The 72,089-nt window shown below is 36.3% G+C and overlaps 1 protein-coding gene across 1 annotated transcript; it reads left to right on the plus strand.

Annotated features, from left to right (window-relative positions):
- Positions 1–43,779: 43,779 nt before the first annotated feature.
- LOC133186774 (PDZ and LIM domain protein 1-like) lies at positions 43,780–57,895 on the plus strand. The gene is made up of 3 exons (XM_061322079.1): positions 43,780–44,194; positions 53,966–54,114; positions 57,236–57,895. Exons 1-3 carry the CDS (start codon positions 44,090–44,092, stop codon positions 57,312–57,314), a joined length of 333 nt encoding a protein of 110 aa, XP_061178063.1. The 5' UTR covers positions 43,780–44,089; the 3' UTR covers positions 57,315–57,895.
- Positions 57,896–72,089: the final 14,194 nt, after the last annotated feature.

Raw genomic sequence — 72,089 nt, forward strand, 5'->3', positions numbered from 1 at the left:
TATAAAAAGGCTGCTCTAACCAAGCTTGACTAAACTAGCTACATTTTATATATGTCGGGTTAGAAAAAAACTGGCATCAATAACAAATACCTCTTAACCCCCTAACACAGTAGACAATACTTCATTTAAATTAGGGTTTAACATTAAAGCAACCATTTGAACTAAAATAGTAGAAGGCCAGTATGCTGACTAGTTTGAGCTTTTGAAGGCTCAGCAATCAGAGAGAGGTACAAACAATTTCCAGATGAAAAACACAGGGAAACTAGTTTCCAAAGCTTGAAAAACCAAACAGAATCACAAAAATAAACAAGTGAACTGACGCACTCTTAAAATTTCGCTGCATTTATCCTTCGGTTTACAAAGACAAGACCGAACATTTACTCTTATACATGCACAAAGTCAGAATTGGGGCTGATAGAGGAGGCAAATTTGTAAAATATGATGAACGGTTTAGACAAAAATTTAGTCTCAATACCTCATGATCAACTACTTAGGAATATATTGGCACCGTACTGAGGCTTATGTGCATGTTTGGGTGTCAAATATCTCACAAACACATGTTAGTAACCTCCTTCGTCGCCCCCGTAGCGCAGTGGTTAGAGCGTTTTCTCTACAAACGCGGAGTAAAGAGTTGATTTTTACGACCCGGGTTCGAATTCCACTGCGGAATGTGGAGACCGGTCCTTCCGATGAAACTGTTGTTTTGGGGTAGCTCAAAGGCCGTAAGTGCCGAGTTCAGGTCTATATTAATATATATATATATATATATATATATATATATATATATATATATATATATATATATATATATATATATATATATATATATATATATAAAGCACTAAAAATGACCAACTCCTTGAACATGTTCTCAAGTATAACAACTTCATGTTTAATGGTGAACATTACCTGCAGGTTAATGGCACTGCTATTGGTACGAAAATGGCACCATCTTATGCCAATATGTTCATGGGCAGACTGGAACGCAACTTGCTACTTCAAGCACCATTTAGGCCCCTTAGCTGGTTGCGTTTCATTGACGATATAGAGATGAAGTGGGTGGAATGTCGCGAGAGCCTCAAGGCATTCATTTCGTTTGCCAACACCTTTCATCAGTCTATCAAATTTACAGTAGACGTATCTAATTCGAAAAACATATTCCTAGATACTACATCTACCCTGACTGATGGTGAAATCGAGTTCAGTCTCCACACGAAACCCACAGATTCCCATCTGTAACTTATGCCTACTAGCTGTCATCCCCCACACACATTTAAGGGTGTGCCTAAGGGTCTAGCCACCAGAATTCGGCGCATCTGTTCATCCCCTGCCTTATATCAAGAACAAAGCGGTCTCCTTAAGTCCCACTTATGCAAGAGAGGCTACAATGCCCGCACCGTACAAACTGCTATTGATGAGATGGCGGGACATGACAGGCAAAACCTATTACGCTACAAGGAAAAAGACAATAGCGGCAGGGTCCCTCTGGTAACCACATACCATCCCGTCCTTAAGAACCTCAGCGGTATCCTTCAAAAGAATCTGCCAATTCTCCACTCAAATAAACGAATGGCAGAGGTCTTTAAGGAGCCCCCATTGGCTGCATACAGGCCCTCGAGGAACCTGAAGGACATGGTAGTAAGAACCAGATTGGACAATCCATTACCTAACGGGGGCTTTAAAACTTGCTCTGACAGAAGATGTCTTCTCTGTAAGTACAGCTCTGACACAGACAGTTTTAACAGCCCCGTTACAGGCCGCAGCTACAAAATACTAGGGAATTTGTCCTGTCAAACAGACAACTGCATTTATCTCATCAGCTGCAAAGATTGCTCCAAACAGTATGTTGGTGAAACAGGAGATCTCCGCAGGAAAGTCAATAATCACCGTTCTACCATTAGGACCAAAAAACTCAATGAACCCGTTGGGGAACATTTCAACCTTGAAGGTCACAAATGGGAGGACATGACAGTAGTGGTTATTGACCATAATCCAAGATGGACAGACGCGCAGAGAAAAGGCAAGGAAAAGTTCTGGATGCACAGCCTGAAGTCATTCCGCCCTAATGGTATTAACAAACTTAATGACTTCACCAGGATGAACGTGAACTAGACCCAATCCCGAATTGTAACAAACAAGTTCATTCTCTCTATATAGTGTAAACTTTACCGTTAATTCGTATTAATAATCCTGGAACAACCTACCCAAATATTTACAGCTCACATTTTTGTTTATTTCTTTTTTCCGATTTCCAAATTTATAATATATCCAAATTCATATTTCAAAATTGTCCTTCCATATTATCTTTCTTTAATTTCTTTTTATCATGTAGAGTTACGCTATTTTGAGAGAATGAGACAATGTACGATTTACTGTTGGCCGTAATTAATTAGCGATAATTAATTCGTTCAATTATGTAAATCACACTTCACCGGTACACCCGATAGACCGGACGTAATTCATAGCGCTCCGGATTTCTTTGTTCACAACTGTTTATAAACTCCAAATTAAACATGTAACCTTGTAAATATTTAGTGTTTGGTAGTTTAGTAGTAGTGCTAGTTGTTTTTGCTTCTCTATTTCCTTTGTTTTTATGACTTCTTAACTTTTTTCTTTGTCCTGAGGAAGGGACAGGTTGTCCCGAAAATTTGACAATTATTATTGTTCGTGTCGTTGTTCATTTTTAGTGCTTTATATAAATTTCCATCCGTGACCTTGTATCTACTTAGTAGATCCGACACTTAGGATATACAGTGTTGTTGGTTTTTAGTGCTTTATATATATATATATATATAGATATAGATATATATATATATATATATATATATATATATATATATATGTATATATATATATCTATATATATATATATATATATATATATAGCCCTCTAGCGGCAAGTGCTGGTGTTTCAATATGAGTGGAAAATTTTCGAAAGGATGTCAAATAAACAAACGCATTTCCCTAACACCTCAGTCAAATGTAGCAACTACAATTTTGAAGTCACTCGTACTTAGTAGGGTTGCAATATGCATATGTCGCAACAAACCTCACAGGATACACTACACTGTATGTTACTTAGTCAGTTCTTTCAATAATCAAAGTCCTCGTGCACAAAACTACACTATTTCATACTCAAGCCCATAGAGGACCATACCTAAGGGCAATGGAACCTATGTTTTACCCATTAAACAAAACAACACCCGTGCCTCAACAATACCAAAATAAAAACAAAGCAGCAGAAATAATTCAGGGACCTCTTAAGGGGTTTTCTTTATTATAAGAAGATCCATGTACTGGATATTTTGCAAACAATCAGTTAAACACACTCATTAGAGCTTAGCAATGAAATTCGGTAAGCGGTAAACAAAAGCAGAATTTGTTGTCCTTCACTTCAATTACCCATTGAAAACTTGCATAGTTCCTCAATAGGTTTTATTTCCAAAGCAGATGTAGGGTGGACGATGATCACATATCTCCCACATCAACCCGATGAGAGCATTAACTCATATATTCATAAACAAGAGGTCCAAGGACCTTAACGGTCACCTGAGTACAATACAACAATTTAGAGGATCCATAAACTGATAAATGAAGCTTTGTTGCCCAAAAGCAAGAAAAATAGTATGACTAGCATCAACAAATTGGTCTAGCATCTATCTGTCCCCCATTTAGCACTATTACCATGCAGACTATTTAACAAAATGTCTATTTTTTAACCCCATATTATTACCTCCCACATTGGCCTCTCTTGGCCATTGAAGAACATTTAAAAAGATAAGTTATTTTTGTCTCATTTTTATTCATCTATTTTTTCCAAGTCTACCTGATCATTAAAACTATGAAAGTACTTTTTGTATTATACAATAAATATTCTTGCATAATTCTCGTATCCTCTTAACCTTTCAAATACATTGTTTACAGTGATTAATTATCAAAGGTGAATGGCAAAGGGGAATAACTTTGCTCAGCAGAATACAGTTAAAAGAGCCCTGACCAGGACCAGAACTCTTGACTAAATGGTCCAGGTGTTCAAAATTCTGGTAAAAATATCTTTTCAGATTAAAACCTCTACTCTCTTTGTCTCGAATATGCCCAGAAGCATAGAAGATTTTCAAAGGAATGCATTGTCACTATATTATTAAATGAATAAAGCCCCACCCTTACATCAGAACATCTGACCCAGGTGCCATATGCATGAACTCACAATTCTGGAAGAGGCACCCTTACTCATCATAACTATACACTTGTTTCTTTGCTTTATAACCAGTAGTAGAAAAAATATTTTGAAAGAAATTATGCATTTTCACTATATAATCAATAGAGTCCCCCCTCTTCATCAGAACCCCTGACCCAGGGGCCGTGAATTTCATAATTTTGGAAGAGGCATTCTTCCTTATTACAACCATGCACTTCCTTTGTTTGAATGATACCCAGGAGCAGAGAAGAAGATTTTGAAAGAATTTATACATTTTCCCTATATAATCAATAGAGCCCCGCCCTAACACCAGAACCCTTGACCCAGGGGCCATGCAATTTTAGAAGAGACAACCATGCTCATCATAACTCATCGTCACTATGTACTTAGTTTATATAATATCCAAGAGCATAGATTGATTGATTGATTGAATGTATATTGTTTTACGTCCCATTCGAGAATTTTTCACTCATATAGAGACGTCACCATATACCGGTGAAGGGCTCCAAATTTTGACCTTTACTCGGCACTCAGGGCCATTGAATAGTGAGGGATCTTTATCGTGCCAACGCCTGCCGTGAACCGGGGCCTCGGTTTTTAAGGTCTCATCCGAAGGACCGGCAACTTTCACTTCAAAGTGCCCAGCACATGGCGAAGGAACAGTTGCTACCCATTTTTTTTATCGACTTAGGTCAGTCGCGGCCACGATTCGAACTCAAGCCTCCTGATCACGGAGCGAGCGCTCTACCAACTGAGCTACCGTGAACGGTAGGAACATAGAAGATTTTCAAAGAATTAATGCATTTTACTATATAATCAATAGAGCCCCACCCTAACACCTGAACCCCTGACCCAGGGGCCATAAAATTAACAATTTCTGAAAAGGCGGTCATCCTCATCATAACTATGATCTTAGTTAGTTTATTTTATATCCAGGAGCAGAGAAGAAGATTTTCAAAGAATTAATGCATTTTCATTATATTATCAATAGAGCCCCGCCCTAACAACAGAACCCCTGACCCTGGGGGCCATAAATTTTACAATTTTGGTAGAGGGCTCAATGCTTATTACATTCTTTCCAACAGTTTGACTGCTTGATGTCCAGGAGTAAAGAAGAAGATTTTTAAAGATTGCACTATTTTTGATGGTTTTAGCTCCACCCCTCAGGTCCCAGGAGGGCAGGGACCATGGCATTTTGTTCCCCTTTACCCATAAATGCTATATTCCAAATTTGGTTGAAATTGGTTAATCGATTTCAGAGAAAAAGCTAAAAATGTTCAAATGTTAACACAGAACGCACGACGCACGCCGACGGACGAAAACGGATAGCAATAGGTCACCTGAGTGACTCAGGTGACCTAAAAAAAACCATCTCGGTTCTTTAAACATTTTTTGAAGATACAGTTTAAACAATGGCATGGGAGGGATTGCAAAGTTATGGAATGTAGCCATTAAATGTGCATTTCTTTTGCTTGGTGCGAGAAACGAAAATTCCACTAAATGGGATTTTATTTTCAGGGTCTTTCTTTGTAAATTAGTGACTTTTATTGACTTGTATGATTTCAAGTAGCATATTTGAGAAATTTCATTTGTTTTAGAATGGACGGTTAGGTTTAGGACACGGTGTCGATCAATTACAATACGCCATTACTTCGATGATAGCAACTAAAGTCTTTGCATTTCATGCAGACCTTTAATAAATAAATTCAACGGTTGTAACATAAACGAATCAGAACTAGTTTCAGATCTACGATGATCAGAAATGGATGCTTAATAATTGAACATTGTAGTTAATATTATTTTTAGCCAGATTTATATTCTTCACCCTACAACTATAGTCCTGCTGGACACTTCATTACTTTGACGTAAATATAGTTAATAATGACGACCTTAAATCACTTATTTTAAAAGGTCCAAAATTTAGGAAACCCTGTTCCTTCAACTGGCGTCTTAATGTTATAAATATTATGAATTCTGTGAAAGATTACGCGAGGTAATGGGCCAAACATCTAAAAGAAGACATTGACGCTTAATCAGAATGGATTCAAAATATCAAATGGATTTTAAAATCTCGCATTAAGCAATTGAGGGGCAACATGGAAACCATCTATCTTTTGTCTTTAATAATTCAGAATTGAAAAAAAAGAATTACATAGATTCCACGATCAGTATGTACTGGTCCCAACTGTCAGACCAAAATAAAACAACATGCGTTTGATGTGCTCCGACATACCCATCAAAATCATCCCTATCTGATCATTTGTTTTACTTTCAATTTTTATTTATTTATTATTTTTTTTTACTGTTTTCAGGGAAAATACAGATTGTCTCTATCATTTAAAAAAAAAAGTCAAACACGTTTTATATATTAAACGTTTTTACAGCAAGACATATTAAATCTGTCTAGTTGCCCCGTATAAATTGTTATAAAAACATCAATAAATTTCTAAGTCTGTAAATTTTATGACAAATATTGTGCTAATTAGTTAAGGAGGAAAAAAAAACAAGTTGTGTTTGTAAAACACTAATGCCCCCGAATGGCAGCTTTTGGTGAAGGTTAAAGTTTATCAAATGCAAGTCAAACTCCAGGTCAAAAGATCAAAAATATTGATACCCAAAGAAAGGTCATGTCTCGAGGAATATACCTGTGAAATATGAAAGCCCTAACACCAACCATTGAAAAGTTATAGTGAAGGTTATTATTTTTTTTTTTAAATTAAACATCAAGGTCAAACGGTTCCCAACGGAAGGTCTTGTCACAAGTAATACACATGTACAAGAAATATGAAAGCCCTAGAACCAAATGTTCAAATGTTATGGCCAAGGTTAAAGTTTTTTTTAAAGTAGGTCAAACTCTAAGGTCAAGGGCAATGGGCCAAAATTGTTAGTATCCAAAGGAAGGCCTTTTCACAAGGAATACACATATGAAGTATGAAAGCCCTAGCCCAATTCTTCAAACGTTATGATCAAGGTTAAAGTTTTTCAAAAGTAGGTCAAATTCCAAGGTCAAGGTCAAACGGTCAAAGTTGTTGGTATCTGAAGAAAGGCCTTGTCACAAGGAATTCACATGTGAAGTTTGAAAGCCCTAGAACCAATTCTTAAACGTTATTGCAAAGGTTAAAGTTTTAAAAGAAGGTCATACTTCAAGGTCACGGGTCAAAGTTGTTGGCATCCGTAAGAAGGCCTTGTCACAAGGAGTACACATTTGAAGTATGAAAGCCTTAGCACCAACTGTTCAAAAGTTAGCGCCAAGTTTTTCAAACGTAGGTCAAACTCCAAGGTTAAGAATCAAAGTTATTAATATCCAAAGGAAAGTCTTGTCACAAGGAATACACATGTAAAGTATGATAGCCTAGCACCATCTGTTCAAAAGTTGTGGCCAAGGTTTAAGTTTTTTCCAAAGTAGGTCAAACTCCTAGCTCAAACAGTCAAAGTTGTTGGTTTCTAAAGGAAGGTCTAGTTAAAAGGAATCCACATGTGAAGTTTGAAAGCCTTAACACCAACTATTCAGAAGTTATGGCCAAGGTTTTTACGTTTGTTAAAATTTACCAAAAGTGGGTCAAACTCCAAGGTCACAGGTCAACAGAAAGAAAGACAGCTAGACAGACAGACGGACGAACAGAGCAAAAACTATATTCCCCGAATCTTCGATTACGGGGCATAAAAAATAGGAATAAGATAAGTTTCTTAATGAAAGAAAGTGAAGAGAACGAACAGTGATGATTTCAATACAATTCTGTTAACAGGACATAAAAAAAGGACACCCCCGAAAATTGCAGAGGTCGGATCAAGTGTCTAGAAAGAGTAAGCATCCCCTGTTGACCCGTCACACCCGCCGTGAGCCCTATGAATAAGTCAGGTAAACAGGACATTCCGTTGTCGAATTTAGTGTAAAAGCAAAGGGCAAACAATTGACCCAATTATAGGTTATATTTTTGACAGGGTCATTGATATGACTATTGAATTTACGGTATGCTGACTTTAAACGAGGTTGTTGAAACCCCTGTAACATCAACTTACATGTATCTGTCAATAGTCTGCCTCGATTTAAAAATTAATCATGCTCTTGGGTATCGACTTAGTTGGAAGACGTAAACATTATATGCAAATCAAGGTTCTCCATCATTTCAAATTTAAGTGTGGCGCAAGACATACGCGAAGTGCTAATATTCTCTGTCATTTCGCGACCGAATTCACGAAGGAACGACGAAATAAAGTGAAAAAACCCCCCAAAGAATCATTAGTTTAATACACAAATTATTTGGCAAACTGATTATTAGATTTAACAATAAAAGTAATTAATCGATATCGATTAAACATAGTGTAAAACAAAAATTAGGATGTTTCCAAAGTATATGTATACTGTGAAAAAGACTCCTCCCCCTTCTTTAACATCTATATAGATTTGCAATTATCGGTTTGCAGACTGAAATATCTTAAAACTTGTGACTTAAAAAAATACTAAAGCAGTTTAGAGTCATAAAATAATATTTTGGTGGATCTATCGTTAATTTTTTAACATTACAAAAAAGGTACAATGTTTGCAATGCAATTTTAGAGACATTGTTATCTGTATAACTAACAAAGCACGAATTAATCAATATTAAAAATTTCATTTACAATTATCGTGAAGTGTGGAAAATGGCTTGTCTCTTTTCATTCAAGTGCTCCGGCGAAGTCTAAAAGATAATTGCTTGTGCGACCCAAACAGTGGGCCCTAATTAGAATAAATTAACGATTTAGCATTAGAAACTGAAAACCGGTACATACTTTGGAGGTTCATTTGGTTTATAAATTTATATATTTATCTTACTGTCAACGACGATCTTACTGTGGCGCTGATATTTTAACTGTGGCGGAACTATGGCGCTGATTTTTTAACTGTGGCGCTAAGGAATTTAACTGTGGCGGCCCATGGAGAACCCTGGCAAATGATATATAACTTCATAAATAAGGAAAGTTGACGATAAAAAAAGCTGAAGTCATCCCGTTTGTCAGACAATTTAGCTACTACATGTAGTTGGTCTTTATCGTCTATAGTCAGTAGAACGTCAAAATATGAAGCAGACGTGGCAAACAAAAGAAGAACATAAAATTTCTGCATGTCTGAAATATATACAATCGTATAATGTGCATTCAATTTTATCTAAACAGTGGTCTACTCTGTGGAAATTTCTTTTCAAATAGATAGAAGTAATAAAGAAAAATCCCAGTATAATGTACATTCAAGTCTGTTAACATGGTGAGAATAGGATACATACATTTAAGGGGAATATATTTTTTTTAATCCACTTTAAAACAGTGATACATTTGTCAGATCAATATGGAAACATTTCAATACAGTGCATATTGAAGTAGAATAATATTTTCAATTTATGATCAAAGACAGACAATTTTATTGACCTTTCAGGTGAATATAAGGATTTATTTTAAATACATTGAACTAAAAATAGATTGAAACATGAAAGTTATTTCACCTGCATCTGAATTCCAATCAAGTGAGCATAATATTCAGGCACAAAGAATCAGAGAAGAGGGGAGATTGTCCCCTCTTCCTGAATGTATATTTTAGCAATTTCTAGTTTAAAAATGTTCTTTGAAAGTCTCGTAACCATTCCCCTCTTTCTTATGCAGTATAGTTAAAAAATCATTCCTACTTGAGTGGACAACTTGAACATATCATTCAGGCACATTGAATCAGGGATGAGTGGAGTGTCCTCCCCCTTCCATTTCCATGAACGTATTTTTTAGCTCACCTGAGCTGAAAGCTCAAGTGAGCTTTTCTGATCACCGTTTGTCCGTCGTCCGTCCGTCTGTCTGTCTGTCCGTCCGTCCGTCTGTAAACTTTTCACATTTTCAACTTTTTCTCAAGAACCAGTGGGCCAATTTTAACCAAACTTGGTACAAAGCATCCTTGGGTAAAGGAGAGTTTAAATTGTTAAAATGAAGGGCCGAGCCCCCTTACAAAGGGAGATAATCAAGAAAATACAAAAATAGGGTGGGGTCATTAAAAAATCTTCTTCTCAAGAACCACTGGGTCAGAATAGCTGAAACTTATATGGAAGCATTCTTGGGTAGTGTAGATTCTAAATTGTTAAAATCATGACCCCCGGGGTAGGGCGAGGCCACAATCGGGAATCCAAGTTTTACATTGAAATATATAGAAAAAAAATCTTTAAAAATCTTCTTCTTAAGAACCACTGTGCCAGAATAGCTGAAACTTATGTGGAAGCATCCTTGGGTAGTCTAGATTCTAAATTGTTAAAATCATGACCCCCGGGGGTAGGGCGGGGCCACAATCGGGAATTCAAGTTTTACATTGAAATATATAGAAAAAATCTTTAAAAATCTTCTTCTCAAGAACCACTGGGCCAGAATAGCTGAAACTTATGTGGAAGCATCCTGAGGTAGTGCAGATTCTAAATTTTTAAAATTATGACCCTCGGGGGTAGGGCGGGGCCACAATAGGGAATCCAATTTTTACATTGAAATATACAGGAAAAATGTTTAAAAATCTTCTCCTCAAGAACCACTGTGCCAGAAAAGCTGAAACTTATGTTGAAACATCTTGGGGCATTGTAGATTCGAAATTGTTAAAATCATGACCCCGGGGGTAGGGCGGGGCCACAATAGGGAATCCAATTTTTACAGTGAACTATATAGGGAAAATCTTTAAAAAGCTTCTTCTCAAGAACCACTGGGCCAGAATAGCTAAAACTTATGTGGAAGCATCCTGGATTTGTGTAGATTCTAAATTGTTCAAATCAGGACCCTCGAGGAGAGGGCGGGGCCACATTAGATATTATTACAAGGGGAAAATCTGGGGAAGAACAGGGCCAAAGTAACTCAGGTGAGCGTTGTGGCCCATGGGCCTCTTGTTTTTATTCTTTCGCATGAAAATTGTCATTGCAAGTCTGGTTTTCCTACCCCAAACTTTTTGATACAGTAAGGAAATCCCCCTTACATAAAAAAACTTTTTGAGGGGTTCATCAAAGATATTTTTCAGGTAATTTGTCATTTAGCCTCTTATAATGCACCATTTCCCTTTCAATACTATGCCTGACATTTATTTTTACCAAAACTAGATTTCTAATGCAAAATTAATGCTGGTTATGCTTATGTTAATTCCGATTCTTTCACTTGGCCTGAGCAAATGTAAGTAGTATAAGCAGCCTGGATGGGCGGGTCAACTGAGTGCACTTTTTGTCCCCCCAGATCCTGGATGGGCGGGTCAACTGAGTACACTTTTTTTTGTGCCCTGGGTGGTTCAACACACACACCCTGGAAAAACCCAAGCAAAAGGGGGGTTACGTTTGATCTACGTTTGTGCTGAGTCAGGCATAGGCAATACACACAAAAACTTGGCATCGATTCAAATCACAGCTCGGTATGCATTGTGACGTCATGTGTGTCATTCACACAGAGTTCTCTCTCTATTTTCTGAAAACGGAAAAAACAATAACACAGTAAAGTGTGTAAGATGATTTATTCAAATAATGTGTACATAATTTTACTTTTTCTTCTGGGGTTTCAGGGTCTTCTCCGTCTGGGTAGCAGGAAGTTTCCTCTTGTTGTTAGCTGGAATTTTATCCTGTTGACTGGTCTTATGTTCCTGATGAGTGGTCTTGTTTTCTTGAGCCTTTTTCTCCACTTTTTCGACTTCTTTGACAAAATCCATACTGTCATCTGTACACTGATGGGCCCAATGTCCAAAATTTCCACACTTGTAGCATAAGTTCTGTTTTTTTCTGGGACAGTCCGGAGCCCAATGTCCTAATTCTTTACATATGAAACATGGGTCTGTCTGTTTACTTTTCTTGGCAGCTCCTGTATCTTCATTTTTCTTGGCAGCTCGTGTGTTTTCATTTTTCTGGATTCCTCTCATTTTTTCTTCCATTCTAGCGACTTTAACTTCTAATCGGGACAATTTCCCACGTATCAAACAAAATTCACTGGTGTTATACTCTTTCAGTTGAGTCAGCATGTTAACAATGCCATCCAAAGTGGTGGTTAAGATGCCCATATCTTCCTTTGTCATGGGTTCAGGCATATTATAAAGTCCCAGATCAAATCCGATCGGATCCTGTGTGTCAGGCATTGTCGGTAGAGCATATCCTAACCCTTCATTGGTAGCTGGAATATAATTACGATTTTCCACGGAATTCATCATCGCCTGTGCCATATTTCTACGTCTGTCTAGTACCAAGTGCCCAGTAAGAATGATCCTAAATTTCCAGCTCTGGTTTATATACCCTTTTGGATTTCGTGTGCAAAAATATGTTTGACTTACGTTTTGTACCCTCGAGCTTAGTACCCTCTCTCGTTTTACCTACGTTTTGCTGAGTCAGTACATTGTACGTCCTGTGTACGTCTTGTATAGATACAGGGGTATAAATAAGAAAACATTTCTGGTCATTTCTTCACAATTGACTATCATGTCAACACATAAACACACTCACTCACAGAAAATACTCAGGACTTGTGGTTACAATGCCTGGCTTTATTACATCATCCGACACTGGGGAGACTAGCGATTATACATTTCCTTTGTCAACGGATCAAAAAGACTCTGCCAGAAAAAATGTACGGGATGAAAATGAGCGAATATTTAGGAAAACCTTACAGTTTCCTATGTCATCCCGAAGGGAGCAAAGTATGTCTACTCTGGAAGGAAATAGAAGCGGTAGAAAAAATATGCATCCAATACGGGATGAAATATGTAGAAATTTCAGACATGCTAAGAAATGTGTATCTTTTGATACCAGCCTGAATGAAATTTATCATTTACCACCCGAAGATCGAAAAAGTCCATGGATGGCTATAGTAGCAGATCGATTACGATTTCAGAAGAGGATTTCGACAGTTTGAACATTAGGACATTAAAGAAAAAATAAAGGATGCAAACCACAATAAGTCTTTTGTTATTATTTCTATACAAATATGACGCCATCTTGTGCCCTTGTTTAGACGCTGAGATTTTTTAGACGCTGAGATTTTTTTTTTGTTTAGTAAGAAAAAAAAATCTATTCCCATTTCAATTAAAGTAAATACAAATTGATTTTAAACTAATCCGATTCTGTTTTATCTCAAAATCTTTGATTCCTAAAAAAAAAATCATGCCTATGTGTATAGAATGCTGTGCCTTGTAATAAGACCCTGTGTTTTATCAATATTGTTATTTATAAAACATCTAGACATTCCCACTGGAAATAAAGTGGATTCAAATTGTTTTTCAACTAAACTGATTTTATTTATTTAAATATTCCAGTCAGAAAAGGTCACGATTTAAAAAAATCCTATATTTTCTATACAAGTCTATACAGTGATTTTCTACAAAAAATGGCCGACCTTCGCCTTCTTGTGTCTATGCCTAAACAGACTCTGGGTATATTTTTACACTTGAAACCATTCCTTTGATTTAAAAACAGCATCAACACTTTTCCCTAGGTTTAATCTCATTGTATAGATTAAGTTTTCCTTGTATCGCACTTTAAAAAAGGTTAACTTATTTTATGTATTCAGGTGACCCGATTTTAGTCCTTCGGTTCAACATCAGTGCTTCTTTTCTAGACGACAGATAAATGTCATGCATCAAAAATACTATGAAATCATGCCTGAAACTTACCTTTATCTGATGGGTAAGATGTTTGAAAGTATTTCTAATCCCATAATAAGTTATTCACTCCAATGTATAGTTTGTGAAGCACAAAATAACACAATTTGACGTCGCCATGATTTTTTTGGCTCTCGGTTTAGGGTGCTCTCTTTTACGCTCGTGCTGTGCGCATAAATACGGCAGCTTGCCAGAGCTCGGTGTCATTCTGTTAGTAGCTGGTTTCCAGTCACCGTATCAGTATGGCTGAGGAAGACATTCCTAACTACCTTTTGGTTGATGGCGTTGAGGTCGTAAATGTCTGGATTGTCCGGGACATAAACACCGGGACGGAGTTAGCTCGCTGGTCGATAGCTACCCTGGGCCTAGTCAGTGACCTGTTGAACGGGATGAGAAGAAGAAGACGGCGACGACAAAGACACCGTAGAAGAAGACGAAGATCGCCGTCTACCAGTGATGATGACCAGCCAAGGAGGAGGAGGAGGACAGATTCAACACCATCTGCTTCGTATTCGGCCCCTCTGAATAGTCCGGAACTACTCGAGGATTGGACCCCTCCCGTTAACAACGATTGGGCTGGACAGGGAGATTCTTCATCCGTTGATTCAGATTGGTCCCCCTCCCGTCAACGATGACTGGGCACCTTCCCCGGAGCTGGCTAGACCACCACCACCCTCCCCGGAGCTGGCTAGACCACCACCACCACGCAGTACAGTTAAGGTGCGCAATAGAAATATCGGCAATTTTTGTGATTAAAAATAAATTCTTAATCAGTATGGCGATTCTTTTCAGTACTTTATTCATATCCGACAAATGTAATGATGGTTAATAACTACATATTGAGGACGATAAGATTTTATATTTAGACTTACCACGTGATGCGGCAGTCACGTGATATAGCATATATACTTGCAGTATTGAGGTCACCTATAAATTTCACTAGTGCAAGGGCATAATCAAGTTAAAATTCTAAATTTAGAGTATAAATATTTTCAACAGGCATCGTAGTTTCTGAAAAGTGCTGCGATCCTCTATAGATTCTGCTATTTCATTGTTAAAATCAAACTTATATGACTACATTCTGTATTTTTTGCTGGTCAACGGCATTAAATATAGATATAATTAATTCATTTTCAAGATTTCACCAGGATCGCAGCACTTTTCAGATACCTCAATACTTCTAGATTTCATATGTAAAAGCTTACTGTGATCCATTGAGTGTATGCCCTTGCACTAGATCGATTTATTAAGACCCTTACATTATCCTCCGATGTACTTGCAAACAAATATACGGCAGTATCAATTAAATAGGAAATATACGGAATATATATGAATAAAATCATAAAGAAGACATTGCATCCAAGTTAATGGCCTCTTAAATATCTTTAAAAAATATTTTATTTAATTATAGAATACATTTTTTGATGTGAAAATATTTCTTGATCCGCCTCTCACTGCATACAAACTGCGTCAGGTTTTACGAAATGACGTCACATCGACAAGTGCAGTGTGATCAGTGACTTGTTTATACCTTGCTATGTGGACTTTAACTAAAGGTAAAACAGCATGTTATAGTAAGTTTAGATGTAGTTTGATGGTTTCCTATAGTTTAAAATAGCAAATCATTTCATTTTGTAGTATTTTTAAGAATTGTTGGTTTTGTATGATGTCATAGTTAAAATTTCCCATACAAATTAGGCTCCGCCCCCTTTTGGTAGCCTTAACTGTGCTGCGCACCCCCGACCCCGGAGATGTCACCAGGTGTGAGTACTACGGGGCCAATTCCTAGATGAGGGATTCAAGTCGCAGCAGCCAGGCTGGATTCCTGTTCAGTTTGCTTGGAGGAGGATCGCATGTCCAATTACATCTGCTGCCAGTGTCGCCGTCGACCGGCTTGTCTCGAGTGTTCAGCTGTGCTGGTACAGATGAACCAATGCTGCCCTCTGTGTAGACGCAGGCTTTCGAGATATGCAGCTCGCGGGCGAGGATTGAGACCGCCTTCTCCAAGACACTCATCTCCACCCCCACCCGGAAGGCCAGACTTTATGGAGCCGTTGACCGGTAACCAGCGACCTCCCCTCTCAGGCAGAACAGAGTTCCGCGGCAGAGGCAGAGGTAGAGGCAGGCCTCTCAGGGAGTAAACCCTTGATAAAAAAAAATCAACAACGGCCCTTTTAAGGGCCACTCCAATGATTCGGAAAGATACCTTTAAAACATTCAAGGTTATAGAAACGTATAAACGGCCCTTTTAAGGGCCACTTATTTGAATAGATACCTATACGAAAAGATACCTCTAAAACATTCAAGGTTATAGAAACGTATAAACGGCCCTTTTAAGGGCCACTTATTTGAATAGATACCTATACGAAAAGATACCTAAAAAAAAAAAAACATTCAAGGTTATAGAAACCTATCAACGGCCCTTTTAAGGGCCACTTTAATGATTCGAAAAGATACCTATAAAACATTCAAGGTTATAGAAACCTATAAACACCAGGTCACTATTTTTTTTTTTAAATGAAATAACAAACACATTTTTTTTTTTTTTATAACACAATCAATCTTTATAACACACAATCAATGTTTATGAAGAATGTACATTTGTTTTTGATAAGTGTGTACAAATTGTTCAATATATTGTCTATAATGAGTCCAATTTCCTCCTGCTAAACCACATCCTATTTTATAAGGAAAGGCATAAGTCTGGTAAGGTAAAGTTCCCAATTCTTGTAAACAAGCTTGAAACCATTTTTCTCTATTTTCTGGTGTATCTTGATAATAAGGTAGGCGATTATAATGTCCTGTTCCGTAATCCCATTGAGCTAACAGACAAATGACTACAGGTTTTTGTAAAGAAAACACTTTAAGGGTGCCTGGAATTCCTCTATCTTCTTCTAGGGCTAAATTTCTAGACCTTAAAGGTCTGCGGGTCGCATATAAATTAGCTCTGGGGTATTTCATAGCTATACTTTGACTCAATCCATGAGCTTTTACAGTCAAACAATTATATTGATGTACAATAGTTTCTACAGGAAAGTTTAATAAATCTCCTGGTATCTCCTGTAAACTCATGTTTGGGAATAATTTTTTTTCAATGTCACACCTTTTTATATATACAACCTGAACAAAAAAATAACAACAATAATAAAACTTAAAAATTTTTAATCTGAATTTTCCATATACTCAATCATCTCTCTCTGTTTTTCTATGTAATCTCTCCAGGCACCAATTTCCCATTTCCCATATGCATCTCTGGACTCTAATTCTTTGTTTCTCTTCTCAGGTTTCAGAATTCCATATTCTTCATAGTTGCCACCTTGCATATAAAACATTCTTTCTAATTCTGGTGTACTGTGAGACATACAAAAATCTGCAAACAAGTGAATTCTAGCCACATTCAGTCCTCCTACAGGTTTTTTCATTTGAATGAATCCCCTGATTTGATGCACTTTTCCTGTCCAGGAATGAATTTCTTTTTGTAGGATCAGGTATTGAAATTGATCTTCACAGCTCATGAACATATCTATGTCTTCTTCTTCTCTCACATCTTGGATGACAAATGTCCAGTTAATGGCAACTGGATAATCTCTGAATGGGTTCTTTGGGTCATGGATCTTCTCATTTTCTCCCAAGTAAACATTACAAGGTTCTTCCTCCTCCAGAGTTTTCACTTCCATTCTTCTTTGAGGACTGGAATGTTCTTCTTCCATAGGCATGATCAATCTTTTTTCTAATAACTGTTGTTTCTCCTCATCTATATCCATTGTCTCTATTTTTTCTAATAACTGTTGTTTCTCCTCATCTATATCCATAGTCTCTGTTTTTTTTTTCAAACTGACTTTGACTCATGGTTAGGGTCAACTGATCATGATCATCTACACACCTTGTATTTATACCCTCAGAGGTGATCTGCAAAAAATGTGTTTGACCTACGTTTATACTGAGATACTACTGTGTACGTTTTGTTTACGTTATGCTGAGTCAGTCCATACACAAAACCTTATATTATGACGTCATACTTGGCAGTGATTCACAGTCTAGGTAAAAAAACCACACACACACACACACACACACACACACACACACACACACACACACACACAAGCTCAATGTTAATGGATTTATTCAAGTAAATCTACAATCTCTTGGAATTAATTCTTTGTTTCTCATTTCAGGTTTTAAAGTCCCATATTCTTCATAGTTGCCACCTTGCCTATAAAATGTTCTTTCTAATTCTGGTGTGCTGTGAGACATATCAAAAAGGTTAACCCATGAATGATTTTGTACATGTCTCTCTCATTGGTCCAGTGTTTCATTTGAAGGAATCCTCTCACATGATGAAGTTTTCCTGTTTCTGGATGCATTTCTTTTTGTGAGATCAAGTATTGATAATAACTTCTAATGATTTGATCTATATCTTCCTGGTGACCTCCAGTTAAATTAAATATCCAATTAGCAGCTCTTCTAAATCTCTCCTTTTTAAATTTGGCAATATAACGATTGCCTGGATCTTCTTTATGTTTGTTCTCATAATGAGTTCTAATGTCTTTCAACAATTGAGTTCTGATTTCCATGATTAATCCTTCTGTCAAACTCATGTTTGAAACAATGATTTTTTTTTTTTGGTGACACTTTTTTTTATATAGATAACAATTCAAGATATTTTAAAATGATTTTTTTATTCAGATTCTACAATGATTCTTTCTCTCTTGGTTTAGAATCCTGTGTCAATCTTTTTTTTTTTTCTCAAAATACTTTTTTTTTGACACAGCTTCTTGTGCAGTCAAAGGTCTTTCAGGGTAACCTTTTTTTGGTAATAAATGGGTATATTCTTCTTCTTCTTCTGCAGTCAAGGGTCTTTCAATGTAATCTCTCCCATCATTATCATTTTCTGGACATAATTGATTATATTTTTCATGAGAAATGATCTCAATAGTCCCATCCTCATGTATTTGAATTGGTATACCTCTATCCACATCTTCCTCTCTCAGAACTCTCTTTCCAAATTGAATTTTACTCTTTTCTTTACTGGACGTGTTACCCATGATTAAGACAAATCAATAACTGATATATTTTTCATTTTACACCTTGTATTTATACCTTTTTTTCTATCTATATTTAGTATCAGACCCCCTTTTTTTTAATTTAAAAAAACAAGAACAGATTTTTCAATTCTTTTATTGATAACAATAACAACAATAACAACAATTACAATACATTTTGATAGAAACATTGACAAGTTTGTCAATGACCCGTAAGTGTCTTTAAACCATTGAGCTACATAATGATCTCTTTGTAAAGCTGTACTATGGTCAAAGGGGAATAACCACTCATCTGCGGTTTTTCTCTTCTTGTGTCTTTGATGTAAATAATACACGCAATATTGTCCACACACATCTGTATTCCAATCTTGATATCGGTACGGATTTTAAATCCATTGTTGAGCATGACGATGGATAAAATCTTGAATTTCTTTTTGTAAGGGAGGAAATCCATAAGAATCAAAATATTCGATGACTGGACTGGACAAATACAAACATACCCAATGTTCTCCAGGTTTATCTTGAGGATCCGTATTCACCACAATGGCTTTTTCTTGAGGTCTTAATTGATCCGGTAATAAATCTAAAGGGTACACTCCACCAAAAGAACTCTTTAATTCTCTGGATAAGACTTCTTTTAACTGTCCTGTATCCATTAATAATCAATACTGACTTCTCTCTGTTTGTTGATTTCTAACAGATTATCGAATTCTGCATACACCACACAATTTAAGGTGTTCACCGTATTGTTCGTAAATTGGACTTCTACTCTCAGATTTCCGGTTTCTATGATATGGAATTTATCCGATTGCGCTTCTTGATCTTTCGTGAAATCCCAGCCCCATAAAGTGTATCCGTTTTTATACTCTTCTAGGGTGATGTCCGGGGCCCAATCTTCTCCTAATTTTCCCAGTGCTTGATATAAACTCAGATAAGATCTCAGATATAAATCTTCATTGAAATTAGGTTCGAAACAACGAGTACTCATGGTCTCTCCATTGATACTGACATCTAATTTCTTAATTCCTACGTTTTGAAAATGAAACGGATTTTTAGTTTTATCTCCGTTGAATGCCGCATTGTCCACAAAACCTAAAATGATGCGTTTAGGCATCTGACCTTGAAATAGATGATCCGTGATTTTAGATTGAGTTCCTGTGAGTATAGTAAAGGTTTTCACTTCGACTCTTCTCAATGGATATTTAGCTCTGCGAGTGTTCAAACTTTGATTAATACCATTCATCATGACGGCCGTGGGTTTGACTTTTCTTACCCACAAGATCATACTCAATATTTTGACTTTTCCCGTACTTCCATCTTTGATCATCCTATAGAACTGAGGTTTAGCTCGATTAAATCTCAAACGGACATCTACTCCATTGGGTAGAAATCGGTCTTGTTGAAATAAATCCAGATGTAAACGATCATACAAGGTTATTTTCTTACTATCTTTGATAGCCTGGTGACGTTTTCTAAATCCTTCGTTTTTAGAATTGGCCGGTAACTCTGGGACGATAGGTTTGTCAATGGTCACAGTATCGGCAGCACCCTGTGCACCTGGGGTTACATTAAATGTCTTATTTTGAGCCACTCCAAGGTCTTCTACCCCTACTTCGTCCATGTGTCCTGCTGTATCTTTTTCCCACAGACTACAAGCTCTCATCTGTGTTATTAAAGTTCTGGGATTGTAAGAAAGTAATTTCTCCAGATAAGCTTTGTAAGGATAAGTATCGGTTCCAGGAGTCACTATTTTTCCATTGACACTGAGATCGATTTCCGTAAACAAGGAATGGAAGATATTATTCACCGGGGCGCAAGTACTGCCAGCTCCAGTCAGATTAGTACCATCATCTTTGGTGAATTTACACACTATTTGAACATACGTTTGAGATAAATCCAGATATTGATCTCCTTGTCCATTAATTTCAAATTCAATAGGAGCCGTATCCGAATCTAAAGTACTGGAAATGGGGTAATATTCTTCCCATTTGGAGTCTTTTAAAGCAATATTAGTCGGGGGGACTTGGAACAATTCTAAATTGTTCATCCCACACGCACAGGAATCTGGTTGCAACATGATGTGTCTACTAGGATTGATTTTTCACAATTGAAGGTCAATATCACTCGACTCCTCTATTTATAGTGTCTCAATCAAAGATATCTAAACCCCTTTTTCTCTTCTTAGGACCTCCTCGGGCTAACACAGGTGTCTTTTTTCTTCTTTTCTTACCTAGATTCAATCTTTGTTTCAGGGCTTGTACTCCGTTTGACAGCGTCTTTTAAAGATCTCTTATTTTCTAACACATCTAACCCCGTTCTAGCAGCAGCAGTCAAGGCATGTTTAGCTCCCGTTTTCAGTAAATTTCTCAAAACTCCTCTGCCTCTCTGCCGTCTTCTTCTTTTTCTTCTCCCTTTACCTTTTTGACCTTTCTTATTCATCTTTTTAAAAGCTATACCTCCTCCTCTATTGAGAGCAAATAAGCCTGTATTTTTAACGGCATTGAGTCCATGAGTTAAAAGAGCATTTTTGATATTTTTCCTTTTTTTAATCACATCCGCTCCTATTTTAGCTCCGGCAATCAAGGCTTGATTACGACCCATTTTGACTAGATCTTTAAGAAATCCTCGACCTCTTTGTCGCCGGCCTGAGCCTAATTGGACAACTTCTTTTAAAATCATCCCTGTAGGTAAGTTCGGTACCATTCCCGACATGAAGTCTAAAAAATTTCCTCCTCTTTGAGATTTTAAACCCTGGGGGAAATTTCTTTAAATGGGGTAATTTCCTTAAATTGGATGGATGAAGTATGGATAATAATGGTGATCCAGTAGAATCAAAAGGAAGGGCTCCAACCAATCCAGAGATAATTCCAACTACACCGTGTCCTTTTTGACGTAATAAACCTTTATGATAGACAAACTGTCCGTGTCCTCTTTGTCTTAATAATCCGGGATGATACTGCATGTTTCATGACTCGTGTCAGACTGACCTAAATGCACTCAAGTGACTCCTTTTATACCCTGTCTTAAGGTTGAATAAATACAGACAGCATACCAGACAAGTCATCACTCCCAATAGGATGTAACAAAAAAGATGTACACTTTTCTGAAATGAAGTTTCACGACCGATTTTCCATTTAAAAAAGGCATGGGAGTCCCTAAAGGAGTCATGATATGAATCTCAATGCTATCGAAATGTTTTTTACTCAGTTTCAAATATTCCGCTCTAACGGGTTCCTATTTAGCTTGTTTTTTATCTTCCAGATTGAGTGTACAAGGAACCACTCTTAATAATTTCAAGGCATTGGATCCTACCGTCTGGGGTTCAATCAAGTCACAATACACGTACATGGATTTCAGATTTTCATATAAATCTACGGTATTGTTACCCATGTAACTAACGTTGATCCATTTGGTTTCTGTATCGTTCTGAAGCATCACCTTCTTACTTTCTATTCCTAGCTTATAAGCTAAAGCTGTGGGGAAACGAATGCAAAAGGGATATTTTTTAAGTTCTCTCCCCATAAACTGATACATATAGGATCTCTCATGGTTTGTGGTTGGATATGATTTTTATCCAACGAGTTGTGTGTTTTCTATCCCCGAGCCTTGGCGAGGGGATAGAAAACACACAACGAGTTGGATAAAAATCATATCCAACCACAAACCATGGGAGATTCTTTTTATCACATATTTTCGTTCAACTAACAACATGATCAAAGCGTTTCTTGTCTTTATTTTCTAATTCAAAGTTCCCTCTCGGTTACCTCGGACCAAATAACATACGTAAATAATATTACGCTGTTAGAAATAGTTCGTACAAAAATAAAAGAAAGAATGTATTTTAGCAGTTATATTTTTTTATTCATGAATGAAAATTCGTTCAAAAATATGAAATAACGTTAGATTTGACAAATCAAGTCATTTACAATTATTATTGACTTAGTCATCCGAGTCCGTGTCATAGATGACACGCGGCCTTTTCCGTGGTGTTTTGTTTGAACATTCATGGATGTTTACAATAATTTTTCCGCCGTGAACATCTCCATTCAAGAAGTTTTGAATGCCCCCTGAGACATTAACAATCATGGAAGTGCCAGTGTTTGATGTAGTTGTATTCCGTACAGCTGTATTTGTGATAGAATTGTTTTGTGTCCAATTGAATGTGGCGGATCCAGAGTTGTTTACAGGAGGTGCTGAGTTCGAAAGGATGCCAGAAATACTTTTGTGTTGATTTTCATTGATGCTGCTGTAATTGTTTATGGATTGGATGTTTTTATGGCCAGTTATCTGCATGATTTGATTTGGAGGTATGTTGTTTTCGCTTAATTTTTGCACTAAATGTTTTCTAGCGCTGTGGTTGGTGAGTTTTTTGTCTCCACCAATACCTGCTGCATTGGCCATTCTTTTCATTAAAGATGACAATTTATTGACGCCGACTGGCTGTCTTTTAAACCATTGTTCTTTTATGGACATTGCGTGTTGCTGGGTATGTGTAGCTAAATAAAATGGATTATCGGGTTTTGAAAAATCATCGGGTCTTTTTTCTGAATATTTTTTGTATATAGCAACAGGACATCGATCCGGCGCGTCAATATTTGCCCACATTTTGGGTTTGACTACTCGAACATCCCTTGGGTTTACTCCTTGTCTGGTTTTTGATTGGCGTTCATTAAATGTTAAGTATTCTACGCCAGTAATATCAGTTTGCAAACAAATGTCACCCCACGACATGGATCTGTGTTCATCTGAACCCCTCAGTCCAAAATAAATCGTGTTGAATAGCCAAAGTGAGTTTAATATACTCTCAGAAGTTTGTGCCCCTAACAGACCACATTCCCACAGTTTATTTATTTCGATGTCAGTTAATGGGTCTGCTTTTTTTAGATAGATTTCCTTTACCCTCGCCTTTAAGACTTCGCTGTTTTGCCTTGAGAACTTCGCGCGCTTTAACAAATTCTATGCTTGAAACAATCTGACATCCATACTTCATTTTACGTAAATGTCTATCAAAGCTGCTCATAAAAGATCGCAATGTGTTTGGTTCATAATTTGAGCCATCAGGCTTCCGGACACTCAAAAAAAATTTACACAAAATGTTATTCAATTCAGAGGGAGGGATTGTTTCTATGGGTCTGTTTTCATTTTGAGTTTCAAGAAACGATTTTAGCAAATTCATGTCAGCAGAAGTTTTTTTCCATGTGTTTTTGTTTTCTTGATCATTGATATATTTATCAATATCATTTTCGTCTATTAATTCAAATCGCGATCCAGACGTCGTCTGCTGCGAGACAGGATTCACTATTTTGAGACGATAACTTGGAAATGGCAATGTCAGACCTGTACCCTCAATTTCGACTTCATAAATAATTTCATCATTTTCAAATTTAGAAGATTTCACCAAACCTGAACCACCTCCATCAATATTTACAATTGAATTATTTGGAATTCTTCTTTCCATCATGCACATGGATTTGTTTATTTACATTACGTCACGCGGCGTAGGAATACATAGTATGGATAGGAAAACGATATGCTATGAGCTATATCCACTGTATAAAGGGGTAAATATGTGATAAATCACTTTATCATATTTGTCATGATATGTTAATTTCATGGCATTCTCTTTTTTAGAATCACCTAAAAACTTCCATAATTTTTTTAAACTTCTTTCCAGTCCAAGACTGATTTCACTTGTTAAAGCCATGGGATGAATGTAAGGCCCTGGTCTAAAGTGAATTCGTTTAATTTCCATCTTCTGGTCTGTCGTTATGAGATTAGCAAATTCAGTATGGGCCCAATCTAACAGTACAGGACATTCGCTTAATGGCATCGCATCTATGGTTTTCATTTTAAATCTGTCCCATTTAAACACATTAGGTTCTTGGACTTTTGGAGCATAAAACTGAGGAAGCAGGATGTCAAAATAAGCTTCCTCTTCTGTGATGTTTTTCAATGATATGGGATACATCAATTCTGTTAAGCCACTTCCCATTGTCCATCTGTTTGTGGTAATAAGGTTTTAAATTGAGCAGTCGTATTACTCGGAAAAGATTGCATGGACCCATCACTGGGTAAAGTCATGTAAAAACTACTGCTCTCGGCCATGTTCAGTGAGATACTGAGACAAAATAACTTAGGACCCTTCTATTTATAACAACTATTTTTTTTTATTGGACATATTATTACACTTCTTCTTCTTCTTCTTCGGATCTGTAAGGAATCACGGTCTCACAACACTGGCCCTCTTCGTTTTCCAAGCTATCTTTAATCTGGGAAAAAGGAATACGACAATACAGGTACTCTGTAGGACAGTAATAGCTAGGAATCCTCAGTCCATCTTTTTGCTGGTTCCAGAACAAATCACGAAGGCAGTGTTCTATATTCCAGCACCATTCACCTTCAGCCAGAACCACACGAGTCTGGAATTTACAACGACCTAGGATCAACCATTTGTACTGTTGATAATGATGGTATATTTTTACCCTCACCTTAGATCCTTTAGGATGCAAGAATTTCTGTCTTTTTTCCAACCACACATCTTGAGTAGATGTTCCTGGATGATTTTCAAAATAATCTAGGATTGCTCCTATTTTAGTTTTCATCCAGGGTCGCTGCATGTAAATACATCCAAATAAACTCTAACAATACCAACGATACTGCATATTTTTTTTTTGCGTCTGACTTTTAGACATGACTTTTTCAGAATGAATAATTTATTTTGGGTCATACCTCTTTATATAACCTTATCCAATCTATTTTTAGTATCTCAGGAAAAAACCCAACAACATTTTTTTTGATTTTATGATTTATTTCCTTCATATCTACATAATGGACAAAGTCTGTAGCAAGTCTTGACAAAGTTCTCGACACATTCCCCACAGCAAGGATACTGTCGACATTGTTGACACTTCCATCTCCCCTCCGTATTTTCCTCCCAGCAGGTCAGGCATTTCTTTAAAGCTCTCTTTCTCGTTTCTTTGACCCATAGGGGCACCATATTCTCTGCCCCGTACTTCCATGTGAAATATTTCACGCACCAGTTACATCCACAGGTCTCCATAGAAGGGGGATCATCCACAAACCAGTGAGGAAAAGGCATTTCACAATGCTCGCAAATTCGATAAGTTCTGTGATGCCATCCGGGATAATCATACACCGTAAATGTACGCACATGGATCATCTCCCTATCACAGAAATGACAGTAATACTTTTCTACCTCAATCAAATACATCAGTCTCCAACTAAAAATCATGATTGAGCGCAGTGTACTCAAAGCTAAGCTTTATATACCTTTTATTTATAGGGGTGGTGTGCAAAAATGTGTTTGACCTACGTTTTTTTACTGAGATACTACTGTGTACGTTTTATTTACGTTATGCTGAGTCAGTCAATACACAGGCAATACACAATCTTGGCATCGATTCAAGTCACAGCTAGCTATGCATTGTGACGTCATTGTCACAAAAATGTTATACACAGCTGACGAGAGAGAGAGAAAAAATAAGACATTTTTTTTTCTAGATTTTAATTCACATTAACATTAAAGTAACAAACATGGAATACTTTGGCATAGTTCTTTTTGAATAGGAAAAGTTCTCCTCATGTACAAATATTCTGTTTCACAAGCACAGTCCATGATGTCGTATCCTTCTTTGAGCACTTTATTTTCATAATCTTTGATACAATCTCGGATTTCTTCCATCCATTTCCCTTGAATCCAGGTCCTTGCTGGTCCCTCTGGTTTGTGAGCGAAAACATATTTTACTTTCCATTTGAATTCCTGATACTGGGGTCGCCATGGCCCTAATAATACTATTATAAGTGGTCCACATTCATGGTCCGGTAATTTGATTCTCTTATACAGGTACACATCATTGACTCCTGTTTCTCCCGGATTCTTATCCATGAAATCTTGGATACATTCATCTTTGTTTTTCATCCATTCTCCTTTTTTAGTGGAACCTGTATGCTCTTGCATTTTCCAACGATACTCTGAGCTTAAAAAATCCATGTTGCTCTATCCTCAGTCAGATCAGAAATGAATTTTTTTTCCCCCATTTTATATATACTCTGTGATGTATCTATTTTTAGACATTAACCCTGTGCATTCGTGGTCTTCTTAGGGGTAGGTGTATGATGCATCATCGTAGGACTAGGCATGATATAACCCACTGAAGAACTGACACATACCATCCAATATTCTCGATTACGATCGTGTAAAGCTAACATGACCACACTGGTGACGATGAGAGATACACAGATAAATAATTGGGCGAAATAAACGATTTCTTCTCGAGAAATATTCTCTCCACAAAATTTCCAGTGAGGAGTTATTTGATGAGATCCGTTTGGGGAATCCATGAATCGAAACTAGGGGGATATCCTTTCCACCGAACTTTGACTTCTTGAATGATTTTTTTCCCTACGCGTCGCTTTTTATACCCCAAGATTTCCTCCACTTCGTACACGTCGTCTTTTTTAATGATCTTTTGTAATTCTTTTTCTTAAAAAGTCCCTTCTAATTCCTCTCCGTTATAATCTTGCACTCTATACACGTAAGGACACCTTCCAGGAACTCTTTTAGAAATGGTAAACAGTTCTGTGGTCCAGTTAGGTAAATATCCTTTTTCAAATGTGCGTTTGGCTTTACTGATGCGTACCTGATCCCCTTCTTTAAACTGAGGTTTAAGAAACTGTTTTCGATTGGATTTCCCATATAAAGTTTTCCAGACTTTTAACACATTAGAAGCATTCACTTGAACTGGTGCTCTTTTGATACTCCGATGATAGGTATGATTGTAAGCATACACTAAATCCGGTAAAACTTCTAAATACCGTCTGGTTTTATGACGAGTAAAATAACGCCACATGCGTGCTTTGAGTGTACGCTGAAATCGTTCCACGATACTGGCTTTAGTGTCTGTATTACGAGTAGTAAAAAAATGAATGGATTTAAAAGCTTGTAAGAATTCTCGATTGGTAAATTCTTTTCCTTGATCCGATTGAATGCGGACAGGACGTCGACCGTCTTGTTGAAAAATCTCTTGTAATCCTCGAATCATTTCTTTTCCTGTTTTCTGTTTTAAAGGCACTACCCAGGCATATTTAGATAAGACGTCAATGGCACATAATAACAAGAGGCCCATGGGCCACATCGCTCACCTGAGCACATTGGCTAGGCAAAAGCACAATCAGTTCAGTATTGAAAAGACCGGGGGGGGGGGGGGAGGGTGGCTTAAATGGCTTGAATTTTAAACTACCTGATGATGCTTCCATGTCAATATAACAAATGGCTTTGTTGTACTTGAGAAGATTTTTTAAAAAAATTCCCATATATTCCTTTGTAAAAATTTGATCCCTCATTGTGGCTCCTCCCTATCCCAGGGGTCATCATTTGAACAAACTTGAATCTACACTACCTGAGGATGCTTCAATATCAATATGACTAAACATAGCTTTTCTGTTCTTGAGAAGAAATATTTTTTCTATATGTTCTTATGTAAAACTTTCCATCCCCCATTGGGCCCCATCCTACCCCGGGGGGTCATCATTTGAACAAAATTGAATCTACACTACCTGAGGATGCTTCCATATCAATATGACTAAACATAGCTTTTCTGTTCTTCAGAAGAAGATATTTTCCTTTATATTTCTATGTAAAACTTTGATCCTCCATTGTGGCTCCGCCCTACCCCCGGGGGTCATGGTTTGAACAAACTTGAATCTACACTACCCGAGGATGCTTCCATATCAATATGACTAAACATAGCTTTTCTGTTCTTGAGAAGAAATATTTTTTCTATATGTTCTTATGTAAAACTTTCCATCCCCCATTGGGCCCCACCCTACCCCTGGGGGTCATCATTTGAACAAAATTGAATCTACACTACCTGAGGATGCTTCCATATCAAAATGACTAATCATGGTTTGCAGTTCTTCAGAAGAAGACATTTTCCTTTATATTTCTATGCAAAACTTTGATCCTCCATTGTGGCCCCGCCCTACCTCCGGGGGTCATGGTTTGAACAAACTTGAATCTACACTACCTGAGGATGCTTCCAAATAAATATGACTCAACATGGCTTTGCTGTTCTTGAGAAGGAGATTTTTAAAGATTTTTCCTATATATTTCTATGTAAAACTTTGATTCTCCATTGCGGCCCCGCCCTACCCCCAGAGGCCATGGTTTGATCAAATTTGAATCTACACTACCTCAGGATGCTTCCATATTAATATGACTCATCATGGCTTGCTGTTCTTGAGAAGAAGATTTTTAAAGATTTTTCCTTTATATTTCTATGTAAAACTTTTATCCTCCATTGCGACCCCGCCCTACACCCGGGGGTCATGATTTGAACAAACTTGAATCTACACTACCTCAGGATCCTTCGATATAAATATGCCTCATCATGGTTTTGCTGTTCTTGAGAGAAGATTTTTAAAGATTTTCCTATATATTTCTATGTAAAACTTTGATCCTCCATTGTGGCCCCGCCCTACCCCCGGGGGTCATGATTTGAACAAACTTGAATCTACACTACCTCAGGATACTTCCATATAAATATGACTCATCATGGCTCTGCTGTTCTTGAGAAGAAGATTTTTAAAGATTTTTCCTATATATTTCTATGTAAAACTTTGATTCTCCATTGCGGCCCCGCCCTACCCCCAGAGGCCATGGTTTGATCAAATTTGAATCTACATTACCTCAGGATGCTTCCATATTAATATGACTCATCATGGCTTGCTGTTCTTGAGAAGAAGATTTTTAAAGATTTTTCCTTTATATTTCTATGTAAAACTTTTATCCTCCATTGCGACCCCGCCCTACACCCGGGGGTCATGATTTGAACAAACTTGAATCTACACTACCTCAGGATCCTTCGATATAAATATGCCTCATCATGGCTTTGCTGTTCTTGAGAAGAAGATTTTTAAAGATTTTCCTATATATTTCTATGTAAAACTTTGATCCTCCATTGTGGCCCCGCCCTACCCCCGGGGGTCATGATTTGAACAAACTTGAATCTACACTACCTCAGGATGCTTCCATATAAATATGACTCATCATGGCTTTGCTGTTCTTGAGAAGGAGATTTTTAAAGATTTTTCCTATATATTTCTATGTAAAACTTTGATTCTCCATTGCGACCCCGCCCTACCCCCAGAGGCCATGGTTTGATCAAATTTGAATCTACACTACCTCAGGATGCTTCCATATTAATATGACTCATCATGGCTTGCTGTTCTTGAGAAGAAGATTTTTAAAGATTTTTCCTTTATATTTCTATGTAAAACTTTTATCCTCCATTGCGACCCCGCCCTACACCCGGGGGTCATGATTTGAACAAACTTGAATCTACACTACCTCAGGATCCTTCGATATAAATATGCCTCATCATGGCTTTGCTGTTCTTGAGAAGAAGATTTTTAAAGATTTTCCTATATATTTCTATGTAAAAATTTGATCCTCCATTGTGGCCCCGCCCTACCCCCGGGGGTCATGATTTGAACAAACTTGAATCTACACTACCTCAGGATGCTTCCATATAAATATGACTCATCATGGCTCTGCTGTTCTTGAGAAGAAGATTTTTAAAGATGTTTCCTATATATTTCTATGTAAAACTTTGATCCTCCATTGCAGCCCCGCCCTACCCCCGGGGGTCATGATTTGAACAAACTTGAATCTACACTACCTGAGGATGCTTCCATATAAATATGACTCATCATGGCTTTGCTGTTCTTGAGAAGAAGATTTTTAAAGATTTTTCCTATATATTTCTATGTAAAACTTTGATCCTCCATTGCGACCCCGCCCTACACCCGGGGGTCATGATTTGAACAAATTTGAATCTACCCTACCTCAGGATGCTTTCATATAAATATGCCTCATCATGGCTTTGCTGTTCTTGAGAAGAAGATTTTTAAAGATTTTCCTATACATTTCTATGTAAAACTTTGATCCTCCATTGTGGCCCCGCCCTACCCCCGGGGGTCATGATTTGAACAAACTTGAATCTACACTACCTCAGGATGCTTCCATATAAATATGACTCATCATGGCTTTGCTGTTCTTGAGAAGAAGATTTTTAAAGATGTTTCCTATATATTTCTATGTAAAACTTTGATCCTCCATTGCAGCCCCGCCCTACCCCCGGGGGTCATGATTTGAACAAAATTGAATCTACACTACCTGAGGATGCTTCCATATAAATATGACTCATCATGGCTTTGCTGTTCTTGAGAAGAAGATTTTTAAAGATTTTTCCTATATATTTCTATGCAAAACTTTGATCCTCCATTACGGCCCCGCCCTATCCCCGGGGGTCATGATTTGAACAAATTTGAATCTACACTACCTCAGGATGCTTCCATATAAATATGACTCATCATGGCTTTGCTGTTCTTGAGAAGAAGATTTTTAAAGTTTTTTCCTATATATTTTTATGTAAAACTTTGATCCTCCATTGCGACCCCGCCCTACCCCCGGGGGTCATGATTTGAACAAATTTGAATCTACCCTACCTCAGGATGCTTCCATATAAATATGACTTATCATGGCTTTGCTGTTCTTGAGAAGAAGATTTTTAAAGATTTTTCCTATATATTTTTATGTAAAACTTTGATCCTCCATTGCGACCCCGCCCTACCCCCGGGGGTCATGATTTGAACAAACTTGAATTTACACTACCTCAGGATGCTTCCATATAAATATGACTTATCATGGCTTTGCTGTTCTTGAGAAGAAGATTTTTAAAGATTTTTCCTATATATTTCTATGTAAAACTTTGATCCTCCATTGTGGCCCCGCCCTACCTCCGGGGTCATGGTTTGAACAAACTTGAATCTACACTACATGAGGATGCTTCCATATAAATATGCCTCATCATGGCTTTGCTGTTCTTGAGAAGAAGATTTTTAAAGATTTTTCCTTTATATTTCTATGTAAAACTTTGATCCTCCATTGCAGCCCCGCCCTACCCCCCGGGGTCATGATTTGAACAAACTTGAATGTACACTACCTAAGGATGCTTCCACATGAGTTTCATCTTTCCTGGCCCTATGGTTCTTGAGAAGAAGATTTTTAAATGATGCCATTATTTTTTCAGTAATTCCTAATCATCTCCCCTTGAAAGAGGGCGTGACCCTTCATTTGAACAAACTTGAATCCCCTTTACCCAAGGATACTTTGTGGCAAGTTTGGTTGAAATTGGCCCAGTGGTTCTTGAGAAGTTGAAAATGTGAAAAGTTTACAGACGGACGGACAGACGGACAGACAGACGGACAGACAGACGGACTACAGACAAAATGTGATCAGAAAAGCTCACTTGAGCTTTCAGCTCAGGTGAGCTAAAAACGTATATCCATCATTATGTTTCTTTAAACTGGACACATCTGCTAAATCTAATTGCCATTGTTCATCAATATCTGTCACTCTAGTCTGTTGTCTCAGGAATTTTCTTTGAATGGGTTTATGTAAAGTATAAGTATCTTGCTCTTTTAACCATTCTCGAATCTTTTTCAGGGAAATTCCTAAAGGTTTGACCTGACGATACAAAGCTTGTATTCCTCCGTACCCTCTTTTAGGATCATAATAAATCTCTTTTAAAATATCTTCCACTTGTTTCTTTTTCATATTTTAGGCAATGAAAGCCAATTTTCATCGATTTGTCCTAATTTCTTTTCTTCTTCCTTTTTAGCTTTAAAGGCTCTTAAGTCTTCTTCGACTTGGGCTTTTAATTTCTTTCGAGCTAAAGGACTATATCTGGATCCTACCCTTGTCCCTACAGGGGTTGAAATGGGTTTTTTAATGGGTTCCTCGATCTTCTATGGGTCTACTCACTGGAGTGTCAAAAAAGGAAGAAAATCCACTATCGTCTATTTCGTGACTTTTAGGAGTACTGATTTTTCCAGGTCTCTGCATGGCTTTTATAAGGTTTCCATTGCTCACGTATTCCAGAGGAGTACGCGTCTCTTTTAAAGCTTGAGCAAATTGTTCTAATCCTGTAGGAACCGGATGATTTTTACGAGAATGAAGTCTCATACTATCAGCCATTAAATCCACAATGTTAGAATCGGGGATTTTTTGACCTCGATAACTAATTTCACCTTCTTTATTCCAAGTTAACACTTTAGGGTTTTTCTTTAAATGATTTAATAATAATCCAGCTTTTCTTTTCATGTTTTTATTCACCGTTTCAAGGATTTCATCGTCAATTTCAGCTGCTGGTAATGCTGCTGCTGCTGCTGCTGGGGCTGGAGCTGCTGCTGCTGGAGGTGCTCCTGCCGGAATTTTAAGTTTAGAAATAGGCTCCTGTCTAGCTTGTTGTAAATAATTCCTATATCGATGAAGTTCCTGGCCATATAAAGCGACTTTTTCTTCTGGGGTTAAATCTTCACGTCTTGTATCTGTCCAATTCCTGACCTAAACTGATGGTTGATTGAAATTCCGGAGGTTTGGGTAATTTTGCCTTGAGATCATTCAATAAGACTTCAGGAACTGACACAATTTTACGACTCATTTTTTTTTCTTCTTCTTGATGACTTTATAGACGGATTGACCGGCACCCAACAATAAAGGTGCTGCTGAGATTAAAAGGGGTAAAATGTTTCCTCCTTTTTGTTGAAGTAATAAAGCTCGTCGTTTCTGGACAGATTGAGGTTTGACCAGTCTCCTGAAGATGTGTTTCTTAGGAGCTAGTTTTCGTTTATGAGCCGAACTAAGAGGTAACACTCCTTTTAATAGGTTGTACACGATCTCGCAGATTTTGAGATTACAATCTCCAGAACAATGTTTTAAAATACCCGTCTTTAATGGAGAGGAATAGTGAGGGTCAGATAACACTCTTAAAAGAGGCCAATGATGTTTTAATCGTGTAGAACAACAAGTCCTTCTTTTCTTCTTCTTCTTAGCCATCATGGGGTTAAAATGAGGACATGTCCCAGGTTTCTCCCCTTTTTATACTCTCAAGGAGGAGCATACATGTCGTGTTTGTCCTTCTCGTGTTTGTCTCTATTTTTCTGGGTGACGTAGATTTTGGAACAATATCGGCATTTATATCTCATTCCTTTAGGAAGTTGAGGTGTAGAAGCGGTCAGAGGTTGAAAGCGTGCTATTTTAGGAGTGTGAATGGGTACTTTAATTCTAGGAGTGTGAATGGGTACTTTAATTCTAGGAGAGGGGATTCCCACATTGACTTGAGGAAACATTTCTAAATCGGGAGCTCTTTGACTGCCTATGGGTCCCATAGGACGATCCATTCTCATTTCAGCTTGTTTTTTTTAATAACTCCCCAATAGTTTTTTGTCTTTGTTCCTTATAATACTGATTGTTTTCGTTTTTTAAACTTTCAGGCATGGCTTTTCGTTGAGCTGGAGTTTTTGGAGTAGTTTTTTTTTCTACCACCAGGGGCTTTTCTTTGAGTAGCAGCAGGTTTTCTCTTAGGAGGTTTTCTCTTCTTTCTGGTCTTTTGAGCTACTCCTCCTACTCGGACCATCCAATCTGGAAACACTCTTTGTTTCTTATTATCGACTCGTACTACCACACTTTTTAAACGACGAACACGTCGTTTCTTAGGTGCATTCCATTTAAATAAATGACGAATGATGACTCCGCCTAGAAATCCGGCTCCTCCGCGTTTTAAAATGGCATTTTTTCGGTCTTGATCACTCGCCGACTTATCGGCTATGATACTTAAATCTTGACGATGATTATTAATAAACTTTTGAGTCTGTTTATTGATAGGTAAGACCCCACGTATCAAATTTCGAGCTCCCATAGCAAACCAATTCAATAAGGCTTTACGCCCTAATTCGATTAAATGGGCTCGCTTGGCAGGATCTCGCTCCCGCTGTAAACGTCGTAACGTTTTCACTAATTTACTCTTGGCTGAGAGAGGTCGACCCATGACGACTGTATAATGATAAATGACAAGTTTAATGTTGGTACATTTTTATTTATACTCTTGTGGCATGTGTATAGTTAACAATTCAAACAATCGACTTCTCAATCTGTATTCGTCTGGGGTCTGTGGATTCAAGTCAACCAGGAGATACCCGTGAGGAACACTGGTGGCTTCTTGATAGGCCGACATCAAATGAGGTAAGGCTAACTGTCGACTCAAGACACTGATTTGAGATTTGTCTCTGGGATTTTTAAACAACACTAAATAATGAGCATTCAAACTAATGGTGCGATGCTGTGGTGCCCGATCAAATAAATTCTGAGTGATGTAAATCACACTGGTATTCCGATGATGCGCTTTACGGGTAAACCAATCCACGATCGATTCGATGGCTTTTCCTCCCATCATGTCGTCAAAAATGAGTAAGTGAGGAATAGTTAAATTGGCCACTAATTTCTCATCGTCTTCTGGAATATTTCGAATGAAGGAGACCTGATCTGTTAAAGAAGTATAAGCAGGTTGCCATTCCCGATAACACCAGACAATTTTTTGTGGCATGGGGGTAATCCAATGTAAATTTTCCACTAATTTTTTTAACAAATTCCGTTTTCCCCGATTTAGAAGGTCCTGCTACCACCATGGTAAATTCGTGTTTTAATTGAAAAGACGGGAGTGTCTCGTCAGGTTGCATGATGATAAATGAAGAGAAAATAGGGTTTCAATCCTTTTTATTCAACACAGAAATATACGTTGGGTTCTCTTCACATCGGCTCGACAGATGGGGCAATACCGGAAGGTGGGAGCACATAATGAACAGCAACATACGTGTCCACAAGGGAGTAAAGCAATTTGTAATTCTCCCTCTAAACAAATGTGACATTTTCCTGCGGCCTGAATCTCTGTAGAGGTTTGGTCTAGTAGAGGTTTGATATGGGGTGAAGGTTTGTATCCCACCCGGAGTAAATGGTTAATGAATACATTCATCACCCACTCACGTCCTTTATAGGTATTGATGTAAGGACAATTAGGGTTCCAATAAGCATGTTCTACATAAGGATCGTCTGTAGGTTCCCAGTTAGTGAAAGTCATACCACAATGAAAACAAATGGTCTTATCACCCACTCCCCTGTAATAAAATCCGGCTTTGGCTAGGTTGGGTAATAATCCTTTTAAAAACTCGGGCCATCCATCTTTAAAGGTAGCTTCTCTCTTTAAAAGCAGAGCATAGTTAGGGTAAACAGGAAGCCCCTCTGGCTCCCTAGAATGAACAGCCGTGACTGAAGTGTTAAAATATTTTTGCCCCCTTTTTATAACCCTTCATTTTTTGGGGTTTTCCCCATAAAATAACAACACATTTTGAAATACAGTATGTTTTTAATAACCATAAGGTAAAGTATTATAATCATTTATTAATTGTCTCTTATCATAGACAATTCTATATTGTTTTTCTAAAGGTACTGTCTTGACTTCATGTTGACGGGTCCTCTGTATTTTGTAGGGATACGAGACTTGGATTTCATCAATTTCTTTCTTGAGCATTTTTTCTAATGTCTCTGGTGATACGATATTGGAGGCCCGATAATTAAGAGTCAATCCTTTGACTTTAGACACGGAATTTCCCTTGCCTGTGAGGTAAGCATAATTTTTAGGGCCTCCTGACATGAATTTGGTAATGTAGTCCCCGTCTAATTCGTCGGTCCATTCTCCTAAACTGTTGCCAAGGGTAGGATTAAATTGTCCCTCCTTATGTTGGTATATGATACTGTCCGTATCGAAATAAAGGACCCGATTTCCTAAAGGTTGTAAAGTCTCGTAGAGGTGTAATCGGGCATGGGCTGTAGTGAAACAGGCCAGTACCACGTTTCCGAAGGGACACTCTTCTACGAATTCCTGTTTCTCTTGATAATTTACCAGCATCATGTCCGATTCTGGCTGATCTTTATTTTCTAAGAGTTCTATCCCTTTGATGTCAATGGTCGAACCTTGTAAGAGTTGCTGTAATTCCTCTTCTTCGGTCAAGTATCGAGTTTTAGGTAATAACAGGCGTTGAGCGAATTTTCCCCACAAGCAACTTAAAAAGAGTTTGGCTATCGTTCTTCGCACCGGATTTTTTTCTATACTTAACAGGTCCATTCTAATGCCTTCTCTTTCTATTACTTTACGAATGTAATCTAGGTTTTGTTCCTCCGTCTGACAATCAGGTGGGAATCCAGAAGCTTCCTGTTTGATCTTTAAGAAGGTATCGATGTAAGATCTGAACAAATCTTTACTGCTTTTTGGAAAATGCCAAACCTCGTAAATCCGCTCTAAGGTATATCCCATGTCTAGGGCTTTATGTAATTCTGTAGTGACCCAGGTACCTGTAAGACTGCGTTCCTGGTCTGTGTGTTGACATCGATGTTAAGAAGTAGAGTCCTGTCGTTCCGCACATGTTCGACATAATGGAAATAATAACTTGCCTCCCGTGCGATAAGGTAAAACGGGGTGATAGAGGCATCGGGGTGGTAAGACCCGACAGTGAATGAGGCCAAAATAAGATCTCACGTCCTGGAATTGGTCTGTTATGATCTGAGGATGGCCCAAAGGAAAAAGTCTGTGTTTTAATACGTAAGGGTATAAGGAACAGACGTCCATATATCTCATGTGCCCCTCCTCACAATACAAGAGTGTAGCATTGGTCCGGCCTCCGTACAGAGCTTCTCGGGGGTTCAAAGGATCTGGAATGTCCAGGTCTCGTACATAATTCTGTAATGCCACCTCTCTTTGTACTTGTTGATCGAAATCGTGTTCCCAGATACTATGTACGGAGTACCCCATTTCCTCTAAGACCGTATTCCTCCTTAAAGTTTCCTCGTGTAATTCCTGGTAAGTAAATTGTGTCCGGTGAGGATGAGTTTCGGTCTGTAAATTCGGATAGCAAGTAGGGCATCCGTGCCAATAGCATCCGTAAAATTCGTAGATGGTGCAAGTGGCTTCCTGGTATCCATCTACAGTATAACTTCCGATCTTGACTTCTCCTCCGTTTCTAGCATGTCGTATGTTAAATCCGCTCTGGTGACTCATCCAGGTTAGCCACCGATAGGCTTTGGCGGAATATTGACGCACAGGCTGATACCCCATGTTGGGAATGATGGCAATGGTATCTTCTGGCATGAATCCTCGACGGTAAGCTAAATTGGCCGCACTGGCAAAAGTGATGGATTCCTGGAAGGGGTCTAACTGCTCGAAACTGAGCACAGCATCGTCGTAAAATATCGACGTCTGAAATACAATAGTCTAAAAATTCCTTCTGAAAATCAAACACTTTTCCGGCTTGTTGTTCGTACCATTGGTAAAAAGCCTGTCGTCCACTTATAGACATGTCGTCCGGATTGTATTTATCTGGAGACGGATAAGGCCCCACGTAATTCTGGTTCTGTTCTGTATTAAAAAAGTGAGGGAAATACCCTTTTTTCAGTTCGGTGAATCCGAAAGCAGAGGGCATTTTAGACAGAGCAAAAGGTAAAAAATTATAAGAGTAGATCAATTTTAATCCGCAGATTTGCATGGATAAGATTTTACTGCCGTTCATGATGACTGTAGGCTTCATGCAGGCGGAATGCACTAGGTAATTTAAAATGAACTGTCCATCATATCCTTTGAAATTGTGGGCAATGATGATGGCCTCGTCGTGTAATAAGGCGGAATTCTTATTTCCTGTGTCGGGTTGTAATAACCAGTCCATGAAGTGTTTTAAGGTATCTGGGCCTTTAAACACGTGTTGACGGGGTCCCATGTGTCGACAGTGAGGACAGGGATCTTTTATGGGTAAGTGTCCGCAATGTTGACATACCCGGTGTGCCACACACAGATTAGGGACGTGGATGCCGTTTTCCTGTGTACATTCGAAATCGAAATAAACATAAACCTGTAATGTCTCCTTGCCTTTCTTTTTCTTTTTCTCAGGCTTCAGTTGAACGTAGCACTGATGATCTGTGTCTACAGTTTTCTTACAGATCTTACATTGTTTCTGTCCTCCGCAATGATGATGACGGAGTAATCGTTTAGGCATCCATTTCTCACAATGCTCGCATCGTCCCATTAAACTGCATACCGTTGTGGCCGTATTCTTACTGTGAGGTCGTAAATGGTTTTCGTAGCAAGTTCTGCTCTGAAAAAATCCCTGGCACTGGCTACACTGAATGTGGCTCCCGTCTGGAGGGCAGGGAGTGTCCGTTAAACAAAAGGAACAGCGGTAAGGACACTTGGTACGATGCTCTGTAATGTTCCTGTACCCCACATCGCAATGATCACAATAGTATTGATTGCCCGTCACACCTGGCATAGATAAAATAGCATCGTAATGATGGTCGTCTAACAAAACATTTAAACAAGTTCCATCTCCGCAGCCTTTGTAAAGGGGCTATAAACTGAGTTTAGAGGAGGTGGACTTGAACTGAAATATTTTCAATCGATAGCGAGGGGCTAACACCTGTTGTAATTTCCCCCATTCTTCGGGTCCACAAGGCTGATGGATGTCACACCCGGCTTGTTCCATGAGAGCTATAGCTTCATTTTTTCTGGTCATTAGCTCTTACATCACCCTTCCGCATACGTAGCCATTGTTTTTCCCATTCAACTAAACTCTCTGGATTTTCCGGTTTTTGACTGTGTAACCGGGTGACTACAATGGCTCGAGCTAAACAAAATTTATCCCAAGGATTGTCGATCTGATCGATGCATCGTTTATTCTTCTTAAAACTCTCCTTATTGACCATCAGGTGTTTGGTATTCTGTCCACCACTGCCTTCTGGATATTTGACATGAAACATGTCGAATTCCATAGACCCGTCTCTCAGTTTAAAATCTTTCTTGGATTGTTGCACGGCTTCTATTTTGTTTAAAATGACGTCCTCGTTCAAATGTTTACATTGAGTAAACTCGTACCAAATGTCGGAATCCAGAGAAGGGTGGTGAATGTTCAGGCGTACATAATCGTTAGGGTTACACTGCATTTGATATTTGACATTCTGTAGCATGTCTTTAAATAATCGCCGAACAAATCCTCTGTTTTCCTCCTCTGGAAATTCTTTAAAATTCACACTGTAGACATCTTCTTTAGCTTTAAATTTTCTGGAATGCTTAGCTTTATTGAGTCTCATTTGGTAATACTGGGAAATGGCCTTTGGCTTCTGGGGTGGTGAATAAGGTGGTGATGAAGACGGAGAAGGTTCTTCTTCAGGTAGATTCCGTAAACGTTGTAGGTGTTGAGCTCGGTTGGCTTTGGATCTCTGGATTCTTTCTACCAGTCTTGCATTTTTTTTCCTGAGAACTAATTCTCTAGTTCTCTGTCGAGAAATAATTCTTTCTAATTCTTTCTCCCGTTTTTTCCATCTCATAAGTTGTTGTGCATGTAACAATTGTTTCAATGCACTATCAAAATTCATCTTGATAGATCTAACAACAAAATGAGCTGAAAGTCGGAGAAAGGCTGTATTTATAGAGTGTATGACGTCACAATGCATAGGTAGCTGATCCAAGACTGCGTATTGAGACGTACAGAGTACGTACAAAACGTAAGTCAAACTTATTTTTGCACACGAAAAAGGGTATATAAAGCAGAGCCGGAAATTTTAGGATCAGTCTTAGTGGGCACTTGGAACTTGACAGACGTAGAAATATGGCAGAGGAAAAGTCCATGAATTCACCAGCACCCATACTAGAGACACAGGATAGTATTGAAGGAAATGAAAGAAGTTTGATATGTGATATCTTAGATCAAATGACCAATGTAATGGAGATACTTCAACAGACTATTTGTGAGTTTAAACAAGACATGATTACTGAAATTCTTGTGTTAGGAGTGATAATGAATGAGATTGGTAATCTAGAAAAGAAAATAGAGACTAGTAAGGATCAAAAGCAGATTCCAGTTAACAACAAGAGAAAACTTTCTGCTACCCAGACGGAGAAGACCCTGAAACTCCAGAAGAAAAAGTAAAATTATGTACACATTATTTGAATAAATCATCTTACACACTTTACTGTGTTATTGTTTTTTCCGTTTTCAGAAAATAGAGAGAGAGCTCTGTGTGAATGACACACATGACGTCACAATGCATACCGAGCTGTGATTTGAATCGATGCCAAGTTTTTGTGTGTAATGCCTATGCCTGACTCAGCACAAACGTAGATCAAACGTAACTCCCCTTTTGCTTGGGTTTTTCCAGGGTGTGTGTGTTGAACCACCCAGGGCACACAAAAAAGTGTACTCAGTTGACCCGCCCATCCAGGATCTGGGGGGACAAAAAGTGCACTCAGTTGACCCGCCCATCCAGGCTGCTTATACTACTAATGTAAACAAGAAACTTTACATGTCTGCTTAATCAGTTTGTATCAATTTAATCGTTGAATCATATTATTAAACAATCATTGCTGATTTTTTCTGTCAGGACGATCAGTGATTTTCGAAAAACAATGATTTCCTCGCCCTTTGGGCCCGATGAATCTTTAGCTCCTCGATTCTGAAACATCGCATTGACCTTAAAAACAGCAATAATTGTATAATGTAATGAGATCAACATATCATCGATTTATTCCCAATTTTGCTCAAGTGAGCATTTTGGCCAACAGGTCTCTTGATTTATTATTTTTATTTTGCCACCTTAAAATTTCAACTTGAATCCGCTTTAATCCAAAGGGGGTCATTATTCTATGAGGGTCATTTTTCTTCACGTGGGGTATGTAAATTTTTAGGGTGATGACACTTTTTCTACGTGCAAAAGGGTCATTATTCGACGGCGAAAAAAATGACCCCCGGTCATTATTCTATGGGGGCATTATTCGTCTTTACACCTGACACTGTGAAACAGTGGAACTTATTAAAATCAAAGGTGCTTGGGGACGGAACCCCCCTTACCCCAAGGGTTCTTCGATGTTTTTTTTTTTTAATATAGAAAATAGTTTCAGTCACACATTCAGGAAGCAATACAATTGAAAAATCCAGAATTTAACTTAAAACTAACCTTTAATAAAAATTTACACTCTCTAATACTATAAGAGAACAAGGTTGGCGACTTCGACAGACGACTTTCGACACTTCAGAGATTATTGATAAATTGATGCATCGCTAATTTGTGTCCAAATGTAATTCCAAACCTGGGATTTTTCATGTTTTACACCTGCAACTCCTCATTTCAATTGTCAACGAACGGAAGTCGTCATTTTTACTATTACTAGAAAGGAAAAATCCATGTTTGATTCTCAAAAATAAAAAAGATACATACCAGGCCCGTAGGAAGCAATTTCACTTTGGGGGGGGGGGGGTGGCACAGCCATACATTTTGAGTCGAAGGGGCACTATCAACTACCAAATAGTTCCCCAGTCCCCCCCCCCCCGGTTCCTACGGCCATGCATACAAAAATTATAAACCAAATTAATATATTTTAGACTAAAATGAAGCTTAAGGTCAAGATCTAGTAAATGAAAGGTGCCTACAGATTTTTCAAATTTGAGAAAACGAGTTCTTTTGATGATCCTTTCCAAATATAGCTTGGTAAAATAAGGTGTATCGGGACATAATTTTTAGGTAAACTCAACGAATAAAACATATTTTAAACCGGCATTTTCAATGCAAAATGAAGAAAATTAGGTATAAATTCTGGAGTTTTTTTTTCCATTTTAGGAAAGGAAATATATCAATATTGTCCAGTCTCCCAGAAAACGTTTTTTCTTATCTTCTTGATTTACTTTAAAATGATATTTAATTGAACATAGGTGTCGGGGTTACTTTTGACATGATTTCAAATTGAACGCCATGAAAATGCTTCATTTTCTACATAATTCAATTACAGAAGGAAAGTACGGGAAAAAATTGAGTTTAAATCAATTATGTCGCCATAATAGATTTAGCACCAAACAGACAGTCTAAACTCATGGCCGTAGGAACCGGGGGGGGGGGGGGGCACGGGTGTTCAAGGTCACTGGCATAAAAAATATGAAATTCTTGTCTGGGCCATAACTTTGACTTTGTAAATGGAGAATCACTGGAAGCTCAAACTTGATAAAGAGAGTGCTTATGATCCAGTGGTGTGTCTTAACCTTGACCTAAGGTCATTCCGGCAACTTCAAGGTCACTGTCAGAAAAGTGTAGAATTATTATCTGGGCTATACCTTTTAAAGCTCATACTTGATACAAAGATTGATCATGATCCACTGGTTTGATTTGACTTTAAACTAAGGTCATTCCGGCAAGTTCAGGGTCACTGGCAGAAAAATAAAATTCTTGTCTGAGCAATAAATCTATAAGGGGAAATTACTAAAAACTTTTATTGAAACAGAGATTGCTTGAGATCGAGGGTTTGTCCTGAGTTTGAACAAAGGTTGTTCTGGTAAGTTCAAGGTCACTAGCAGATAAAAAATTAATTTCTTGTCCATGCTATAATAACTTTGTAATATAAAATCGCTGGGAGCTCTTCCTTGATACAGAGATTGCTTATGATCCATAGCTGTGTCATGATCTTGATCCAAGGTCTCTCTGACAAGGTAAAGATCACTGGTAGAAAACTGCAAAATTCTTGTCCGGTTATAACTGAAAGATGATTAATAACCAGAGGATGTGTTAATTTTTACTCACTAAATTATAAAATATATTTTTATTTTGTTGTTAAATAAGAGCGCACTAAGAACTATAAATCTTCCATGGTGGAAATACGAAGTATTTCAAACTTCATTTTGACACGGTTTCAATTAAATAATATACGAGTTATTGTTCCTGGCTGAGGAGAGGATATCCTTAAAACCATTTTTACTACGTATATTATGTATATGTTAATGCTTTAATATAGGCAGCATACGTAGACACAAGCCCCATAAGCAGCGATGTGATTTGTGTTTCATTTATTGCATGAACATAAGGAAGGGGGGGGGGTCGTTATGAGAACACGTATTAAAATATATCTTTTGAACCTATACTTTGGATTACAGTTATAATCATTCAGTATTATTTTTTAATGTGTGTTTACAAATTTTGATAAATCCCTGATACCGTGACCCGTTCTGGGATCTCCTTTTATGGCACCTGCCGGAATTTATCGGAATGTGATAGAGATCCAACAATTGTTTACGTAGCGCCGTCTGCAGAATCTCACAGAGTAACATCTACTGTCGAAAACATCGCTTACCTGGGAGAACAATTTGTAGATCTAGGGAGGAGAGTGAGTTCTATTAATAACTCTCTGTATTCCTCCTCGACAATCCTACCTCGTAAAGTGCTGAATGTGAGGAGAAGCCTGGTTTCTTGGGAAAGGATTCCTTAATCATTGTGACAGTGGTCATTGTCTTGGGAAGATGACGACGATGAATATTCAGATGAGTAAGCAGAATGTGATGGAACCCTGGGGATTCCGGCTCCAGGGGGGTCAGGACTTCAGACAGCAGCTCACCATTAAAAAGGTCAGTGCTCAGATCAAAAGTACATTGTGCCCCCCTCCTCCTAATTTCCCACGTAAGTTAAGCGTATCGGAGGCATTTCAGCATTACCATGGTTACAAGCAATGTGTGGTCTGAGAGATTTTATAATCCGATAAAGATATTCAATCAAATAAATCTGAAATAATTCTATATGAACTACAACAAGCCTTCCCATTCCTGATTATTCAATGCTCCACTATTCAAAACTCGAAAATTCTTGATCCGCCACGCATGCAAGTACTAATGTACTAAAGCATAGTTCCTTGGTTAAATATTTATTTTAGGAAACATTTAAAATTGAAATTTTTTAAAAAGTATATTCCTCAGGATTTTTCCGTAGACATGTGAGTATTTGTTTTGATTGGAATGATTGATTCCTGACTCACCTGCTCATTAACGAGATGACACGGAACGCCTCTAATTACGACATCTGTAAGTGAGCCACGTGTTACCGCATCAGTGCGCGTGCTGAGCGCATTCCTGACGGATTGTTCTAGGAGATTGTTCTAATTATTGTATCATATGCAAAAGTTTATAACAGACTGCAGATCAGTTTAAAGTGTCTTTGCATTTTCATGATTTGTACTGTAGAATAGACACAACCATGGTGTTATCTAAATAAGTAATACAATCATTCTTTGCTTGTAAATGATGATATATAAAATATAATACATATGACATATAAAATACAACATAAATTACATTGTTATGATGATACATTTAATAATAACAGTAAAAATATGGGCTTTCTTTTCCAAAAAAACAAAAAACAAAATTTAAAATTTTTCGAAATCACATATCAGTCATGCACCGAAGAACTGCTTCTCTACACCCCCAGACCCCCTCAGGTACAGTATGAGGCAGACCAGTGCACTCGGAACACATGCCTGTTTGTTATCATTTGATTGATAAATCCCGACGTCTCAAGCACCATCCGCGTATCAATTTATCGCTATGCATTAGATAGAAAACATTCGCAATTTTTGTTTACATTCGGAAAAACGAAAAAGATCAAAAGATTAAGAAAATGTTTCAAACTAGAGTTAATGAGAATCGGTATACTATACTGGAATATGTCTGACAACAACACAAATGAAGATTTATTGCTGATCAGTTGTCTTCGATAATTCCTTGTAATAATTATACATTATTATTAAATACTGTTACTTATCGAAAGAAAATGGCTTGTTATTTGTTCCGGAGATTAATCAGAAAAACGGTCGTTCACAACTGTGTGAATGCGCGCACGCGTCACGCGCCCCTGGAAAAGCTCTCTGGAAGCTGGATCCGTGCCATTATTTCCCCCATGCAACGCGTGAAATTATTAAGAAATCTTGGGAGTATATATATAAACCTCCGACTGTGAAAGCCTTTGTCTATTAGCTTTTGTTGTATATCAACAAAGTCATACCAGAGCGCATAACGCCACTCTTTGCCAATGTTTGTACATCAGGCAGAATAAAGGTACATTGACCGTCTGATAAGGGAGATAACTTTTATAAAAATAATGATTGTAAGATAATGAAAACATATATTTAACCCCTACCAACTGTTCTTCATTGCATAATACTACTCGTTAATTGATAAATCAATGAACTAAGTTCAGATCATCGCTCTGATCATTCATATAATAATGCACACAATTACAGTAAACCATACGGAGTAAAATTTGATAGAAGTTAATTAATTGTCTTTCAACTTTCAGGTTTTTGTGAAAACTCAAGTGAGCTTTTCTAATCACTCATTGCCCGGCGTCCTTCCGTCTAGCTGTTTGTCTGTCCATCTGAAAACTTTTCACATTTTAAACTTCTTATGAACCAATGGGCCAATTTTAACCAAAGTTGGCACAAAGCATCTTTTGGTAAATGGGATTCTAAATTGTTCAAATAAAAGCTCAAGCCCGCTTCCAAGGGGAGACAATCAAGAAAAGTAAAAAAATAGGGTGGTGTCATCATGAACCACTGGGCCAAAAAAGGTGACGTTTATAGTGAACAAGCTTATTATGCATTGACGCTTACAGAGAATTTATTTCATTCCACATGGCTTTAAAACATATTATGAACTTTAACAATTATAAGAGAAGAGTTAAGATTTTAACGAAGCAAAATCGCTCGTCCTTGACACTTCGTTATAAGCGTGTTTTACTGTAAGACTTTTTAAATAAAAAATCTAAAGAAACACAACTATTACCATTAATTTGCAAACATTTCCATGCTGTGTTGATTTAACTGTGATCAACTCACATATATTTTTTTAAATAAAACTATACAAAATATATGTACATGTCTATAATGCTACTCATTGATCAGCAGTGCAAAGAAATATCTTACATGTAATAGATAAAAAAAATCAAATTATACAGAGACATGTTTATGGTTTCCTCTAATTTCCAGACGCGTGCCCTCTAGCGTTAATTCAGATTATGACTATTCTTTTTACATCGATGATCGTTCGTTTTCCAATTGAGTTTAAGCTGTTTGGTTATGTTTCAATATGTGTTTTTGCAAAATAGATTTTTCGTTTTGCAATAACGTCTTTTTTACCCTTTCCGCCGCCCATAAACATTGCATCAAAATAGAATTAATGAACTATTGGCTGCCTTCTACATATACTTTCATCCTCCAGCTTTATCCATACACTTCTAGGATAGAGAGGGTATTTATAGGCATTGTATGCCTGTTGCCCAATATAATTCAATATTTTGAATAAATATTGTTTAAACTTATACAAGAAATCATCCCATCTGTCAATAAAAGAACCCAGACCATATTTTATGTAATGCATTTTTTTTCTTGTTTCTTCTATTGGTTCATCGATCTTTGCTTTAAAAAAATTATAAATAATGAAATATAATAACAGTTTGCAGTAGAAATAAGGAATGAATACCATGAAGAATGCAGACAGTCAATTCTAGGGGATAACGGCATGTGCAATGACCCCCCCCCCTTTTAGGCCCTCTTAGAAAAAGTGAAAAAAATCTAACATGATTTACGTGATTTATACTTTTATGCTCCAAAGTGGTTTGGGTGGGAAGGGGGTTAGATTGATTTGGATACCTTCCGGATTTGACGTCAAATCACACTATAAGAAAATCCTCGTTAATCGTTGGGAAAATCCATGGAATAGGCTTGTGTTTGCTGTAATAAAAAAAAACTGTTGAGTGTAAATGTGAACAACCCTTATATACACTGCAAATTCATTTAATTACATCCAAAATTAATCTGAGAACCCAATGATTTTATATTTGAACACGTGTTATTAATTTTTCCATATCACACTTTACAAATTTTCTCTTTAAAAAATTACTAAATTACTTACTGTATAACACTTTAACCCTTTACTGTGAACACAAATTTAAATATAAATTTCAAGAAGAGGCATACTTATTTAATCAATATGAATTGCAATCTTTAGTGTGTACATATGTAGAAAAAATTAGAAAGAGTTGGGTTTAACATATTTTTTTATTACAAGACTATATTTGGTGTTTTCATAAAGTGGCAATTTCATTATTTTATATACAAAACTAGGTCTATTAGAAGTAATTTCACTTTGGTGGTGGTGGTGGTGGTGGTGGTGGGGGGTGTCGGGGGCATAACCTCACAGAATTTCAGAAAAAGTTCCTCGGTCGTATTTGAGTGGGTAAAACAGTAAATTATATGAAGCTATGTTTTCTAATGAATAGTATATACTAGCAAATTTATTGAGGGAACACTGACAAACTTTCTACAGACCTAAAAGTAACATATTTATATTTGTTTAAATCAAAACCCGAATTTTTTTTATCATTTATTTCTAATGTAGAGGAAATTAATGTGAATGTTTTAGAAATTGGACATGAACAATTTTGAAAACTATGGCCACCTTCAACTACATGTAATTGTTATTATTTAATTTTTTTTCATGTGATAAATGGTGCCCTTCTGTTCTTGAGAAGTTTTTTTTATAGATTTTTGCTAGATATTCTTATATAAAACTTGACGTCAAACGAAATCATGGTCAAGTTTTGTGATCATCTTTTCCCTATTTTCAACCATACTGCAGTATATCAACTTTTCAACTTAAGAAAATGATGTGTAAGCTACAGCCTTTTCGCCTATATGGAATATAACTAAAAACTTTCACGACCTTTTGTCGCCCTAGGCAAGCCTCAGGGGCAATGATCTGATCAAACTCATATTTAGGAAGCTTTCACGTAACTTGTATCTTTATGGGCAAGTGCTTATTGAGAAGATTTTCTTTTAAATAAGGCCATCTTTAAAAAATTGTTTGGTTGCCCTCTCCTTCTGGCTAAAAATGGCCCAACTCAAAACTTTTTAAGCTCCAAGAATCAATTATTTTTATGCATTCTGGGAAATAGATTTTTAAAAATTCTGCATTGAAATTGAAATTTTCTGGAGAAAAAAATTTACGACCCAATTTTTTCATCCTGAGTCGGGAGAGGGCAACGAACATTCTTTCAAAGTTGGCCTTACAAAACCTTTTGTTCCAATCTCCCTCTTAGAGTTGTCGTTCGTTCCTCTCTCAGACACCTATACAACGGGTTAACTAGCGTCGAGATATTTGACATAAAGTAAAAATCGTGATATTCCAAGGGTTAATTCAAATCAAACATATAGTTTCTATATCTACTTAATAAATATCTACCATTAGTGCAAGCATTTAATGATAATGAATTAAAGCAAACGTAATATTTATTTCTTGTGCTTATCACTGTGATACACGCGAGCCAATGACAGGAGTGAATGTATGAACCGATGGTAGAGAGTGCCTTTTTCGGTACGTTTGGTTGAAATTAATTGGTCCAATGGTTTGGTGAAGTCAAAAATGTTAAAGTTTACCGACGATAGACAGAATGCCTTTATAGGATTATCCAACATTTTTCTATCAAGGAACGATAAATGAACATAAAACATCAAAATGAAAAACGATGACAAATGTCGTATGTTAAAGGCCCTTTTTACACTGGTATGATACTTTTACATCGTTAGAGATTTTCACCTGTTAAATAAACGTCCATTTCCAATCAGTGGGTGATACTTTTCAGAATGATTATTTATAGCCCGTTTGAAAAAAAAAATGCTTTGCTTCCTGCTGTACGGTGAATTTCAATTAGGATAATGCGTCAGAATAATGCTATAAACATTAACATTTCTGAAGAACGAGGAGGACAAAAGTCATATAATCGTCATTTCCACCATTTAAAACAGTTACATGGACTTAGTCTTAATAACAGATGGAACAAAATAGAGAGAAATAAAAGTGACAGAGGAAATTGATTTAGCTCTGAAAAAGTAATTTGCAACCATTTCAAGATTCATCGGAAATGAGCCACGATTTCTTTGTTCTCCCTCATCTGTTTGACAGAACATCCTCAGTTCAAGGTCATATTCGGGATTTAATTTCATTTTTATTACGACCATAGCTGTTTCGGAAATTCCCAGGTAACAAATCGTCGTATGTGATTCTGGCTGTGAGTTCAGCCAGCAGTAATCTTATTTTTGGTAAAACCATTGTGATTATAATGTTCACATCTTTAAGCTATATATGAATGACTACTGCACAGGTTTCCTACGGGAATGACATGATAGATTAAATGAAATTATATAGTTCTGGAATCTTGCGCTTGTGCCTGATAAATAATAGATTTAAAAATATAACGCGATATACATATAAAACACTGAAAAACAAAATTACCTTCTGTCTCAAATGATCATTTCCAGTGCAATATAAAATCTGACCTCATCTTAAAAGAAACAAGATGTGTTTGTGAAACACTGATGCCCCCATATGGCAGCTTATGGTAAAGGTTAAAGTTTCTCAAATGCAAGTGAAACTCCAGGTCAAGAGATCAAAAATGTTGGTACCCAAAGAAAGGTCTTGTCTCTAGGAATATACATGGGAATTTGAAAGCCCCAGCACCAACTGTTCAGAAGTTATGGCCAAGGTTAAAGTTTTTTAAAAGTAAGTAGAACGTCAAAGGCAAGCTCAAATGGGTCCCTAAGGGAAGGTCTTGTTACAAGTGATACACATGTTCGTGAAATATGAAAGCCCTAGAACCAAACGTTCACAAGTTATGGTCAGGGTTAAAGTTTTTTAAAAGTAGGTCAAATTCCAAGGTCAAGGTTAATGCTAAAAGTGTTGGTATCAAAAGGAAATGCACATGTGAAGTATGAAAGCCCTAGCACTAAATGTTTAAAAGTTATGGCCAAAATTAGTTTTTCAAAAGTAGGTCAAACTGAAAGGTCAAGGTCAAAGGGTCAAAGTTGTTGGTATCCAAAGGAAGTTTTTGTCACAAGCTTCAAATATATGAAGTATGAAAGATCTAGCACCAACCGTTCAAAAGGTATGGCCAAGTTTAAAGTTTTTCAAAAGTAGGTCAAACTCCTAGGTCAAGGTCAAAGGGTCAAAGTGGTTGGTATCCAAAGAAAGGTCTTGTCAGAAGGATTACATATATAAAGCATGAAAGCCCTAGCACCAATTGTTCAGTTATGGCCAAATTTAAAGTTTTTCAAAAGTAGGTCAAACTCTTAGATCAAGGTCAAAAGGTCAAAGTTGTTGGTATCCAAAGGAAGGTCTTATCACAAGGGATACACATGTGAAATATGAAAGCCCTAGCATCAACTGTTCAAAAGTTATGGTCAAGGTTAAAGTTTTTCAAAAGTAGGTCAAACTCCAAGGTCAAGGTCAAAGGGTCAAAGTGGTTGATATTTAAAGGGTCAAACCCCAAGGTCAAAAGGTCAACTATGATGGTACCCAAAGAAAGGTCTTATCACAAGGAATACGGACGGACAGGACAGGACAAAAACTATATACCCCCGAATATTCGATACGGGGACATAAAAATCATTAAACATTAAAGTTTTATCCTTTCTAAATCATGAGTGTGACCTCCTTTTCGAAGACGTAAGTTTGGAGAGAAAAATACTTTGTTTATCGAACCTGATTTAAAGACCAAACTGGTTAATTCGCATCTTGTTAAATTTGGATCATGGCATAGGCTCCACATTTATAATTGAGATAATTTGAATTTATATGTATTATAAAAGAACTTTTAAGTTATTTAAAATGTTAAACCCATTGAAGGCTTTTAATTTTTTGACTGTAAATGCATTTACCGATTGACTTGTCAATTATAACGATACCTATTAAATCTTCATAACTACATCTTGTGTAAGCTGTCGAAATGGAGCTTTCTGATTGAAAAAAAAAAATAAACAGACAAACCAGAGAACTATAGATCCATGCATTGTAAAAACCTTCGATTTACGGCGACACTTTTTTGTCCCTCGCTTCGGGTATTATTTCTTGTATTATTTATGTTTCCCTGCTTAAGGATGATATAATTTAATCAACCCTATTTTACTTGTATTCCTTATACTTTATTTACCTTTCAACGATTACAAACAGCCCAATATAACCCTGGAATGTCAGCTTTCCACCAATCCATGAAATATGGAGATATCGAACAGTATTCAAGCTCAAAGTCTATTAAAACTATAAAAATCGGGAGCAGAGCAAACACGGACCTTCAAAAATATCAGAGGTGGGATCAGGTGCCAGGGAGGATTGAGCATCCCCTGCCGACCGGTCACATCCGCCCTGTGCTCCTTGTCATGATCTGAAAACTCCGTCGACAATCCAGTGTGTAAATAATGGCGTAACAATTTGTATGAAAAACGTCAGTCAGCATATGATTTAATAATAAGTTGTATTTGCTGAGAAGGTCATTGTATCGACCATAGAACTTACGAAATGATGACTTTAAACGAGGCTGTTGAGATTCTTGTTTCATCAACCTGTTTGTCAATAACTTACCTCGTTTTAGGAATTGTTCAAACGTAGAGCATTCTCTGGCGTATCCAATCAAATGATAGATACACACCCCATATGCAGGTGATGAGGGTGTATTGCTGCATAAGTAAGGGAAGTTGACGATTTAAAAGTTAAAGTCATCACGTTTATCATTAAGCTTTGTTGTTAGATTACCATTAACGTCTTTTTCTAGTAAAATATCCAAATATGAAGCAGATGTGTCAGACTCTGTGGTATCTTTTATTTTAAGCTCACTGGGATATATCGTGTTCACATCTGAATGGAAATAACTATTGTTAATTGATAATACGTCTTCGATATATCTAAATGTCCAGTTGAAGGCCACAGCAAGAGATTTCTTTTTCTCATGTATAAGATTTAGAATAAATTCTGCTTCATATGAATACAAAAATAGGTCTTCTAGCAACGGGGCGCAATTTGTACCCATGGGAATTCCAACAGATTGTTGGAAGACCTGGTATCCAAAAACCACATAAATATTATCAATAAGAAACTCAAGCATCTTTTTAATGTCAACTTCAGAGTATTTGTGTGTACAATGTGTACAAGTGGTTTTTTTTAACAAAATAGTGTTGCAAATGACCAATGACAAGGTAAGTAAATTAAAGAGTTCCATTTTTATTAAAAAAGCAGCTGTTGATGATGTCAAAAAGCCCGAAATTTAATTTATTATTTGGAATGGTTGTATACAGAGTTGAAAAGTCGTAAGTTTTTATGTTATTGATTTTGGTAAAATTTTGTGATTTCAAATTTTCCAAAAGTTCCTTGGAATTTTTAAGTATCCACATCTGGTTTACACCACTTCTCGAATATATTGTTGAAAAGTACTCCTGAAGTTTCTCCTTTACTGCTGTTGATAGCGAGCGCAGCGAGCGGCGCGAAGCGCCGCTCGTCACTGCGAGCTCTAACGACAACACCTGGGCGAAGAGAAAATTCGGACTACTGCACATTTATGCAATACAATTTTTTCCCGCATCAATTCTGGACCCACAATGTATCGCTTGTTGTTCTCGCGACTAACTTCGTTCGCGCGGTAACAACAACTAAAAATTCACAAAAGATAAACTCGCCCTAATTTAATGGATATATATTGAATACAGATAGTAGATTACGTTCTTTGTTAAAATTTTCGCACTTTTCAAACTTCGTTGATGGAAATGCAGCTAACATACGACCTCATGTGTCATCACGTTCTAGACGTTCCAAATGTCTCGTACGGTTTGAAGAGGCGGATCTTAAAATTAATTATTAACAATGCGCTCGCCCCAACGGTCGCACCGTCAACATATTATTTTATGTGATGGGTTTATGCTTAAATAACACCCCCTAAAGGTAAATAAAGATCATAAATAAGAGTGAAAACAGATACCATACTTCAAGAAATGCATATACTTTAGAGTAACACCCAAATCGAGAGCCAAAAAACGTCGCCGTAAAGCGAAGGTTTTTGTAGCTCTCTGGTTTGCCTGTCCGAATTTTCTCAACCAGAGAGCTACAGTTGTGCAACTAAATCTAGTGTGACCTTTGAACTATTTTTGTTTCCTTATTTGGTTATCATTACTTTAGAAAGAGTGACAAATAAGGTGATTTAGAAGATATACGGATGGCAATGAAAACAATGCGTCTTTTTGTTTTTATTTATATCTATAAATGTATCAAATTTGACCCAGATGTAGGATAATTATGATAACTGTAAGATTGAAATATAATTAGGAAGGGCGAATTAAACGATTTTTATCGAATTACTGTATCCTCATCCTCGCATGCCAATTATTACCAAGTTTTCATTAAAAAACATCTTATTCCTTAATACACATTTATATAGGGATTGTCCCTGGTTAACCCGTGGTTACATCTTGATTTACCAGTTGTTTTTCTTATTGTATTTAAATAACTGTGTTAATATCATTACTTTAGGTACAGCCTAATAGTCCTTGTGCCGGTCGACTGTCTGCGGGGGACTCGGTGCTGGGTATTAATAACTACGACTCAAGACAACTTACGCATGCGCAGGCACAGAACCTGATCCGACAAAGCGGAAATAACTTACAGCTCACAGTACTCAGGTAATGTTTTGTTTCTTTCCGGATGATATTTTCATCTCGTACTTCACGTCATTAATACAATAGATATGTTCACTTCTTATATGTAATGGAAAAAAGTAGAACAGAAATTCACACAGTTATCATTTAAATAAAAAAATGTTAATGTAGTAGCACTGGGTCTTGGGTCAATCTGACCGCAAAAATATAGTACATGTATATAGTAGTATAATAGGGGGGAAGAAACGATCCGCCATTAAATCCGATTCCCTTAAACTGAGATGAACACTTTTTTTCTTATATTCTTTAAGCTTTATTAGTAAGAGACCAGAAGAGCCTATGCATTGGTAAAGCGTCCGTCCGCCTGTCTATCAACAATTTTTCAAAACGCTTTTCCTCCTACAGTTTTGGTTCAAGTTCAATAAGACTTGGTACACAAGTACACTACACAATGATACATAATTCTTTGTTTCAGCTTTTGATTTCGACAAATGATGTTGCCATGTTTAATAAGAATAAAAATTTCTTTGAAATTCTTTCAAAACACTACTCCTCCTACAGTTTTGGTCCAATTTCAATAAGACTTGGTAAATAAGAAGACTAGGATACATACTTCTAATTGATCTAATTTCGTTTCGACAAAAGGTGTTGCAAGGGGTACTGAAAATAGATATTTCTTCGAATTCTTTTACATTGCTACTCCTAAAGTTTTGATGTGATTTGACCTTTTACACAAGTGGACTATAGATATATTTCTTCATTATAGAATAGCATTCATTTCTAACGCAGAGCCCAGGGGCCCGTTGTACAAAAGAACTTACGACTAAGACTAAAATTTAATTCTGCTGATAACTTTCTATTTTACATTGAACTGAAAATGGTCTGAATCTTTTTGAAAAGAAATTATGAAGACATTTTTATGCTAGCAATTTTAAAACAGAATAATTAATTTTGCAAGATTTTACAGTCAACTTAAGTTTTTAGTCTTATATAGTCGTAAGTTCTTTTGTAAAAAGGGCCCTTGATATTTAATGGCATAAACATATAATATATAAAATTGCAGATAAAACAACAGACAATATACGATAAACAATGAAGAGTTAGTATACACCAGTAAAGCATCAGTCTTGTCCATGACTTCTGGTTTTCTAAGCAGTTGTTGGGGTTCTATGAAACTTCGACCATGATAATGATTCAGAATTAAATTATTGGGATGAATACCACTTACAATTTTATGTAGTCATGTGTACCACTTCTCACCAATTAATTGCTAGTGTTCTTGAGTGCTAGCAACTACAGTGTACGTTAGTCTTTTTCACTGGAATACACATGCTCCAATTCATGGAAGGACATTCTTGGTATAGAAAAACTGTACCGTGTAAGCTTTATTTTATCATCTCTTGAAAAGACAAATGATCTGAAGTTTTGCGTTTTGTTGCCCTACCTGTACGAAAATAATAGTAACTTAGACCCTTGATGTCAAAATTGTACACGTCACTTATTTCCAAAAATACATGTATGATAAAAATCTACATTACTAGTCTCCTTCAACTGACGTTCGGCCGTCTCGGTAAATCTCTGACGAGATTTACAGAGACAGCCGAGCGTCTTGTAGAACGACTACTACCCTCAATTATTTTCCCAGTTGCCCCAGAAGATGCAGTTGCTACAAAATAGTAGGTCACACTGCAATAATTATTTCAAACTAGGTACTCATTAGTTCCCCCAATCTCTGGACATAATTATATTTTCATATATATCCTCAACATTTGAGGTACAGTGAACTACAGAATACGTTAAACACATTAATACCATTGCTGACGTGAAGCCCCGCCTTCCAGCGTAACAACACGAAACAACAGTCAACATTGCTTGACGACGGGTGATATTCCAAAAATGTTGAATGCGCACAATGTATGCTTGCACGGTTCAGTGTTATATGTATTTCTCTAATACATTCAGTATAATATTTAAAAATTGCATGTAGTAAGGGATATATTGAAAAAAAAATTCACCCCGTGGAAAACCATTGTTTACCTCGGTTGCACCTCAGTTAACAGTGGTTTTCTTAGGGTGAAAATTTCAATGTTACATAAAGTATTTATATAATTTGTTATAACAGGCAATAAGGGATGGATAACAATCAAATGATCGCGGATAGACAAAAAAAAATACATGCAAGACAATTGCCAGTCATATGCACAACTGCACAACAAGAAATAACTGATTATAAACGAACTATACTAGCATTTGATAGTATACAAAGAACTGTGGATAATAAGACATTATCAGAAACAACAGATATAAATCAATAGAAGAAATAATCGAGAGCAAAAAACAACTGACAACACTGATTACTTATGTTATATATGAACTAAACAAAATAACACACAAACATCAAATTGATTGTTGTTTTTACGTCCCTAACGAGATTTTTTCACTAATATGAGATGTCACCATATACCAATGAAGGGCTTCTAATTTAATTAGACCTTTACTTTGCATTCAGTTCATTTAGCAGAAAGGATTCTTTATCATGCCAACGCCTACCGTGAGACGGTAAGGCTCGGTTTTTAAGATCTCATTCGAAAGACTCGTGACTTTCACATTTAATGCATTCGGCAAAGAAACATTTACTACCTATGTTAAGCGTAGGTAGGGGCGGGGAACTAGAATCGAACCAGTCACCTCCCGATCCAAAAGTGAATGCCTACCACTAGAATATCCGATAGCGGATAACATCTGACAAAAATGTAGACTACAGAATATTACTGACAACATACAATAACTGCAAATTAACAAAAACACGACTATTAACAACAGAAAATAATTGTTAACATTCATCGAGATCAGATAACTTTTTTCATAAAGTGAGAACAACAAGGAACAACAGACAATAACTGAGAACACGTAATAACTCATATAAAAAATAACAATAAATAATCGTTGACAAATAAGACGAATAAAAAATTAACCACAGAGAGAAAACAGCAAGATTCATCCGACAACAGGTGTTCCCAGCTTTTACATCTCAGAATACATTACAATAGCTCTAGCAGGACAGACAACAATAGGCAATCAATTAAATAATATTGATATTAGAATATTTCAAAATTTATCACTTGACGTATATTTTATATTTCAGAAACCAGAGCGGACTTGAAAGGATCGATTCCCTAAAGCCTAAGGGACCTGTTAAATTTTCACCTTGGAGACAACAATAGAGTAAGAAGTCAAGGTGCGTGGTAGCGCCTGTGTTCGGAAGAAAGGATGTTCAGGGGTTGTGTACTGTGTATGCAAGCACCAAAGCGTGCCAAATAAACAACATAACGGTACTGGAAACACAGACCTTTCCTTTCAAGCATTCATTACATGTTTAGTTTCATTTCCCCCTTTGTTTGGTCGTTTTTATGTGATTTTTTATTTAAGTTTATGAAAGTGTTTATTAAGTTGAAAAAGAATAATGATAATTTTTTTTATTTTATTCATTTGCAAAAAAACCAGGATAATAACTTCTTGAAGAGAAATTTGTTTTTTAAAACCTAACATAAATTCTGCTTATTGTTTACAGTGTGCGAGTTTCTAACGATGTTTTACTGACTGTATTTATGACGTCATCTAGGGATCTGTAGATAACTCTAGAGAAACCGTCTTTAGCTATTCTTGTTGGATACAACAGGCCGATTATGTGCAATATGAGAAAATTTTTGTTCACAGAGTGCTATTTCATTCTGAATTTCATGTTTGTACATATTGATGATATTTATAGGAGAGTTTTCTTAATAAAATGAAATAACTTTTTCAACAGACCAGCAATTATAAAGAGAACTGTTATATAATATAGCTTTAAAGTTGGTTTTTAAGTCCTTGAAGTTTTTCTGTTGTTTCTTCCTGAAAGTTACTCAGGTCATTATCTTCGAAAGTAACTCCATTGCAAGACCCTGACATTAACTTGTCCTTTTATTCTGCAAAGATGGAACAATTTGGTTACGAAGTTTTTTAAACATCAAAACCTTTTTATTTTATCATTTTTTCCCCAAAGATTAAAACAATGCCTTCACCCAATTTTCGAACACAGTCCTTATTTGTATTTATCCCTATCCATGTGATATATGCAACAACGGAAAAAAATTACAATCTTGTTTTATTTTCTAGAAAATCATTTATTCTGTCTGAAATTAACGCTCCCTTACACTACATTATACATGTAAATGTACAGTTCCTTGTCTATTCAAGCAAACTCCGTAACATACAAATTTCCGAGTACAATCTCCTTCACAGGGAGAAACAAAATAATTCCCGTGTTTCCAAAACACACAATAAGCCAATGATGGCAATGAGCCTTTCAGTACCACATTCACTTTGTCTGCTATTTCATTGTACTCGAAATTAACGTTAAAACTTGACAATAATTTGCAGACAATTTTTTTTCGAAACAAATCGGCAATTCATCAACCGTATTATAGCTGAAGTTTTTTGCGGCTAAAAATGGGGGATTGTACTTAGTCTAGCAATTATATCGTTAGTTATTCCCTAGTTATTAAAACAACTGTTTCGGGGCCTAAAGCAATTTTTCTTATATTCTTAAATCTTATATCGTAACCCTTCCTTCCACCTTCACACCTGTATACTAAACGATATGCATTCTTTCAAGATCAAGACTTTTTAAATATCTAATATCAATATCGTCAGCATATTTTAAAAGTTCGTGAAAACAAGGCACAATTGAGTGACCTAGAATGACAACTGAATTTTGCCCATCGAAAACATGATGAAATAATTTTTGTCACCAAATATATTTGATAACAAATAACTCACAGACTTGAAGCAACGTCCGCCCTCTAAGGCTGTAGGTAGAGGATGAATGAAGCCTTGTTTCCTGGCTTATCCTTGCCAAAGCAAGGCCTAGTGTCGTGGAGTATATATACGAAGCATAACAGGGACAGGGAACCAGGCTAAGGACGAGTGATGCGCCGCGTTATCTGAATTTTGGTTGGTAAATCTCTGCTTCTCTTATAAGATATGTATCAAAATGACCACTGTCATGCATCACCATGCAATATTTCAGACTTTAACATTCAAGGAGGACACTGTTGAGATGTGGGTTATATATCTTTTAGAACTTGAATAAATCAAGGAAACAACAAGAAATAAATTTTAACAAAATTTAATAAACAAAAGTAAACAACAACAACAAAATGAAAATAAAAGAAATGAAATGTCTATCTCCGTGTCCTCTCATTTGTTAATTAATCACAGCACAACTGCTTAAAATATTCAGAATTTTTGGTGTAGAATTTCCTCTGACGTATTGGTCACACAAAACATTTGAAAATAAATTCACAAACAATAAACAATTCAATGTTTTCAAACTTTCACAATGATTTTATGATTTTCTTTGGATTTAAATAATATATTTTTCCAGAGAGTTGAATTCTTTCTCAAATAACCATTCAAACACATAAATTTTATGTTTTGTTCTCGAGTTGTCCGTTGGGACTGCCGTATCTAACTCTTTCTCTCTCTCCTTCAAGTGCTGTTGTAGCTGCACCAAAACAACGCCCTTTTTTCACTGGACTGGATATAGTATCAGCAATAGGAATTCAAGTACCCTGCCCATGACCTGTGTCATTAAAAAACGGGACAAATGCCCGAGAAAATAGGACCCTAAGAAAAAGGACAAGTATACTAAATATATGTGTAGATTCTAACTATAAAAACATATTTTACCAATTACATTATATTTCCCGTAAATACCTGATGTACTTTTGGTCACCTGCCCAGGCTACTAGAGAGCAAGCCAAACGAGTCTTATCGTGGCTGTAACTTTCCCGGGTACTATCCGAACACGAGCTCCCGGGTAGATAAAATTACTAATAGAGGGGCTCCCCAAAGGAAATAAAATGACCAAATATTTATTATCAAACGTTAAGGGTATCTTAATGGATAAATTTAGTTTGTTGCAGACACTTATGGATTACTATAAAAAATTCTAAAATGAAAAACGTAAAATTAAATTTATTTATCTTTTTTTTCAAAACATTACTACTCCTACAGTTTTTATCGGATGTCAATTAGACTTGGTACACATGAAAACTAAAGAAGGATACATCTTTCTTTATTATAAGTACACACAATAGAGCTACAGTCTTGTCAGAGACTTCCGGTGAAAGGATGACAATGTATTTTATTTTCAATATTAATTTAAGGATTTTCTTTTTATATACAAATTAAGTAAATTGTAATTGATGGATTGTTGTAAAACAAAAACAAAAAAATTTCACTCCTACCTTTGATCCTCAGATGAATTATTGTGTAATAATTTAATTTTGTTTGTAATCTAGCCTCTGATTGGTTAATATCCAAAAAGGAACACAAATTATTTCTGTATAACCTGGTTTGGTATGGGGACACACCCCCTGACAACCAGCTGAATAATCTGTGTCCATACAATCCTCTCATTTCCAGTCCTCGGGATTCATGGAAAATTCCAGATTTAATAAATGTACCTTTAACTTCAAACAATAATTCGATCTTACCACATGTAAACAAACAACATGGCTGCTAGGCCTATGTATCAGTTTTTACCTCCCCTCGCTTCCCATCACTTCCGTTACTACGGTTGTATTATTGAGCGACACATTTGAACTAATAAAAAGTAACGAAATTTTACACCCATAGTTATTTAATGATTTAAAATTAAATTATAAGGAATGACTCTAATTCTTGGCCAAATTATTCGAGTATAACCTGGTTTGGGTCAGTTTACGCTGTTTTATGATCCGCTTCGCGGATTATAAAGCGTAAACTTACCCAAACCAGGTTATACTCGAATAATTTGGCCAAGAATTAGAGTCATTCCTAAAATAAAATCATTTTTCAGAAATGGATTCAATTAGAGAACGGTATGTTGCGTGCTCTAGAAAGTTTGTAACGACATCATAGGTCGATGTGCGATCGCTGTACATTATTGAAATATTTTCTTTGCCTACTTATTATCAGACCTGTTTTTGTACTCATATGAAGCAGAATTTATTTAAAAACTTCTATAAGAAAACAGAATTCGAAGTCCCTTGCTGTGGCCTTCAATTCAATGTTTAGATATATCGACGACGTTTTTTCAATTAACAATATTCATTGCCTTTTCTACGTTGATTTGATATATCCCATTGAATTCAAAATAAAAGATACCAAAGAGTTGACACATCTGTTTAATATTTGGGTATTTTAATAGAAAAAGACGTTAATGGTAGCATAACAACAAATCTTTGATAGACGTGATGTCCAACTTTTCTATCGTCAACTTTATGTAGTAATATAATATACCCTTATCACCTGCATATGGAGTTAATGTCTTCCAGTTGATTCGTAACGGAAGAGCATGCTCTATATACGAATTATTTCTAAAATATGACAAGTTATTAACCAACAAGTTGATGAAACAATGATATCAGTCTCGTTGGAAGTCAACATTACGCAAAATCTTTGATCGATATAATGACATAGTCAGCAATTAAATTCTGTCATTAATTCGAATGCTTACTGACGTTTTGTTAGGCCATTAATAACACACTGAATTGTCTACGGATTTTTCAGTTTGCCCGATCATTACAAAGAGCACAAGGCGAGTGTGACCGGTCGACAGGGGATATTAACTCCTCCATTTCACCTGATCCACCTGTGATGATGTCCGTGTTTGCTCTGCTCCAAATCTGTATTGTTAAAATGAACTTTGGAGATTGATTTCAGTTCGCTATCTTCATATTTATTTTCTCTTTGAATAACACACTTGCAAAAATCTGTAATCGGAAAAACAAAATACAATTTTCGCTAGGAATAGGTCTTAAGTCCATTCAGAGGAGTGACTTTTTATTATCATCACAATGTATATATTTTACTGATTCACTTTTAGATTTTGTTGGAAGTTGGAGCTTAAATGATTATTCAATCACCCGGTCCCATCACTCAATGTTTTGTTTGGATTACAATGATATTGACAGTGTATTTGGTTTAATGCACTTTGAAACGCAAAAATATCTGGATGGTAAATTTTAAAAAATAATACGTGTATGAAGTACTTTTGTGATGTTCTTTCTTGAATACTTTGAACTGATATTGCATCTGTCTGTGTGATTCCATCATAGAATACCACGTCGAACTCCTAAACAAAAAAGTACAAATGAATGTGACGCTGAACAAATTACATACCTTGTTTTTGAAAGCCTTATATAGATGTTAATTTTATAAAAATCCATAACTGTAAGACTTTTTACTGCCATTTTGTGAGTTCCAGACAGGTGCGTAGGGGTTACAGGTGCTTACAGGGAAGCCACGCCTGCCTAGGTTCACTCCAGTTCTGATTTATAAAAATACCAACACAGACAATGCGTATTCATTGTATGAAGTTCAGCTGAAGAGAATGGATAGAATATCCGATGAATTCATTAGTGCATATTATATTAGGTCACAGTAGATACGGAGAATGGCGAATAACGATCTTTTTCAGCTTTTTGTGTCGTTCCCAGCTTTTGTTTTAAACATCATTGCATTAGCTGTATTATTAAGAAGCAGAAAACTACCGTTCCAAATCCGAATCCTCGCCCTGAATCTCTGCTTAGCTGACTGTGCCTCCTGTCTAATTCTCTGCATTGACAGAAGGGTGTTTGAATTAATTTTTGGAACAAATCGCGCCAAATATGTTTTCATTCTTGTGTTTGCACAGACATCCTTGATCTTCATTTCTTTGTTTAACTTTGATCGCTTCTTGGCTATAAAGTTTGCAATGCGGTACTACAGCTTTTTATCTGTGACAAAGGTCAGGTTAGCATGTATTCTGGCTTGGGTCTTCGGTCCACTGATAACTAGCCTACAGTACTGTGCCTTTTGTGGTCAGATTTCTGTAGCTCTCTGAACTATACCATCGGCACCAGATTCTCTGAATACGTCTTCTTTGTCATTTATACCTCCAACTTCATCATGTTTGGTTACATTATCTACGGAATTAAGATGCTCATGTGTCAAATACATCCTATGGACCATACAGACAATAGTAAAGGTTTTAACTTCCGGTCAACAGGACAGAGAACGTTTAAAAAAATTGCATTAATAACAGGGACCTTCTTAGGACTTTACGCCCCAGGTATGGCCTGGACGTTGGTAAATCCTTTAGTATCCGATTTAAAAATCATTAATTATTTAAACATGAGTACCGGGATTTTCTTTACAATGTCTACCATTTTGGATCCGATTTTTTATATGTTGCGTTTTTCGGAGTGCCGTTTTCAGCTCCTCTTATTGAGGTACATGTGTGACACATCTAAATATGAGGAAATTATTAGGAGGAGAAATCAGCATTACTCTACGTTTAGTATTGCATCTCCAACATTACACAAGTTTTGGAAGTGATAAGGTTCAAGTGAGCTTTTTTGATCAAAGAGTGTCCGGCGTCCGTCTATGGTCTGTAAGCTTTTCACATTTTTGACTTATCAAGAACCACTGGGCCAATTTCAACCAAACTTACCTAAAAGCATCCTTGGGTAAAGGGGATTTAAGCTTATTCACAGGAAGTGCTACGCCCTCTTTCAAGGGGATATAATTAAGAATTCGTGAAATTTGGTGGCATCTCTTAAAAAATCTTTTTCTCTAGAACCACTGGACAAGAAAAAATGAAACTTACATGTATGTATAAGTTTCCCTGTATGCTCTAGATTCAAGGTTGTTCATATCATAACCCCCGGGGGTAGGGCGGGGTCACAAGAGGGGGTCGAAATTTAAATTCTACATAGAATATATTGGAAATGTCTTTAAAAATCTTCTTCTAGAGAACAGCAAAGCCATTATTAGTCATATTATTAAAGAAGTTTCTTATAGAAATATATAGGTGTAATGGATAAGGGGCATTTGAGTAAAAAGTATTGAAGACTTCGAATAGTGGAATGACCTGACAACCCTTGGAATGGCCAAGCCAAAGGGTCTATAAAGCAAAGATTTGGGAATGTCAGGCATTCGATAGAAGTTGAATGTTGAATCAGCAATAAAGAGGTTAAGATATTCCACCCCTAAACAACTAATTTAATGAAACTGAATACATAACAGATGTGTTGAGGTTGAATATTCAGTATATTTAAACGTAATTCCGTTTATAACTAATACAGCTGTAGCATGTAAGGGTGGGGTGTGTCCTAATTTATGACCTTAAATTTCGGTAAAAGTGTTCTCCCTCTGTTTTAAATTAATAATAAAAAAAAAATCAATTATAAAAATTTTATCTTGTAAAAAAAAGTTTTCAATTGTCATTCTATTTCTAATGTTTTAATGCATCTTTCCACCACAAATTTATTGACATGCTTATTATTTGAATTTTTATTTTTTTAAAAAAAATCGTTTGTCCCCATAGACTTCAATATAATTTTTTAAAAATATTAACTGCTTATTTAAATAAATTCTTGAAACTTTCACTTGGTAAATCCTTTTCTACTGTAAAGTGCTTTAAATTGATATCAGAGTATTATATGTGATAAACCCTCAGACAGAGATGTCTTAATAATCATTCCAATCATTAACTCAGAGTAAAAGGAAACCCTATACATCCCTTGTAAGAACATGATCATACATGTTACTTAGGAAATATCTTAAATTATGACACCCCCCCCCCCCCCCCCGGGGAGATAGGGGAATAACAGTAATGTTTTGCATGAGAATGTATAGGAATCATCTTGAAAAAATCTTTTGCTCAAAAACATCAAAGCCATGATTAGTCATATCATAATAGAAGCATCCTCAGGTAGTGTAGATTCAAATTTGTTCAAATTTAGGGTGGGGTCACAGTGAGCGATCATAGTTTTACATAGGAATACATAGGAACAATTTTTTTTAAATTCTTCTCCTCAAGAACAACAAAGTCAGACTAATAATATTGATATGGAAGCATCCTGAAGTAGTGTAATTTTGGGTTTTTCCCCTCCCCATAAACTTTTCAATAATGAACTGATTTCTGCTTTTTTCTATCCAATATGCCCAGGTGAGCAATGTGGTCCATGGGCATCTTGTTATCAAGTGCTGCATATGACAAATTGCTTTAATGAAAAACATAACCAGCCTTAACTAAAACTGCAGGTTATAAATTATAATATTTATGACTTAGTTTTGTAAATATGCAACCTATCAAAATTAAAATTACAAAAATATTATTCCTTTATGCGGAAAAATTGTTCCAAAAAAACCCATCTTAGTTGCAACTTGCAATCTTACGTCATCATACAAGACAATATGCACAATAAGTTTTAATATATTATACTCAGGGGCAGATCCAGGATTTCCTTAAAAAGGGGGAGGGGGTGTTCCACATGTCAGACTCGGAATTTTTTTATCGATAAGAAAAAAAAATCAAAAAACTAACAAAAACATAAATATAAATAAATAATCTCATCAAAAGTGGTGGGAGACACTTTCCTAAGTCAACTTTCTTAAAATACATGAGTCTGCTTGCCATTTCAAGAAGGGTCCGTGTTTCCCTGAAGGGGATTGGGTTTCAGGTAATAATTTCGAGGCTGCAGATCTGTAGCTTGCTTACCTGAAAAAAATTGGAATGGACGATCAGAGAGCAACCGTGCCACTAATCATAAAAAGTATGTATTAATTGTGCAAAAAAAATGCGCTGTTTCCAACTTAAAATATTACTAACCAGGATTACCTCCACAACAAAACATTCCCCCAAATCGTTGTATATAGCCCTCCTGGACCTGAATTTGAGACCGTCGAAAATTTCCCCATTCATATTGCCACATTGGGTGACTAGTCAATTCGCCAGTGATGGAGTTTTAAGATCGAGAAACATTGTTCACTTTTTTGTGCGCAATAAATATACAATTTTTTCAAGCGGTGGCACTGTAGCTCTCTGGTCGTCCATCCTAATTTTAATTTATCAGGCCGGTAAGCTACAGATCATCAGTTTATTCTTTTGTTACTTTTACATAGAAATTCCATAATTTGGACAGTTACTTAGTTTTCTTTTTTGCTTGTTAGATTATTTTGGGAAGTTGGACACCCCCTTTTTTGTCAGTTTAGGTGTTTTTTGGGGGGCGAGTTGGCCCCACCCCCCACTATTGAAATCATTGCTACGGGCTTGTATTTTATCTTACCAGAGTTTAATAATGGAGACATTTGATTAAGCAATTAAATCAAACCTAACATATGATGTAAACATTGACTTCTTATTTCCTTTTCCTATATTTTTCAAATAGGTTTATTATATTTGACATAAAACATTCACATCCAGTTATTTAACCTTTACAAGTTGAGTAAGTTTTATCTTTTTATGAACCATTTATTTATCATATTCCAATTCTAGAATTTTTATCAGTATTACATTCTTTTCATTAAAAAAATCTTTAAGAAAGATAACTCTTGCTAATGGATATTTCTTATAAGCACATATTGAATTGGTATATTCTATCAAAGGAAACAGCGTTTTATTATGTTTTCTAATATGAATTTAGTAGGTATGACAAAAAATAATATTTTCATATACAACTCATATTTTTAATTTTATGTTGTCATAATAAATTATTACTCTTCTTATTCTCTGTTTATAACTTTCTTCATATCATCAAAATCAAAAAACCATAAAAACTTACGTCTTTTCAACATTTTATAAAACCATTCCCCAAAATAAATTAAAGCCTAGGCTTCTTGACATCATAGACAGTTGCTTTTTTTAATGAAAATGGAACATGTAAATTTACTTACCTGGTCATTGGTCATTTGCAAAATTATTTTGTTTAAAAACATTCTGATTATACACACAAGTACTCTGAAAAAGATGCTTGAGTTTTTGATTGACAATAGCTATGTAGTTTTTATGGAAGGGAATTACCGCCAAAAGTCTATTTATCTTGCTTTTATTCTTATTCTGCCTACTTCTTTATTCTTTGTTATTATTGTAACTATATGTCACTTTATTGTTTTCATATTCGTCTTTATTACATTTCACTTTGAACTTTTTTTCATTCTTCATTTTGTCCTTACTTTTATGTTGCTTTACTCTTGTAAATACGTTCTTTTTTCTTTTAAATTGATACAGTTTCTTTAATAAATAATTATGATCATCTCTATTTCAGATGTAAATTCAGTCACGCAAATCATGAAGAGCATTCAACTAAGACGAATACAAGTAGTGTGAATTTAATGCGGCATTATAACGCTAGGTGGCAGGGTGTTCGATGCGAGTGTTGGTAAAATTAGGTACGCAAATCCGGGCCGGAGTTATTGGAGATTTTTCAATTTTCTGCCTTAATACTTTATCAATCGAACCCAAATTTTCAAATGATGTATGTTATAGGTTCAGGCATGTACCAGGTGTCGTTCCCCACTGAAGGCTGGCTAGACGGTAAGACTTCCCCCGGAAGACTAGCTATATAGTGAGACCTCTCCCCCTTCATAGCGAAACTTTCCCCTTTAATTTATTATATTTTCGAATATTTTTTATTGTAAAATAACGTTTTTAGACTAACGTTTTCAGTGTTTGGATAAAACTTCTCCGTCCTATATGAATGAATAAATAAATAAATATATGAATAAATATTTAAAACATTTCCTCTTTACTGTTAAACTAATTATGTCTTTTTTTTTCTTTTGATAAGAATCGTCTCGGCACAATACAATAATCTGCTGTGCACAATAAATTTCTAATGCGCACTTTTATATTGATTCATTTGAAACTATACATCTTTTATATATCTATATATATCAAGATCATTACCTAAATATGCAATATATACGTCGTCGATGTAAATAAAATCCAAACCAAACACGGAAGGGGAAGTCTCACTTTGGTCGTTTAAAGTGGAAGGCTCACTATATAGTCATTGCCCCCCCCCCCCCCGGAAGTCTCACTATATAGTCAGCCTTATGGGGGGAAGACTCACTATTGGGGAAGTCTCATTATATGACACCGGTAGCGGGGGGGGGGGGGAGTGGCCACCAAACATTTTTATAGCCATAACTTTTTACTACTGAAAATGTTCACTGAAAGTCTGCTTCCCCCCTTCTCACTTTTTGTTGCAGTTTAGTCAAATAAGGGACATGTACGTAGTGATGTATGAGTAAAATTTGGTATTGAAAGAAGTTGGACCCCCTCCCTCCAAAAAGAATTTTCGAGTTTGAAGAATTTTCCTCTTTTTTGTTTGTTTGTTTGTTTGTTTGTTTGTTTTTTTTTGTTTTGTTTTTTTTTTTTTTTGTTTTTGGTTTGTTTGTTTGTTTTTTGCTTGTCAAGATTTTTAGGTAAGTTATTTTTTTTCTCTGGCTGCCTCTTTAAAAAACAATGCTACGTCTCTAAGTTTTATCTGTATTTGCTGTAAAAATTGCCAATATTTATATTCAGGTATTTATATTTTGAAAATCTCAATATTTTAGATTATTTTTGGTGATTTTTGATTTCCAATTTGCTAAAATGGGTAGGCAATATCAAGCCGACATTTTACGTATTTTTTGCCAAACGAGACATTGACAAAGTAATTTTTTGAGTTATTCTGATGTAAAACACTGTGTGCTTACTAGAGATATTTATTTCTTTATTGAAAAGTGCTATTTCTATACAAAAAATTAATAATATTTTTTAAAAAGTTTCTAGTATGCCCCGGTCTAGCCTGGTTCCGGCCACGCCTACCCATGACGTTCCGCACTACTTTGCAGAGCATTATGGGTTGGCCGAAACCAGACTAGCCCCGGTCCCCAGAATCACGCAACTCCGCATGAACAGTTATTAACCTGAAACAAAGAAATTTCAGTTCAGTGGAAGAATATATAGAGGTCCTGAAAAACAACTCAGTTTATAAGGGTATACTGGTAATTATCAAAATATTTAATATTTTTAAATCAATAAAACTGAAATTCAATCATCAAATAACTTGAATAGAGTTATATTTTTCAGGTGACAGAAAATACACAATTATCTTGGAGTTTTCATCATTGGTCCGGTTTTAATGACCAAAATTTTCTTAAAACATGTTATTTAAAGCAACAAAGGCACATTTGATAGAAGAAATGCTTATAAATAGTTAAAATATAATGTTTAACATTAGAATAATTTATAAATTTATTAGCTTTTTCTCAAAGAAAACACTAAAAATGTCAGCTTGATACAGTCTTCCCATTTTACCAACTTGGAAATCAAATATCTTCGAGAAAATCTAAAATATTGAGCATTTCGGGGCAATTTTACCGCGTATACAAATAAACCAATTACTAACAACTTGAAAATTTGGGTTCGATTGATAAAGTATTAAGGCAGAAAATTGAAAAATCTCGAATTACCCCGGCCCGGGTTTGCGTACCTAATTTTACCAACACTCGCAGCGAACACCCTGCCACCTAGCGTTTTAATGCCGCATTATATTCACACTACTTGTATTCGTCTTAGTTGAATGCTCTTCATGGTTTGCGTGACTGAATTTACATTTGTAATAGAGATGATCATAATTATTTATTAAAGAAACTGTATCAAAAAAGAACGTATCTACAAGAGTAAAGAACATAGAAGTAAGGACAAAATGAAGAATGAAAAAAAGTTCAAAGTGAAATGTAATAAAGACGAATATGAAAACAATAAAGTGACATATAGTTACAATAATAACAAAGAATAAAGAAGTAGACAGAATAAGAATAAAAACAAGATAAATAGACTTTTGGTGGTAATTCCTTTCCATAAGTTTTTAAAGATCAGGTCTTCCAACAACTTGCCGGAATTCCTATTGGTACCAACTATGTCCTGTTATCATGGTTATTAGCAGACCTATTTTAGTATTAATCTGAAGCAGAATTTATTCAAAAACTTTTACATGAGAAGAAAACGCTCGGCCTTCAACTGGACATTTAGATATATCGAAGACGTATTATCAATTAACAACGGTTACTTCCATTCACAAGTCGAATATATCCCAGTGATTTTGAAATAAAAGATACCACAGGGTTTGACACAACTGTTTCATATTTGGATATTTTACTACAAAAAGACGTTAATGGTAATCTAACAACATAACTATGATAAACATGATGAATTCAACTTTTCATTCGTCAACTTTCCTTACTAATGTAGCAATATGCACATGGGGTTTATATCTCCCAGTTGATTTGATATGCTAGAACGTGTTCCACGTACGAACAATTTCTAAAATGAGGCAATCTATTGACAAAAAAATTGATGAAACAAGAATATCAACGTCAACATTTCACAAATTCTATGGTCGATACAATAAAAATATTTCATCATGGTCGGACAGTTCTTTGGACGATACAATACCCATGTCAGCAAATACAATTTATCAATAAGTAAATTCTGACTGACGTTTTTCATACTAATTGTTAGGCCATTATTTACACACTGAATTGTCGACGTTTTTTCCCGTTATTTCCCGATTATGACAAGGAGCACACGTTGGGTGTGACCGGTCGGCAGGGGATGCTCACTCCTCCATGATACCTAATCCCCACCTCTAATGTTTAAGAGGTCCGTGTTTGCTCTGCTCCAAAATTTGTATTGTTTAATTGACTTTTGAGCTTGAGTACCATTCGTTATCTCCATACATTTCATTCTGCTTCATACTTCATACTTTTTTTTTTCAATGTAATGCTATAGTTCTTGATAAAAATCATTGTTGGGAATTAACAAAAAAAAATAAAATATGGAAATAACGAACAGTTATCAAGCTCAAAGGTCCATTGAAACAATCCAAATCGGGATCAGAGCAAACACGGACCTCTGAAAACATCAGAGATGGGATCAGGTACCATGGAAAAGTAAGCATCCCCTGTCGACCGGTTAAACCCGCTATATGCTCATTTTCTTGATCGGACAAACAGAAAAATCCGTAGATAATTCATTGTTTGAATTATTGCCAAATAATTAATATGTAAAACATCAGTTATCGATTAAATGACAGATTGTATTTGCTGACAAGGCCATTCTATCGACAATAGAACTTGCGAAAAGATGACTTTAGATAAACGAGGTTGTTGATATCATTTACAGGGGATTGAAAATATGTTTTGTTTTTGCTGGGTAGATGTTAGACCAGCATAAATCTTTTGTGATTGGCTGCAGTCAATCCCACTTCATTCCATTCAGTACATCTGGAAACTTCTTCCCATTGCGCGCACATTTCGCGCAAGATTTCTTTTTCTCAAACAATGACAGCTTCCTTTCAAACATACATATATATGACATATTTTTCAGTGCTCTGAAGATTTTTTTCCAACTGCATCTACTCTTAGATGCTAACAATAAACATTTTGTGTTACATGTACACGGTGTATAAACATGTTTACTGTAAGTACAGAGCATTATTTTTAGATTAGATATATCAGTATAAGGTATATTCTGAGAAGACGTAAACGCTTCTCGACACTTCAAAGGATATCTTGTTTTTTTAATGGACTGCAACTTCATGCGGACATAAACCAATTAATTCACAAATTGTTTGTATGGTGAAACACTATCCATCCGTCAGTCTGTGCGTACTAGACGTCGAATATTACTTGTTTGCGAAGTTATAGTTTTTTACGGGGAGAAACATCTACATCATTTATGTAATTGATAGAATACAAAATATACACTCCCCCACGACAATAAACAAAGTGTTCGTTTACGTAACAGAGGAAGTGTGATCATAATACCAGCATAACAATGATGGGACATTGACATTGACGCTGTGACAGCTCTATGCAGTGATACTGAATTCGCAAAACAAAAGGCAAGAAGAACATTCCAATTTACATTCTGAAAATGAGAACTTGAAGGGTTCATCAAATTTGTTCGCTTAATGAGGACCAGTGATCTTTATTTAGAAATATTTAGAATATCTTGAAATATATATGATTTGTCAAGAAAAGAATGAGGTGGGGTGAGCCTGATTAAAAGCAAGGTATACTTGTTTTTTCTATCAATAATAAAAACTATTTCGGGGTGGTTGATAGGGTAGGGGGTTACTTTTCTGAAAAGTATA

Source organism: Saccostrea echinata, unplaced genomic scaffold (genome assembly GCF_033153115.1).
Source record: "Saccostrea echinata isolate AGI-Se365-2 ecotype Australia unplaced genomic scaffold, CSIRO_AGI_Sech_v1 ptg000014l, whole genome shotgun sequence".
NCBI classification, from domain to species: Eukaryota; Metazoa; Mollusca; class Bivalvia; order Ostreida; family Ostreidae; genus Saccostrea; species Saccostrea echinata.

What these genes read in the sequence shown, in the direction of transcription:
- LOC133186774 (XM_061322079.1), top strand. Translation starts at nt 44,090, where the DNA reads ATGACGACGATGAATATTCAGATGAGTAAGCAGAATGTGATGGAACCC. An exon ending in AGCAGCTCACCATTAAAAAG is followed by an intron (nt 44,195 to 53,965) that starts GTCAGTGCTCAG and finishes TCATTACTTTAG; the next exon opens with GTACAGCCTAATAGTCCTTG. An exon ending in TTACAGCTCACAGTACTCAG is followed by an intron (nt 54,115 to 57,235) that starts GTAATGTTTTGT and finishes TTTATATTTCAG; the next exon opens with AAACCAGAGCGGACTTGAAA.